The sequence below is a fragment of the Xiphophorus couchianus genome, chromosome 11, assembly GCF_001444195.1.
Source record: "Xiphophorus couchianus chromosome 11, X_couchianus-1.0, whole genome shotgun sequence".
NCBI lineage: Eukaryota > Metazoa > Chordata > Actinopteri > Cyprinodontiformes > Poeciliidae > Xiphophorus > Xiphophorus couchianus.
Window position 1 is genome coordinate 10,391,376 of NC_040238.1, and position 64,307 is coordinate 10,455,682.

The 64,307-nt window shown below is 37.1% G+C and overlaps 2 long non-coding RNA genes across 2 annotated transcripts; one reads left to right on the forward strand and one right to left on the reverse strand.

Moving 5' to 3' along the window:
- Positions 1 to 14,798: 14,798 nt before the first annotated feature.
- Positions 14,799 to 32,086, forward strand: LOC114152736 (uncharacterized). The gene is made up of 4 exons (XR_003597218.1): positions 14,799 to 14,901; positions 20,235 to 20,240; positions 21,492 to 21,497; positions 32,053 to 32,086. It is a non-coding gene; the product is annotated as an uncharacterized LOC114152736 (long non-coding RNA).
- LOC114152735 (uncharacterized) lies at positions 31,356 to 34,507 on the reverse strand. The gene is made up of 4 exons (XR_003597217.1): positions 34,351 to 34,507; positions 33,738 to 34,023; positions 32,766 to 32,862; positions 31,356 to 31,517 (listed from the first exon to the last, which is right to left on the reverse strand). It is a non-coding gene; the product is annotated as an uncharacterized LOC114152735 (long non-coding RNA).
- Positions 34,508 to 64,307: the final 29,800 nt, after the last annotated feature.

A 64,307-nucleotide genomic window follows, 5' to 3' on the forward strand; every position in this document is an offset into this window, starting at 1 on the left:
TGTTTTAAACATTCATCACTGCCCTCCTCCCCCGATTTGTAGCAGTGAATTATTAAACCTTCACCTATTTTTAAATTATTTAAATAGTAGATGTATTTTTTAAACACCTGGCTCATTGGAAGATTTTACCAAGGGAATCCCTTCTTGGTCTGATCAACACTCAGAGGGACTCTGGTGAGTTCTAGCAGCTACTGATAGTCGTCATAGGCTCTGTTTTTATCAATGAATATGTGTTAACACAAAGAGTGGTCATTATCATTTTTTTTCAAAAGCTTAAGCGTGACTTTGAGAACACTGCTCACAGTTAGCACAAGACCTTAGATTATTAGCAAAATGGAAGATTTCATTCAAAACTCTGCAGTTTCTTACAAAAACTAAATTTTCTCAAAAAAACATCCAACACATTCATCATATGGATTCAATTAAACATTGCTATGTTAATCTTAAAAAGAGGACCTATTATACAAAATTCCTTTTTTGCACATTTTTATTCGTCTTTTTGGGTCTTAATTCCTTCTAAAAACAGCCAGGTTTTTTATATCATTATCTAAGAATTATTTTGTGCAAAAAATGTAACGAATATGTTTATTTATAGCTGATGGACCTCTCGTAACCTGGTCCATAGCATAATAGGTCACCTTTTAATATTTTAAAACACTTGTAGCATTTACACAAAGAGTAAAAATAAATTCAACAACACTACACAGTTTGTTATACCTGAGTAGTTGTGGGACAATTTTAATTTTAGTGTGTCAGCATTCGCAAGAAAATGTAATCAACTTGTGAGTCATAATAAATCACCTATAGTTATGTACATTAACGAAACCTCTCTGTATCTGGGAGGTGGTGGATTGGGGCTCGGTGTTATGGACGGGGATTCCTTCCTCCCATTTCTCCCTCTTTAAAACCTGATTAATACTTGATGCTACGATGATAGCTACCCGTTGTACGGCAGCATTTGGCGGATGATTGAGACTATTGGGAAACGTCACTCTGTGTGTGTTTGTGTGTGTGTGTGTGTAGGGGGTATTGCCCAACTTTGTTCGGGTGATTAAGGCCACATGTTATTGATTGCTTGAAGTTCACCATCGCCATAAATAATTCCAGAATAAACAATCGCCTTTGTTAGCCACACTGACAGCCTTTCATTGAAGAGGAGATGCATTTTTTATGCTTTTTTGAGCTTTATTTAAGTTGTACAAGAGTGATTTCTTATTTACGAGATGTGCAAACCATTCACACACTCTGACGTGAACAGTGGACCATTGAACTCTGTGAAACAGAATACCCTGAACACATTTGAGTTCTTGTCCACATTAAATATTTTGCTGAACTGATATTTTTGCCTATTTCAGTCACAGACAACCTAAACTAAACTCTTGCTGCCTTCACATGAATAAAACATAAAGGGAGCACTGCTCCCAACACACTCAATAATTGTTTACATCCCTTTTGACATTTCCAATTGTTTTCCCCATTCCTTTTAAATAATCTGTTGTTTTTATGATCAAATAAAGAGCATATTTTGACTTTTTTTAATTATTCCTTTCCACATTTCTGGGAAACTGAGTATGCTATTTTCAATCATGTCACAGTATTTTTCTTCTCTTATGTTGTAAGTTTGTCCTTAGTGTTCAGTGTATTTTGAAATTCTTTGTTGCTGCTACACCGACATTTCGCAACAAACAGGGAATAATAGTTATTCATATTCTATTCTCCTCATTGTCCTTAGACAAATTCTACCTTACTGACCCGAATCTGATTGTATGGAGATGCACCTTTGCTTTCTGTTGCATTGTGTTGAATAAAATTAATCTGTTGTTTCTGAATCAATTAACTGAGAGATAATGGGAAGAATTAGATTTGTTTTTAACTCCCTGGAATTAAAATTGTCATGTGGTTTTGCCATAAAACCAACTCATCTTAACCTGTAGGTGTTTTGTACAACTCAGGACTAATAATTTTATAGGTTCATGTATGAAGATGAAAAAAAAAAAATCTGGAATGCAAAAAAGTAAAAAAAAAAAGAAATGTATAAAATAAAAAAATGCATCATGTTTTTGGCCTGGAGCATTTCGTCCTTTAATACACTTGTTGTGACTGATACTGTAGTCTTGATTATGTCAGACTTCTTTTATTCAGAAGCCACACACAATGCCTTCCCCTGAGAGACAATAAATATTTTACTTTAATGCTGTTTTCATTTATATTTTATGATCAAATGTTAAGGAATGAGTTTCCCTTCCACTTTAATATCTACAGGGTAAACTATATTATGTCTGTTGCAGATCAAAGACAAAAACAGAACATAGGTAATAAATTCAAATGAGCAAAAAAATAAAAAATGATTTTGTGACTAAAGAAACGACATAATCCTAAACTGGTACTGGGATTGAAACAGAGCCAGACGTTCAGCAGCACAGAAACAGCCAGAGGATTTTTGAAGTGTAAAAGGATAAAAACTGTAACAGCAAAAAACTGGGGCACTTTTACAGCGAGGAAGTCTAATCAGCTTTGCTTTGGTTCCTGAAAGCAAACTAAAAGTAAATGAGATTGAGTCACTTACAATTCACCATACATAAAGTTGAAATAAAATTTTGCATTAATTGTATGGAAAGATGCATAACCTGTTAATCAGGCTAATCAGAATCACCCAAATTATTTCTAGTTGCTAAATGATAGAACTGAGAGAAAATTGTTGAGATGAATCTCCTTAGAGAGGAGGAGGATGTCCAGCCACTAGAAGAGGAAGAAACCATTTCCCTAAATGCAAGATAAAAATCCATTATACAAAAAAAAGTGTTTGGCTACATTTGGAGGGAAAGGATGGAGTCCATCCTAATAGCGAAGTACGGAAGTGGAAGCATCATGTTGTGGGGGACCAGTGTTCTTTATTTAATCGATGAAATCATGAGGATAAAAACTGAATGTGTTCAGACTCCAATTTACACAGGAAACAGTGTTCACATATTAAGTGCTTCACATATTTTGTTTGTATTTCATCTTTTATTTGTTCTATTCAGCAAGCTAAGAGGTTCCAGTTTGGTTATAGTTTATAAATATGTCTAGGTATGATAATATGAGAAAAACCACAATTTTCTGTTTATTCAGTCAGTATTTAATATTGCTGACACAAAGTCATGTTAAAATGTGTTGAGTTGTTCTTAATTTAGCATATTATGAAAAATTTAGCACTTTGCGTTATAGAAAGATGGTCAACCTTGTTGCTACAAGGTAACTCAGGTTTTTAAGAAATTAGAAACTTATCAATTTGTCAATCAATAAAATAGATAAACTTTAGGTTAACTCCATAATCAATAACTTGCATCCCCAAAAGCAGCATAAACCTAACATGAATAAAACGAAACAAATATCTTGAATAAAAATCTCTCTCACTATTCTGGCATTTAGCAAACAGACATAATTTAAGTGTCTATTTTCTTCAGTATGTAAATGTCTGAACTGTAAAGGGATAAACTGAGCACATATATGGGAGATCAAATGAAACCAACGCTGAGGACTGAGGATTAAAGCAACCGATACAAGTGGCTCTAAGTGTTTTCCTTCATGTGAGCCTACTGGGAGGCTCTGGTGGTATTCCAATGCCTCTGAGACAACCTCATCTATATTACATCATCTTTACCATGAGCTCTGATCGCCCTGCAGAGACGCAAGGGAACAACGAGACAAGAGCTGGACTCAAACGCAAGGAGGAGAGACAACAGAGGAAAACCATGGAACATAAAGGAATGGAAAGAAAGCAGAGTGAAAGCAAATATGAAGAACTCTGGAGAGGGAGAAGAGAAGAAGACCGGGTCCTCCAGTGGAATCCGGGGACAAGTCATGAAAAAGAAACTATAAGAAAAGGAAACATAAAGAAAAGAAAACATTGAAACAAGATGATGGGATGCTCAAAAATAGAAGTGAGATGCTTTTATGTTAAACGACACACCCAACTCTTGAGTCGTCTTTGCACCGCTCCACACTCACACACCAAGACTCACACAGAGAGACACACTCCCATCAACCTCCTGTCCCTCTGCATTAGGAGCCGCCTCGGGGCATGCGAGGCTCAGACATACTGAGGCAGCCGGGCAGAGACAGCAGAGTGGAAGTAGGGGGAGATCAGTCTGTTAAGAGCTGTCGTTTAAATAAAAGTTAGCTCTGGGAGCGGGCGCTAACACACACTGTGGGGGGCACAGTGGGTTGAAGGTCTACGGCTACGTTTCCATTACAACTTGGTGCAAAACCTTGTAGATATTCTACTGCAAAACAAACTATTTCACATTTGTAATGGATATGCAGCTAGTGTCACATTTCCATTAAATAAGAAACATAATGAAAATCACTAGAATACATTTGTCCACGTGATAAGTCATTAAAAAACATGCCACACATGCTGTCACAACTTAAAATTGTACAAACAACCTATAGGACAAAGGAAGCAAATAGCTAAAATCTGCAAATACTGGAGAGCCCTTGTAAAGATGTATACAACTGCCAATTTTGATTCTTCAAACACCAAATATATGGTCCAGACGGTCACAGTAGTGGATTGGTGGTGGATGGTCACCACGGCCCAACACGGCTGTGACGTCAGCAAGGAGGTGGTGGAGTCATGCTTTGGGCCGGAGTCATGGGGAGAGAGAGAGAGAGAGAGAGCTGGTCAGCCCCTTCAGAGTCCATGAAGGCGTGAAAATGACCTCAGCAAAGTATATGGACTTTCTGACTGATCACTTTCTTTCATGGTTCAAAAAGAAGAGCCAAAACCATCTTCATGCATGACAATGCACCATCTCATGCTGCAAGGAATACCACTGTGTCATTGGCTGCTATGGGCATGAAAGGGGAGAAACTCATGGTGTGGTCACCATCCTCCTCTGACCTCAACCCTATTGAGAACCTTTGGAGTTTCCTCAAGCAGAAGATCTGAGGGTGGAATGCAGTTCATATCAAACCAGCAGCTCTGGGAAGATATTCTGACAACCTGCAAAGAAATTCAAGCAGAAACTCCACTATAAAAAAGTCACTGTAGAATTTACTGTAACTTACTGGCACCAGGATTGCCAGCCAGTTACTGTAATTTTTACGGTAAAGAAATTACAGTAATTTTACAGTAACCTTGCTGTAATTTTTTACACTAGCCTTACTGTAATTCTATTACAGTTTTATTGTAAATTTATTATAATTTTTCTGTAATTTTATTACAGTTTTACTGTAATTCTATTACAGTTTTATTGTAAATTTATTATAATTTTTCTGTAATTTTATTACAGTTTTACTGTAATTTTATTGCAGTTTTGCTGTGATTTTTATTACTATATTACTGTAATTTGATTAGTGTTACTGTAATTTCTTTAAAATAGCACAGGAAATATATAACATGGTTACTGTGATTTCATTACATTTTATAATAAAATTGCAGTAGTCTTGAAGTAGGATTACAAAAAGTTGTCATTTTATAGTAGTTCATGAAACCGCATACTTTGCTAGCTTTTAAAAGTTTAAATGTAAATTTGCAACTCTCAAAAACTCTAAAAGAAATTTGATTTTCTAATAAAAAGAAATATACATATGTATTATAAAACTACCTTATTTTATTGTCAATTTAAATCTGACAAACTTAAGCAAAACAGAATATAGTATTTTGCAACAGCAATATTTGCTTGTTACATATCGCAACCAAAGCGAAAAATACTCTGATCTAAATACATAACTGATACATTTACCCTCAATCGCATGCGCTAATGCGTTAATGTTGACAGTCATGTGTGCGAGAGGAAAAAAAACAAAAAACAGTTGAGGCATTCTACTCTCAAACAGCTTCCGCAGAAAGACCAGAATATAACCATCTGCAAATTCTAGGTGAACTGAGCTAAGAAGCATTTGTGTTGCACATAATGCTAGCTGAGAAATAACCAAAGTTAGCTTTAGCAAACTAGCGAGAGTAGCTCAATATAACCATATAAAATATATTTTTGTACACAAACACAAAACTGCAATACAAAGTTTTTTAAAAAGTACTTACCTGGTGAAAGTCATTGTTGGCCCCGCCCTCTAGCCGGTGAACGTTCGCCTCCAGTTGGTAAAAATCCCACAATGCAACTGTACATTAAAAATTTACAGTGCAGCTGTAAATTTCCGCATGTGATCCAGCAGTACAATCACTTCCCATATACTTTCTATACGCATTTCAGATCACAGTAAAGAGCTGTATTTTCAAAACCCAGCCACTTTACTGAATTTTCTTGCTGTAGTTTTTACAGCCATTTGTTACAGTGTATCCACAAACTCACAAGTTCAATGGATCAAGAATTGTGCTGTGATATCAAAGAAGGTTCTATGTTAACATGGAACTTGGTCTGTTAAGATGTTTTTGATTGAAATATCTTTTGATTTTAGTACATGTGACCACTTAATGCTGCACATTCAAAGAATGACTGTTTGCATAATCCATAAAATGTTTAGAAAATCTGCTGTGCATAATAATTTGGAACAATGCATTTTGAGTTTTTTATTTTTGAAAAAAATACTGTTCTCATGGGGAGCTTTGTTCAGTAAAATTTGATTTATACTGTAATAGTTCATGACTTGAAAATTATACTGACCATCATTTGCAATGACCATTTAAGAAAATCTGAGAAAATATCACTTGCATAATAATTTGGAACACGGTGTAAAAAGAAGAAGGTCAGCCAGACCTTACTCTTAGGGATACAGCCAATCAGCACCAAGAATAACGAATGGGGCTCCTGGATTGGCTACTCTGTAAACACTAACCAATAGTGTGTCAAGTAGGATTGTGCCATTGATTTTCATCTTCGCAAGCTGTTTTTTTTTTTTTAACTGTCTTCGATGAGTTCCAGAAAAAACGTCAGTGGCGTATTTTCCATGAATAATTTGGAATTACATTCCACAGAAAAAATCCACAAATACTAAAACGGGAATAGGAGTTTATTGACTAAGTAATTATCGGTCAATACATACTTGAATTAGTAAGAAATAACATCCAATAAATGAGACAGATAGGACACTAATATATATACATTTATAGTTAAGTGGTTTAATAGTTGTGATCGCTTTATGATCCACAATCTTTTGAGGCTTTATCAATTCTCTACTTCAGAGATCAGTAAGCAGCCTTAGGGTCCATGTCCACCATGTAGTGTGCAGGTATGAACTATTTATTAGCATTATAATTTACTATTCAGAGAGTTTTTATGCCACTAAACCAGTAGTGCACACTCTATATGTTCTCTTCTATTTATTCATGTTCTATCATCAAAATAGAAAGAAATACCTTGTTGTCATATTTCTGAAAATATGTAGTTAGCACTGCAAAAAAATGCTTCAGGTTTCCAGAGATAATTCAAAGGCAGTGTTATCTACTGCAGGTATGACAATCAGAGAACCATGTTTTTTTTAAAAAATCATCCCATCATAATTATTGGGTTTTTTTTAGGCTTTTATGAGTCATATTTGTCTTTGAGTTAGTCTTTCTGGTTTATTGTTATTTTTAATGCAGAACTCTGGTTAGAATGTTTCAAATTTACATAATAAATTATCTTATTAATTAGACATGATTCAATTTATTAAGTAAAAAGTGAAGATTTATGAAATTCAGGATTTTTTATTTGAAAAATAAAATGAAAGAAAAAAAATACACAAGAGATCCAAAGAGGAAATTTTTGTTGTCTGCAACCATAAATGTGCACTGAGACCAGATCTGATCATCGCAACAAAAACACACAAAGCAACTTTTAATCCAGAATTTGATCACTTTGATCACTAGCCAAGTCATTAGTACTGCAGAATTTAATCAAAATAAAGTTCTTCAAACTTGTATTGATATCAAACGAACAAATGTCTTGTTTCTGAAATTGAGCTGAATTTGCATGGGCGAGAGAATAAGAGTGAGGGAGGGGAAGTGGGAGGGATGATGGGTTCTTTAGTGGTTGTGTGATCACAGCCACCAGTTCCACAGCTGGTGCACCAGCAGGCAGCCCAGCCTGGCCATATGTTGCCTGGGCTGCTCCCATTGCTCCCATTATCCTCGGAGTGTAGCCTCAACCCCCCTCCCCGCACCCTCACTCCCAACTTCCCAATCCCAAACCACCAGCATTACAATGCTCTTACACTCCCCCTCCACCCTGACCCACTGCCACTTTCAGCTCCCACCACAGCTATTATGGTTTCAGAAAAGACTTCTACAGTATCCAATCTGAGGCCGGTTGGCCACATAGCCATTTTTAAACTGGGATTACGGTGGGCCTTCAGGGAGCCTAATGCTACAGATAAATGATCATATGCATCAAAGACAATGTTTTGTTGGTTTATTGTTGGTCTGTTTATGAACAGAAGCAGAGAGGATGATTATAGACCCCAAATAGCTTCACATTTCTATTCATCATGAGATAAACAACAACTAAACTACAACAATTATAATGTAGATCAATAAAATAGATAGAAATAGCCTTTATTGGGGACAATAAACAGCAGCAACAAATATAAATGTTCATACAAAACGTGATTTAAAGTGTTAAAAATAACATATTCATGATTGTGGGTTCAAAATATCAAATCCAGTAATAACAATTCATATCCAATCAATTCAGTTCAATTTATTTCAGCATGATCATTTGGCCAGATTCAGATAAGAGAATAAAATAGAGTAGAAATTTCCTTCAGTTTCCCACACTGGGGAAATGTATATGTTAGATGTACGGTAATCATAATGATTATTACATCTAACAGTCATTATTTGTTAGATGCAATAAATAATGACTGTGTACATTATTTGTGTCGACCTACATCTCAATGATGCTGTTACATCAAAATGTTTCCAGTGTGGGAAAATGAAGGAAATTTCTATTATTTTCCAATCAAACTTTTTACTGAAGAGAACAAGATTAACCATAATAAACCAAACTACACAGAACATACATGTACTAACTAACCTACAGTCTAATGTGATAATATTTATAGAACAGTGCAAACAGTCGGTTGATCATTAATAGCATTTTAATATCAAAGTTTCTCAACTAAAGAAACCCAATTATTATGTTGAGTTGAAAAACAGGACACAGGATGAATGGAAAAGAAACGTTTTAGAACACAGTTAAGTTCAAAATTATTCATATCCCTGGCATATGTAGGCTTGAAGTATTTTTTATTGTTGTTGTTGTCATGGTTTCTATAGATCAGAAGTAATATGAACATTATGGAGTGGTTCCCAACTTTAGTCTGAGAGAGAATCTGTAGAAAGAGCTAAAGACCAGGGTGATGGCAAACAGGCTTTTCAGTCTCCCAGGCTTAGAGCTCATCTCCAAAGATAAATCATCAAAATTCTAGTTTCATATTCAAATTCAAAAATACTTTATTGATCCCAAAGGGAAATTAAGTGTTGTTGTAACTCATATTAATTCCAAATTTCAAAGAGCTACAGTAGATAGTGGTGGCTGTTGGCAGGAAAGATCACTTGTATTACAACAAATTTGAAGAAACCTCAATCTGAATATGACTCTGTTTTCCCAAGACTTTCTGAAACTTATTAAAGCCTGAAGAAATCGGATCCACAATTGTAAGAGGTTTGATTTCGCTAATGAAAAAAAAAAAATTTCCTAGAGATGTTATACATATTGTCTAATATGCCATTTCAATCTGGAGAGACTCACACAGAGAAGAAAATAGCAGTTAAAAAGATTTAATGGTACAATTTCTTTGGCGCTCGGACCCGGCAGAAGACCGTGAGCCGAGGATCGCCGTGAGCAGGCGGTCTGCTCGGCGAGCTCGGGATAGTCTTCCCCTCGGGACCGAAACTGGTGGTGGAGCGGAGCTTGGAGAGCACAAGGGATCCTGGAGGACGACCCTCATGGTGAAGGTGGAGAAGGGGAGGAGGTGGGTCGAAGCACGGCTGACGAGCAGGAAGACCCCAGGGTAGCTTGGACTTTTGAAGGTGTCTTTGGACGACGATTGGCTGGAGCGGCGTGAAGCTCCGGTCCGGATTGGCTGCGGTCGGGCGTAGTGATTAGATGATGTGGTGAAGCTGGTCGAGTCTCCCAGTTTGAATTTTCGCCAAGGCTCCATTTCTTAATGTACTAAGCCAATTCTGCTTCTATGTTTTTTTATTATCATTAACTGTATATTTTCCATCTCCATTCCCGTCATAAACAAATTACCTAACTATAGGTCCAAATTTAACAGGCGTAGAATTTACAACTCATTCAAACAGCCTTAGACAAAATCAATCTTTGTGACTCAGTGAGTTTGAATGAGTACTCTGTGGTCTTCAGTGTGACAGGCTCACTGACAGCCACTTCAGAGTTCTCACAAGCACCTACACCTATAAATATCAGTTTCAGAAAATTTCAGAAAAAAAATCCTTAAGTGTGAATATTGATACCTGAAAAACATTTAACATCAACACTTGGGTACTCTTCAAATCTTTGTTAGATGTTTGTGATTTTTACATCTCAATCAACGGGTTCTGTGCCATTACCTAGCAACCCCAGTGAAGCCCAGCCCAGTTACCTAGCAACTCAACTGCAGCTCCAGCACATTTGGTCAGCTGGTTTTACTGCTGTATGTGCTGTACAATGGCTAAAAGGGAAGTGTTTTGTTGTTGACTTACCATACAGAAACCACTTGCTGCATTCTTGTTGGTTGTGCAGGAGGCTCCACCTCTGCTTATCAAATAAGAAACTGCATATCTATTTGCAGCCATTTTTGCATGCAGGTGTAAATGTTGAGCAGGGGAGCTTAGCTGCATTTAAATCAGTGTTTCTCAACCTTTTTTGGGCCAGAGCCCCCCTGTCCATTGTCCAGGTCCCTTGCCGCCCCCATCAAAGAATCTGTAAACTACTTTGTACTGAATATTATTGTATTATTAATATTACTATCACTATTGTTGATGTTTTGATTTTTATGGTTGTATTTATCATCAAAAATAATTTCCCAGAGAACAAACAAACCATGTGAATAGAAATTATTTTTACATGTATCTAAGAAAAATGCAACGAATGAACATTCAAGTTAAAATTAGTATGGCTAACAGCAGCCAATCAGAGAGGACAAAAATATTCTTGTTCTGTGCAATTTTCTGATGTTAGTTGCTAAATCTTTCACAAAATGACCAGATAAAAGATGTACAACAATACTAGTTTAAACTTTGATCTATTTGCAAAACGACAGAGCTCTGCGACATTAAAACATGGGTAGAACTGCAACTATATAATCATAACTCTTCTTCTCTTCAGTGTTTCTGTGAGTTTCTGGTGGTGCAGCTCTGTGCTGCCTTCAGGAGAATGGGACATCAGAGTATCATCCATAAAATTTCACCCACATGGCATTTACTGTGCAAATCCGTGCATTCAGTGGAAAACCAAAACTTCCAGATCTCTTAATGGCATACAAATATGGGACAGAAACATGGATTATATCTTTATATAGACTTGACTATTGATTTATAGATTAATAGTTTTACTGGACAGAAATTACAAAGAACAAAGCTGGCTCTTTGTGAAATCCTAATGAGTCAAGTTGAAAGTGTCACGGAGTCACTGATCATGATATTAACACTGTCAATGAAAATAATATTAAAGAAATAAATATATTGAAACTAATTAAAAACATAAATAAGTGATAAGTTCCTTATTGTTGTCATCTGTAAAACAATTTTCTTCTTAGTACTAGATGTGCTCTCAACAAACCCATGGCACTTCAACAATATTATTTTACCTTTTATCTGGAAAATAGTGTCTGTTTGTTCTTGCCATATAGTCCTCTATATTAATTATTACTCGAATGGTCTTGCCATACAAGCTTATTCCTCTGTATTTACTTTAGCTTCTTAGTTTATTCTTGGATTTTGTTCTTCATTCATTTCCATTTAGTTTTCTTTGATTAGTATTCTCCTCTCTTGTTTTATTGTTATGTCCTCTTTAGTTTCTTTCCTGTTGCTAGTTTTATTTTATTGTTTGTACTGACCTTCACCACCAGTAATCTTCACTCATCACCTGCTGCGCCGCCGCCGCCTAATCATCATGTGTTTCATCTGATTTGCGTCTCAAAGTGATTTTTCATTGTTAATCGCCGGTTTCACTGATTCTGATTCACATCTAGTTCGTTACTCCGTTCTACGTCTCGGTTCTCCTGTTTCAGAGTTTTGCTCAACGTGCTTGTCGGTTTTTTTTTGTTTGTTTGTTTTTTACCCCCTGCGGTGCGGAGCTGTCGGGAAGAGTATGGATGGAAAAAAAGCAGACTGTCGTAAACCTTTTAAAACAACGGGGAAAATCCCGGTATTCTGATGATTAAAATTCAAAAGTGCTGAGGTTCTACCGTTTCATACCGGATCACTTTCATCACCGATGTTAACTGTATAAAATAAAAGCTCTCTATCCTGGAATCACCCATGGAGGGATTTCTTTATTTAAATTGGTTAATTTTTCTGAGGGATACACAGTGAGGGTGTCGTGATTTTGGTAATTACATGTAAAAGCAATATTCAATAGGGCAGCATCCAGACAAACATTAAAACACTTTTTAATAGAAGTTGCTGCTTTGACACGACTACAACACTGCCAAAACATATGTTCAAAAACCCTCACTAAAAGATAAAATTTTTGAAAATCAGACACCAGACAAGTGAATCACAGCACCGTCATCAGCCGGTTTAACGCTGAATTGATGAGGTGAAGCTACCATTACCAGGAGAAGCTAACAAACACTGAAGAGAAGAAGAGCAGCCAATGATACAGTTGCAGCCAAGCATGTTTTAATGTTACATAATACCGTCTTAGCAAGTTGCTCAAAGTCTAAACTGGTATTGTTGTGTATATAAGGTGTAAGGTTTACCTTCGGGCGAACGGCCCCCAAAGGAATTGCAGCGCCCCCCTTTTGTAAAGATTTCCTTCAGCGCCCCCTGCCTTCCTCTGAACGCCCCTGTTGAGAAACGCTAATTTAAAGTAACAGAGGCCCTAAACAACTTATTCTGAAAGGAGCTCAAAATAGACAAAACCAACCAGACTAAACTCTGATTATCCAAGAATGATTTTGTGCAAAAAATGTAAAGAGTTTGTTTTGTATAGACCATAGACCTTTTCCAGAAACTACAATAGCTCACCTTTAGAGTTAGTATACAGAGTATAAAATTACAGTAACTGTTGTTATTCTCTTAAACTGAAACAGTCTGATTAAACATTAAAATCAAATATTTAGCAGTAACCATTCAAGGCAAGCTTCATTTCTTTCAGTTCTTTCCTTTTTAGATTATTCTCTGTTTGGGTGAGCAAGAGCAGAAAGAACTCGTCCATCATGGTTTCCTCACCACCCGGCCCCTCGTCCTGTGTGGGCCCCTGGCAGAGATTCAGGGTCATCTACAGTTTCACAATTCCTGCTCTCACTGCTGTCACTTAGCTGCCCCCTGCTTACACACAGCAAGCCACATAATCACATCATCAGTGTTGGCTTTTAATCTGCTCCACCATCCCTGCCTCTTTTTCCATTAATCAGTACTTTATAGCTTATTACATCTTTATAATATGAATTATGACTTTATATAAATAGAAATATAAACACAATTAGAAATTTGGGGATTTATGAATCATTTACTATTTTAGAAGCAACAGCTGATCAGAACCCCTGATGGCTTCAGGGGTCAAAGGTGAGCTTCATTTGTAGAAAACCTTAATATTAATATTACAGTCAGTTATGCTTCTGTTTAACTGAATTATTTTCCCGCCAAGGTAAATTATAGTGTAGATTAATACTGCATGAAATCCAAAATAAAAGTTCTGATTTAAACAAAACAATTTTATGTTTGCTTGTTCCTTTTTTCATTATATTTTCATTGTTTCCTCTTAAGAAGAAAAGAAAAGTCTTGGTAGGAAACACCACATCCCCAGGAATGTTTGAAAATAATGAATTTATAAGATTAAAATTAATCAATGGGAAATTAAAATCAGCTAACAATTTTATTCAATAAAAGAAATAGAAAAAAAATCCAACTGAAGCCTAGGAATACAGACAGATGTGATAGACGAATGAGCTGTTTTCTCCTTCCAAAGCCTGCAAACAGCAGAAAATGTGTAGTAACGGACTCGCAGTTAATCCTCATTACATATTGATACAACAGATCATACAGTAAAGTGAGTATTAAGTATTAAGCACTTTAAACCCCCCACTCCTTCTCCAAAATTTGTGAGCCAAATCTGTGAAGCTTTAATGTTTTATTTACTGTGAGCTGGTGAGCAGCAGTATGATAATTATTTGCCTCTGCTGTGGGGTTTGGAGGATTCCTGAGTCACATTCCTCACTGTGACAGTTTGATGTTATGGCACTACCACACACGCCCACACACCCGCACGCACACACTGAAAAACAAATTATAAACATGATCTTAGACACACATAAAATCCAGTGCATATATAAAGTTTTGCATGTGAGTGTGTTTGAGCTATTTGGGGTCCAAAAGCAGAAATATTGTGGAAGAGACAAGATCCTGCAAAGTGTAACAAAATATGTGTTTTTCTCAGGCTCAGCCATGAAGAACAAATCTTTAACATTCATTAAAACACTGTGGAATTTCCAGAATGTTATAGTGAGTGACAAACTTCTTAGTCACTCACTGACTCTTGATAGTTTTGATTTGGCCCAGACTATTAATATAAAGAAGACATGTGTCATTTGCCACGTCCTTTAAATTCCACATTAAACTTAAAATATATCTGCCACAATATAGCCAAAATGATAAACATCCTGCCCCAGAAACATACATGTCCACAGCGCAAAAACATAAAATCTTATCAAGTATTTTTGGTCAAGTTTCTAGTGCAAATATCTCAGCTCACTTAAAAGACGATAAAACTAACTTGCAAGCATCTTTTCAGTAAGATGTAAGAGCTTGTCAAATCAATAAATCCTTAATATTTGTTTTAAAATAGTGTCAGATTATGTCACTCATAACAAGACATTTTCCACAAGTTAGAAGTGAACGGATCTAGTATTTTTTCATCAATATTAAGAAATTATTGACAAAAAACAAGTTTATGTATCTTGCTCAAAGGTTAGTTTTAGGTGCCAGGTTCCCCAAACCTTTTAGAAAGGATCCACCATTCAACTTTGTTTAGCAGCAACCTTTTGAGGCATATCCTCCTCAAAAGGGGGACCAGTGACTGTCTCCATGATTGTGTCGGACATTACATAACATTTCTGTGTTAAAAAGGATTTATATTATATAATAGTGTAGCTGTTTAGATGTGATTCCAGCACTAATTGATTCAGCTGTGTTTACTTCCTAGACAAAGCCAAAGCTTCCATTAAATGTGTGTAAACAGTTTATGTTTCCTATAGAATGTACTCTTTTCCTAGGGCAATTTTTTTTTGTCTGCTTTGTCGCCTCAGCTTCAAATCGGCTCTTATACCAATTAGCTTTCAATAGTTGCAATGATTTTATTATTAACTATATATTAACAGATCAGGCTCTTTTTGTATGGAGCACTCTAAGGGACAGGGGGCTGGATTATTATTTTTTTGTTACCTTGCAAAAGCATTACATTCTCTTACAATAAATTTGCAAATACACCCTGGTCTGTTATGTACACAGTCACAGTGATACCAAATGCAAATTTAAAATAGCACATACAGTATGTACACTATTAGAAATTGTGTTTATAACTTTTAACTTAACTCTTTGGTGCAGAAAACTGGTTGAAAAACGATCTAATAACTGCATGTTCATGTTTGGGTCTTTCGGTGCAGATGGGACTGATCATGAAAACTGCCTTTTATTCACCATTCAGATCAACAGACACAAAAAAAAACAACCTGTTATTTACCCGGCAAAAATAATCCAAAAATACTCCAATTAGTTTGGATGTATTTCCTCCGTCTTTCTTTCCTTCTTTCTGAAAGTTTCTGCCATGTTCATGCTTCAGAGTAGGGATGGTATAAAGGCAGATTAGGCCAAAGTAATAGAAAAAAAGAGTACACTTCCACAAAAAATTGAGAACATTTTAGATTAACTTCAGACATTTTCTAGATAAAAACAAGAAATGTGTGAGTTTGAAAAGTCCAAAATGTTCAACTTTCCAAAAGTCAAAGGTTTCCAAATTTATCTCAATATTTCAAAATTTCTGAGATTTTTGGCAGAAATTTACTCTTTTTTCAAAAACAACGGCCCTAATATGCCATCATATCTTAAAATTCCATGTTTGAACTATTTTACTTTGGCTTTTTGCACATAGGTTTTTGGTGAGTTTATCCCAAAGAAAAGATTTATCACAAACGAGACATTAACATACATGGAGTTACTCCCTGTAGCCAAGATGTCACATGAACAATCTATTACATACATTATTGAATGGAATACTTTTGTGAGGTAACACAACAGACAAAAACTTGGTTTTTAACAAGATCTTCTAATGACATAAGTTGTGAAATCATATTAAACAGAATCAGAAGTTCCTTGTCTGTAATCTATTTGTTTCTTCTTTCCTCCAGCATCTACATCCTCAGAGGAAACGGCTGCACTCTTGTCATCAGGACTCCTCCCACTGTCTGTGGTTCGATCATCATCTTGACCAGGAACTTTCTGCAGGAGTCATGCAAGAAAATTGTAATGTGCTGATGTTTTTAAAACAGCTGGTACTCTAACTTGTTGAGTGTTCAACAAGATTCTGAAACAAAAATAAATCGAGTTTCTACATACAGTATGTGCCAACGTCCCTTTATACTAGTAACACCTGATCCTGGTTCTGCATGAAGCCAGTATTATTAGTTGACCAGCTGATTAGTTCCCTCAGTTGGTTAATCAACCAATCAATGAATATAAGAGACTTTTATTCCTGATTGACTTGAACACTGAGCACCAATTTAACTCTCACATCGTCCTCATCATCAAGTCCCGTGTCTTTTTGTGGATGTTTTAAAAACAGGACATGCTGTTTATCAGAAAACATATTTTGGAAGTTTTACACTTAATTTCTATAAAGTTTTTTTGTGGTGTAATTCTTCATCTGTAAACCACCTGAAGGTGTCTGTTGTCTTGATTTATGCTCTGAAGCCTCCTTATGAAATCTGAATAAAACAATAACAGGGTAAAAAAAAAAGAAACAAAAAACAGTAACAGAAATGAGTTATACCACGTGACACAACGAGTCGATACTATTTTAAATACCAATACCATCATATTTGCTTCTGCACATTTATCCTGTAAACAGTCCTCAAATCTTCTTGCTTACCTGCTGAAGTTGTTGGTATGTGTTTGAGCTTGGTTCATTAAAAAAAAGTGAATTCAGAGCATGAACAATAGGTTTTGTGTCATCTTTTTTTTTACTGTAGTGAAATGTACATGCAGTCAGTGTGGAAAGTTGGTTTTAAAGGCGAGCAGAGCAGTGTTGTGGGCAAGAGAGAGTTTTTGCGCATACAACATATGAGACTGAAAACAAGAGATTTTGCTCTTGGACTCAAAATATGCTCCTGAACTCTGAAAAAATATTTCTAATAGCACAGCAGTGAAGCAACCCAAACAGATGATACAAGGTGGGCACTTTTAAAATAAAAGCCAATTTTAAAATCAAAGCTGGTTATTTGATTTGGAAACTTATTAGAGGGCTCCCGGATGAATGCAAGAAACTGTGTTTTTCTGGCATGTTTGGACCTAAAGTTTTGCTAAAGATTTAAGAATTGAACCTCGCAAAACGTATAAACCAAAACAACTCAAAATAGCCACTGACTCTGGCTTCAGATATTCACAAATGTCATTTATGTTTACATTTTTAAGATCGGAAAGAATGCTTTATAGCTTAAGGACCAAATTTCCGCAACATTTGTCCCCATCTTTATTACAACACCAACAGTGCACATATCTTGGATTTTTTATTTCACAAGATCACACACACAAACAGCCAACTGAACACTATCAATGAGTCTGTGTGTACCTGATATTGCAGGCTGCGGTTTGTGGGCCCGCTCTCCCTTCTCCTCTCGGCTTGACACAGGATGCAGCAGTGGTCAACGTTTGTTTGGTCAAAGCTGCCGAACCGCAAAGTCAAATTTCAGAGACGGGAGAAAAAAAGCTGGACATGGAAGACACAGAAGAAGACAAAGAAAGCTGAGAAGGGAAGAAGCCCCCACATGACACCTTTTTTCAGCATCCCTCAGAACCTGAGACCCAGCACTCACACACGATAACACACACACCTTTGTTTACTAAACTTTCCGCCTTTGAAATATTTATTAGCGTTGGGAGTCTCAGCGAACCTGTGTGTGTTGGCGTGTCTGTGTGTGTGTAAAGCACTGGGAGGTGGCCCACGAGAGAGACATCTATCAGGGGAAGAGGTGATAAGTGTGTGTGAGAGGAGAGAGCAAGAGATTGGGTCATACTCATGTGACTGAGAATGTAAATGTGCATCAGTTTACACACACACGCACACACACACGCCCACACACATGAGGTGTTGCAAACTGTCCGAACTGATGAAAAACAAGGCCTCACAGGCGTCTGACCGCCTAAAAAAAAGATGTAAACATTTTCTCAAGGCTCTTTATTTAATGTCCTCTATGTCTCTCACAGCATACCGACATATAATAAATAGCTACATATTTAAACTTCAGAGGAAAAAACTTAAGTATAAAAGAACAATATGCACAACCACTGTTATAATATAGAAACGCAGATATTATAATATAGAAAAATTTACTTTTGGATTCACAGAAACATGAGTAAATTTAACATGAAAAACTGCTAAATTATGTAAAAATTATTTTTATTTTAAAGATGACAGAAAAGTCCATACAGTTAATGGGGGGGGGGTGGGGGGCAGGAAATGCCCTGGTACCAAATTACCAGGATGTTTTTTGTTTTTCACATAAGTTTTTCATACAGTGTCTTATTATTGTTATTTATTTTCTTGTTTTTTTTTCAAATAGCAGGTTGTAATACAGTAGTGACCAACTCAGCCTGTCAAATGTTTATTGTGTTCATCAAAGGAACAGCCTGGGGGAGGAAACTGTCTCTATGGCGACTGACCTCTGCAAATAACGCTCTGCAACGCCAACCACAGGTAAAAGTTTAAACAGGAAGTTCAGGTTCTGCAGAGATGCTAGCTGCCCTTTCCCTGACCCTAGACCTGTCCAGGTCCTGGATGGAGGGAAGGTCAGCCCCGGCGGTCCTCTCTGTGGACCTGATTGTTTGTTGCCGTTTGGACCTGTCCTGTTCTGTGGTTGAGCAGAACCACAGAGTGATGAACAAACATGGGACAAACTGAAGCCTAGAGGTAGAAGATGACCAGCAGGTTGTACTTCTTCAGCGACTACACATCTGCCGGGCCTTCGTCTATTTCTTATTTCAGAAACTCAGTTTTACCTCAAATGACTGCAGTGGCTCAGTTAAAGTTAAAGTAAGTTTGGTTTGTTGAGAAACTGAACACACAAAAGGTTCTGACATGAGAACGACTTTGATAGCTCTTAATCCATAGATCACAAGTCCAACATGACTAGTGAAAAATTTCATCTCAATATTATTATTTGAGTTTTGACAGCCAGTTTGTTGTTAGACGGCAGCATTCATCATTTCCAGCAGCCTGGTTGCAGCTGCCTGACTCTGAAAAACACTCCCTCCCTCTTTAATCGCATTTTGTTTCATTGTTTTAATTTGCCAGCCCTTCCATTTCCCTTCTCTCTCCTGATTCTCATTGGACAATGAAATCTGGAGTAAAGTGGGACCGATCCTCATAAATCATTAAGCAAGGTTTGTTTTGCCTTGTGAATGTAATTAATACATAATTAATATTTAAAGATTGACTCATTTATCAAATTTAATTTCTCCACCGCAGCACATACTGAACTGCAGAAAACAAACGAACAGAAGAAAGTGTTATTTGTGTTGTGTGTTTTTTTTTTTTTTTTCTGACGGGGTGAGAATCTGGGATGGGGAAAGCAAAGAAAGGGAAGCAAACAAAAGGCTGAGGGAGGGGAAGACAAATGAGGACTAATGAGGCAGTTTCTTAATTAGCAGACAGGTAGCAGTTCAGTCCCAGAGGTGGGAGGAGTTAACTCGGCATATTTGTTACCATAAATCTGTCTCCTTTTCTCCCCTTCTCTGTTTTCTATTTATTTAAAATTTTCACAGAATTAGATAAATAAAGAATGAACTTTTCATATTCTGTTGTCACCTTTGCCAAAACTGACATGTAACCATATTGTTGATTGTTTGCCAGTAACCCTCATGATTTTAGGTTTTAGTGATCTAATTATGGATATTTTATTTGTCCTTTGGGGTTCAGTTTCAACATATAATTGTGATCTTCAAATATATAAACAGTACAGACCAAAAGTTTGGACACCTTCTAATTCAATGGGTTTTCTTTATTTTCATGACTATTCATAAGGCAATAAATCCCACTTATTAACCTGACAGGACAGGTTGACCTATGAAGTGAAAACCATTTCAGGTGACGACCTGTTGAAGCTCATCAAGAAAATGCAGAGTGTGTGCAAAGCAGTAATCACAGCAAAAGGTTGCTGCTTTGAAGAAACTAGAATATAAGGGCTATTTTCAGTTGTTTTTTGTTTAGTGCATATTTCCACATGTTATTCATAGTTTTGATGCCTTCAGTGTGAATCTACAATGTCAATAGTCATGAAAATAAAGGAAACTCATTGAATTAAAAGGTGTGTCCAAACTTTTGGTCTGTACTCTATATAAATAAATATTTTGTGCAAAAACATCTTATTTAACCAGACTTCTGCATTCATTTTAATTTAATACAAAAAGAAAACAGTAAATTAAAGCTAATTAGAAACTATTGTACTTGTCCTTTTTCTAAGACTTGTTTTGTTCATTTCATCTTTAGTTTACTATGATGCAGATAAAACAGAGAAAGGGACAAAATATTTTATGTATCAATGTTTTAAATACAAAAAGTACCTGATGGCCCCAAAGTGCTTTCAGTTTGACAATGTTGGCACAACTGTCTTGTTTTCTTCTCCTCCTCTGTTTTGCTTTGGCCAAAATGTTTCAGTTAAGTTTCCCCTTGAAAGACTCAGTAACATGCTTTTATTCAGTTTTACAATTTTTTATTAAAATCTCATTGGAAATTAAATTTTTTCTCAGATTCTCAGATTTAATAGATTCTCTGCTTAACTGTGGACATGGGGTGTTTCGCCACATATCACATTATGTTACTACAGGACTAAAGCAGCAGAAAAGCTCAAACAGATTCTCTTCCACTGATGTTCACAAGTCATTTCTTCAAGTCTCATGTATTTCAGAGGCAGGTCCAGGGCTTGTGAATAAAGGTTTTCTTATAATTCTTTTTCATGCAATGTAGTTTGACCTGCTGCGTTGCTACTGGTCAGGAGCTTAAATCTTTAGATGTCTTTCGATCTAATGTAACACATTACCATTTAACAAGTATCTTTAAATGTTTGCAGCTTGATCAGCAATTAACTTTGACTGTTTTTAATGTAATTAAACTTGCAGAACGGTTAAGAGCAAAGTACTGTTTCCCTCTATGTTGGCCTGCAGAGTGCTGTATTTTATGTATTTACGGATGTGTTCACAGCATTTCAGTTTTTTACATCTTTTTTATTGGCAAAACCTTAGTAAGGCAGCAACCTTGAAAGAGATAGAGCGTTAGTAAATTTTCATTTAAATAAAAAAAATAATTCTTTTCAAACAAAGCATTAGACAATCCATCAAAACTCTGTGCAGCCTGCTTTGATTCCTCTTTTGTTTGCTGTTTCTGGCTCATGCTCTCCTCCTCCTCGTCCTCCTCTCCCCGTCTCCTCCTTTTCCCCTGGAGGCTGCCATGAGAGCGGGATGCTCTGCCCGTTAAGTGGGACCACTTTATGCTGTCAATACCTTCAACAGAGCGCTATTGACTTCAGCTTTGAGGGTGAGTCGCCCTGTGACAAAGGAGGAAGATGTGAAAACTGCTCACTAATCCAGCAGCAAAAGAATCATTCTAACCCGTTTCTGTCTTTCAAGGACAAGTTCCATATTCTGATGAATATTATGCTGTAGATAATACTTACTAACATGTACTGCTGCATACAAACTCTGACATGTCCCTGTTTTTTTATTATTCATTTAGCCCTTTTAAGCCTTTTCATTTAAAATCAGCTTTAATCATAAATAACCCATAAAGTTCTGTAAACAGATTTCAGTTATTTGAGGACTAGTGGACATTTTCTGCAAACACTGAACATCTCTAAACATCTACAAGCATTTTTTTAATTAGTCAGGATACAAAATAAAATGTAAAAAACTTATTAAGACACTTTAAAATAAATTCTTCCCACATGAAACCATCATATATTCCATACACATATTTTCCATTCATACTTGACATATGAGAATATGTAACGGTACTAATATAAATATTAGTATGGTCATACATAAAACACAACATGTAGAAGAGTTTAGGGGGGTGAATTCTTCAGCAACATTAATTATTGTTTGGAACGAATGTAAAGCTCTTGATTTTAAAGCTTCAGAAATATTCCTATTGTGTCTGATCTGAAATGTACATGATTTTAGACTGATTCATAGTTTAAGACTCTTCTTCTGAACATACAAAAATGTCTGAGAGGATAAATATGGGTTTGGAATTTATTTCTGTTTTAGTCTGAGACAAATTCAACTTTGAAACATTTTGTGCTTCTCACCACGTCTTTGTGCATTTTTAATTTTTGAGGCAAAATCCTTTTCAGCAATTAAAATATCTAATAAAACATAAGAGATAAAAATCTAATTGTGTCGTAACTAGAAGGATAGTATCTGATAACATTGTCTTATATAAAATATAGTTATTTTTACTCTGCTGTCGGTAGCAAAACATCACCATATAGGAGTTCTTTCCTGACAAAATGTCATCTGTGTCCAGCTTTTGATTAAATTATTATTTTGTTCATTAAAATCTTTTGTTAGAAATGTGATCTTTGTGGTTCAAAAACATTAAATGCCTGCAGCATGCATTTTTAAAACTAACAGACACTTGCTAACAATGAGGCAAAGGAAAACTCAGATCAGACACAAAAACGTGAGAGAAATAACACAGGAGCAAACATTTGAGTCCAATCATCCACCCAGGTCCCTGAATAATGACATCTGCATGTGATGATGGGACAGTGCGCCTGCCTGCGTGAATGTCAGAAGAGAGAGAGCATTTTACACACACCCCCACACGCCCACACACACTTCCTGAGTCTGTCGTTCTGATGAAAGCAATTCCAAGCTAATGGGTTAATTTCATTCCGCTGCTTTCTGCCATGTTGAGGACAATTAGCTTGGAATGGAGCTGTGAATATTTAATGACCTCCATTGCAAGGTAGGATGGGGAGCGGAGGGGGCGGGGGGTGAAGAAAAGAGAGAGAAACCTGGGAGGAAGGAGTGAGAGAAAAAGGACAAAATGAAGGATGTCAGCAGCAGGGAGAGAAAGGATGAAGGATTTCTCAGAGAAAACCGTTTTCAACATGATGATGGTTTTTAAGGGACACAAAGTCTGACCTGATTGTCTTTATAACAGTCATGATCACTTTTAAATGCTTATGTAGCGAACAATGAGGGTTCAAAGATGATGAATCATTGTATGATGCAGCTGATGGGGATTCATACTTATATTTACGTATCAAAGTCGTGATCCTTTCCAGATTGTTTAATCAAATTTCTATTAAAACTCAATCTGGAGTTTTAGAATTTTACTTATTCCGTGCTTACTTTATGAAAAGGAATACAATAAATGTATATTATAAGCAGATCTGAATTAGATCTGAGGAAAAGTTCAGAGTCAAGCACAAGACAGAAGAACCCAAAGAGATGAAAACCTCTGAGGTTCTGCTGCAAGAGAAAAGCCTTAATCATTGAATGGGATGATAATCAGGAAGTAAAACTTTTTTCACAGAAACTTTCTCAATATAACGGTGTATAAGACCTCTTGTTTGTACACATGCTTTCTTGTTGTATTGTTATTTTCTATGAGCTGAGCCATTTGGAGGTCCACTGAATATACAGTTACCAGTAACATAACTGTTGAAACACTAACATAAGCACTGGTTTCATAAGTCTTATGTTTACAACAATTATTTGGAAAAATGTTTACCCTACCTGAATTTGGTAAATGTTATTTAATTGCACATAAATTAAAGTTTATGTCTGTCTGATGAAATAATTTTTAAATGTAAAATCAGATGATCTGATTAGTTATTCCGCACTTGAGTAGCCATTTTACCAAACACTTTTTTTTTTACTCTTACTTGACTAACTAAATTCATTTTTCAAGATAAATTCTAAAGTGCTAACTTGGCTGTTTTGTAAACATTCAGATGAATAAAGTTGAACATGTGTGTTGAAGTTTTGGTTATCAACTTAAGAATTCTTAAAGTAGGTTGACGTTGATATCCATGCTTTTATTTTGAAGTGGTTGAAGACCATTTATATAACAGTTCCACTTCCTCTCCTCATGTTCTCTCTTTTCTCCCTAAAAACATTAGATCAAGAAACGTAAAAGAACAAAATAAACCTGAACAGTAGGGAAAGAGATAAACAAGAATACAAAATCTTTATTATGCAACATGTGAATTATGTCAAAATTAAATTGGTGCTTGAGTATTGTAGTTTTCAAGGGCAGGTAAAATTTTAGCACTTTAGTATTAACTTCCGCTAAACAGCACATTAGTGTTAGTGGAACTAATGTTTAGGATTAGTGCTTTAAGGTTATAGCAACCAAATTTTAGTTAGCTGTGGTCACCACTGATTACATTAACCAGGAACTGACAATACACAGGCATGGATCTTAATCATATAAAGTTTTGTGAAATCGGCTGCATCTGATTCTTCTTCTCTCCATTTTTTTTTTTTTCTCTGAAGAGTTTTTGCAGCGCTATTGGCTCATATTTTTTCTACAGTAGGCAGACAGGAAGGGGGGTGAGAAGAGGGGAGAAGACATGCGGCAAAGGTCGTCGCAATGGTCGTCGGGAACCCGCGACGTCTGTGTCGAGGACTAAGGCCTCCAAACATGGGGCGTGCTAACCCCCTGCGCCACCACAGCACGCCCCCTGATTCTTCTTCTAAATTATTTTTTGAAAACTCCTGAACTTCAACTCGAAAATTCATAAATCCATTCAGAAACTTTGCAACTCCTTTAGTCCTTGGATTAACATTGGTGTGAAAGGGTTTTACACTGGCTAGACAGATATTTCTTGTAAATTATTTTTGCTCCAATAAAAACTTGAAACTTTTAGCGTTATAACTTGAGCTGAATTTTAAGCCTTTGTAGCAAAAGAGCAGAAGAGAATGAAGAAACTGTGTTGTTTACCTATTGGCCACCATTGGCCTCCATGCTCCTTTCTGTTTTTGTTTTTTTGTTTTATTTTTGTTTTTTTTTAACAAATGTAACTTTTGTCACCTGAGGATTCAGCTGAAGCAAATTCACAATTACTGTGAATACCAGAGATGAGGCCTCCCATCAGATGGGCCGACCTGCTTTTTTGCCCTGAGGTGACAAACCGTGATGGCTGCGCTGTGGCCTGTCAGTCAAAATCCCCTCCAGTATCTCAGGGTTCACGAAGAACAACTGCAATCAGTGGAGAAGACCAGCGGTGAGAATGTGCCTGAGAGGAGGATGAACAAGCAGAAGGTTACAAGCATGAAGACATGACGATTCATTTTAGGGTCAGTTATGGTGTCTCCCTGTGACGGAATCTACTTTTGCAATTTGTAACTTTTATAGACTAGTTTGTACATTTGTTTTTACATAATTTAAGAAATTGATAGCTTTCTGTTCCACTAAATCCTCTTTTATTGACCTATAACAGGAAACAAATAAACTGCAAAGAAGGGAAATCAATTTGATCCATTCATGCTTTGCCACATATCTTATCGCAGGTCCCTGAGTCTTTTAAAGGAACTCCAGTTCGTTTGTTTAGAAAGTCTGCTTCATTTGGGGAGATGTGAACGCGTATCCAAACTCTGATGCTGATCGATAAAGTGAACTCTGCTCCGCCTACAAACCTAGGTCGCAGTTCGGTTGAAGTTGTGGGGTCTTCCATCAATCTTCTCTTGATGCTGATGTGGTGATGTTGCAGGAAAAAAACTCTACATGCTTCAGACTTTGGCTGAACAGCAAAGTTTTATTACAATACTGCAGCCTAAGACAGCATGACAGAATTGTGAGGAAATTTTGACACAATTGTAGTGAAATCCCCTCAATCGTTGGACAGCAACCTGTTTATAGGGTTCTGATCAACACACTCTCTCCTCAAAGTTTACATTATCACATGCCCGTCTTCCCGATATGGGCATGTTCAGGTCACAGTGGTGGTATGTCTGCAAAAGTCCTCATGTGTTATCAGACACTAGAAAGTGAACTTGAATGCATATGTGAACGACCAACCGGACCAGAGACCACTCCAAAAGCAGGAAGCAGACTACAGCACAGGGCATTCTGGGTAAATTTAACCAAACCAAAATTGTGAATTTAGCATTAGCAGGAGAAATGGCATCAAAAAGACAAAAGAGAAATCCTACAACCTCTTAGTTTACAGTTTGCAAAGAAGGAAGTTGTGCTCATGTCTCCTCCATAGTTTGTCATGTTGTTTCCTTCAGTGGTTCTTGGTGCAGCACCACCACAGGCAAGGGGGAAAGGGTTTGGTTCGATTGACACAGTGTGAAAGAGAACCATACCAGCTGAAAATGTAACAAATGTATCATGCATAAAATATCTTCAGGAATTATTACATGCACGTAGCCCAGTGCATCGGTTCCATGTATCAAAATTAACTAGAAGTCAAACCAAAGTAGCGCTAGAGACTCTACAGACGTGAATCAGTGTTAGAAATACATTATTTAATCTGTGACATAAACATAACATGATTTAGTCTCCGTGTGTCATGTCTTGCCCAATTATTGGTTTCAGCTGTCCCTCGTTCCTGATTGTTCCCCATGTGTGTTTAAGTTCACCTGTGTGTTTTATTGGTTGCTGGACTCTCTGTTTGGACTCCTGTTCTCTACCCTGTTGAGCTTCACTTGCGTTCTGTCTCAGTTGCTGTGTTCCTGAGGTTTTTGGACCTTTTTTGGTCTCATTAAACTTTTTTTTACCTCTCCGCCGTGGTCTTCTCGTTATTATCCTCATCATCAAACCACCGATTCTGACATGTACAACATGTTTTATAGTGAACTTGTATACATTTTTAAAAAGGTAGTCAAATAATTGTGGGTGGTGTAAAATTCAAATAATTGACCTAATTAATAATAACTCGTTAAGTTACGAGGTGTTATAGTTGGCTTAATCCAATATCATCTTTATTTTCCCTAATTAAAACATTTTTGGCCATCTTTTACTCAACTCTGATCATCTTGGACCCAAAGCCTAGAAATAAGGATCTCCACATAGAGCAGCTTTTCTAGTTAAGCTCAACCTGGAGCTGGGATAGCATATGGCACATGGGCCAAAGGATCAGCTTTGCAGAGCGCTAAATGCTATCTTGTTTCTCCGTGGTGACATACAGTTGGTTGTTGTTCCCCGACAGCTGCAGTTCATGAATGCTCCCCCTTGTGCCACGGCTGGCCTCTGAAGCAGGAGCAACATGTACACTTTAAATAAAAAGACCCCAGGATGTGTTCAGTGTGACTGAGCAAAGACAAAGCAATAAAACTTCTCAAAGTTAAAGTTGCATACATGTAGAAGGAAGGTAAAATAAGTAGCTCCTACTGTATGCCACAACAAAACAATCAATTTTGTTTCCTATTTATATTACAAGATAATGTGATGCTTGCGATTCCAGCTCATTGTTATCCACTACACTGTGTTACTCAATCACATAAATTCTGAATAAATATGTCAAAGTTTTGTAGTTTTAAAGTGACAAAGTGTTAAAAAGCTCAAGGTGTGCATAGAATTCTGAAAAATTCTATCCATCTAATTTTTGTTTGTCTTTACAGGCCTGCAGGGGCCTGGTGCCCATCACAGCTCTGCAGACATTAATGGAAAGAATAATGACTTTCTTAAATCTCAGAAATATTTCTAAATAATTGATAGAGACAAAAAGAGGAAAAGAATGCCAATAATATCCATTTTACAGACAGTTTCTAAGACCATTCAGTGCAAAAACACAAAATTTTACCAACTACAAATAGAGCAAATATTTTAGTACACTGGAAATAAGAGAAGACTAACTTACAAATCACCTTTCAGCAAGATATACTGTAGGTATTTGTATTAAGTAAATAATTTCTTGATATTTATTTTTTTTTAAAACTACTATTTCCACTGGCAGACTATTTTAATTATGACAAGAATTCCCCCATGTCATAAGTGAAATAATCTTCTAGTGGAACTAGTAGTTTCATCAATATTAAGGAATGGTTGGTTTAAAACTAGCTCCTGTATCTTGGTGAAAAGTTACTCATGAGTTAGTTTTGCCTTATTTTAAGTGTTCAAAGAGATTTGCACTAGAAACGACACCATGTTCCACATTATTATGCAAATTGGATTTAAGTGTCATAAAGATTAAATTTTTTGTTGTGCTATTAAATTTATAGATGGTATTGTGTGTCAGGGCTCTTTGAATCACTATAATTAATTTCAGAGAGCTGGTTGATTAGTTTGTCTGGTGAGCTCAATTAAAGGAAATCTACTTCAGAAGGATGTTCCACATTATTAAGCAGGCCACAGGTTTCAAGCAATATGGGAAAGAGAAAGAATCTCTCTGCTGATGAAAATCATCAGATAGTGTAGAGCCGTATGACAAGGTATAAAAACATTAGATATATAACGAAAACTGAAGCGTTATCATCGTACTGTGAAGAGATTTGTGGCTGATTCAGAACAATGATGGGTTTGTACAGATAAAGGCAAAATGAGGAAGGTTTCTGTTAGACAAATTCATAGGATTAAGAGAGCAGCTGTTAAAATACCTTTACAAAGCAGCAAACAGTTATTTGAAGCTGCTGGAGCCTCTGGAACCTCAAGGTGGAGGATCCTCCAGAGGCTTGTGGTGCATCAACCTACTATTCAGCCACTGCTAACCAGAGCTGACAAGCAGAAACGGTGGCAGTGGGTCCAGCCGTACATGAAGATTAATTTTCAAACAGACTTGTTCACTGATGACTACTGTGTAACCCTGGATGGTCCAGATAGACGCAGTAGTGGATTGGTGGTGGATGGTCACCACGGCCCAACAGGCTGTGAGGTCAGTAAGGAGGTGGTGGAGTCATTTTATGGGCCAAAATCATGGAGAGAGAGAGAGAGAGAGAGAGAGAGAGAGAGAGAGAGAGAGAGAGAGAGAGAGCTGGCCGACCCCTTCAGAGTCCATGAAGGTGTGAAAATGACCTCAGCAAAGTACATGGACTTTCTGACTGATCACTTTCTTTCATTGTTCGAAAAGAAGAGCCAAACCTTCAGTAGCAAAACCATCTTCATGCATGACAATGCACCATCTCATGCTGCAAGAAATACCACTGTGTCATTGGCTGCTATGGGCATGAAAGGGGAGAAACTCATGGTGTGGTCACCATCCTCCTCTGACCTCAACCCTATTGAGAACCTTTGGAGTTTCCTCAAGCAGGAGATCAAGAATTGTGCTGTGATATCAAAGAAGGTTCTATGTTAACATGGAACTTGGTCTGTTAAGATGTTTTTGATTGAAATATCTTTTGATTTTAGTACATGTGACCACTTAATGCTGCACATTCAAAGAATGACCGTTTGCAGATCTTTATAATCCGTAAAATGTTTAGAAAATCTGCTGTTCATAATAATTTGGAACAATGCATTTTGAGTTTTTTATTTTTGAAAAAAATACTGTTCTCATGGGGAGCTTTGTTCAGTAAAATTTGATTTATACTGTAATAGTTCATGACTTGAAAATTATACTGACCATCATTTGCATTGACCATTTAAGAAAATCTGAGAAAATATGACTTGCATAATAATTTGGAACACTGTGTAGAGCAACAGTACTTGGTACAATTTTGTGTTTTTTGTAGTGTTCTTACTGGTATTGAATCAATATAAATTCCTTTTTCACAAGCCAGAGTCCAAAACTGTTTTGGTCAGTTTTCTAACATGCACTCAAGCAATTTTCCTTATTCCCGCGTGCATCACGATGAAATTAAGTGCAAGAGCATAATGCACCATATTGATATCTGACATGTCAAAACGCAGCAAATTGCCGTCTCATCTTAGACAACCTGAACTCAGCTAGATAACATCCTCTCATCAGTTCCTGTCAGTCACCTGTCCATGGTGGTGCGTTCAAGTGCTCGATTCTCTAATCTTTCATCTACATCCACTTCTCCTCTTCCCAACAGTCATGAGGTCATCAGGACTAACCTCTATTATGATCAATTAAGCCAAGTGTACTGCTTTTAAAATAATAGGTTAGTGTTATTTTATCAATCAATCCATTAACTCATCCATCCATTCATTGATCAATCTATGATTAATCAATTATCCATCAATCAGTCATCCATCCATCCATGATCGATCAATCATCCATCCATATATTCATTAAATTATGAATTCATATTTCATTATGTTGTTCTTAGATTGGATTTTTACTACTCTGTTTTACTCTGTCAGTTTTTTTTGTCTTAGTTTATAATTTGAACTAATGATAAAACATTTTAATGTGTAAGATCATTCATAAAACTGTTATATCTAACAGTTATTTCTTAATGAGCAACCTTACCCACCAAATGCAGGCATTTGACTTTGGAATTTTCTACATTTTTTCAGCGTGAGATCATGTTGCAGCAAAATAAAAAAGATTAAATAAAAATAATAATAATCATTTTAAGCCTTTTGGCTTTCAGCAGCCAGTGTGTGTGGAGGGTGAAGGTTTTGCCAATGTCAGTCCTATATTCATTTCCTCCATCATCACTCAGTCCGGTCCCGTTGGCCTTTCTTTTCTCTCTTTTGCCTCTGAATCTGCACTCATTCTGGTCAGATATTCCCCGGTGTGTGCGCTGAAATTAACAGCACAGACATAATGTACTGTATTGACATCTGCACATGTCAAAGCACAACAAATTATCTTCCCATTGTCTTGCTGAGAGACTCGCTTAGATTTGATCCATAGATCATCTGCACTCGGTGCTCATCAAGCTGTCTCACTCACGGGGGCATTAATGCATTTTGATGATATCAGCGTTTCAGGGGCCATTAGGAGGAGCAGAGAGCACTGATAGAAAAAAAAAAAAACAGAAAGCGCAGAAAGTTACAGACCTACCTGATGGGGAGTCCTTCGTATTTTGATTGATTGTGTTTTCCATATGGGTTTGTTTATCTCTCATCTTTTCAATAAAAGCCGCACAATAACTTAATGGAACATTTGCTCTGAGAGAAATGGAAATATGACGGAGAATGCTCTTCTGGTTTATTGTCCTAATTCATGGGAATCCTTTGGGCGAAACCTGCCCGTCACTCTCTTCGGCAGGAAGTCTCGTTCTGATGCAACAAGTGATCAGAAATGCACGCCGGAGCTCAGACAGCTACAGGAGCAATCACACGGAGAATCTGTGGACAACAGGCATGTTTACAGACAGACAAACACAGCAGACAGATTAATAAATGATGTCTGTGATGTATTATGAATGCCTCTTGTTCATTAGACATTCCCGCGTTCAACAGGCCATTCCGCAGGCCACAGCGCTGTCCTCAGGTCCAGGACTTTAATGTGGCAGATCAGAGTTACTCAAACATTGATTAAGACTAATCTGAGCGGTGGAACCACATGACCACAAATTTTGTTTGATGGGAGCTAAAAGGACGTCGCGCAGGATCTGCCCCCCCAATAAATGGTTCAGGATTAACTTTATTTTTTATCAGACGTTGTGCAACAAAAATGATATTATTACAATTATTAGGAAATATCAGCACAAAGTCTCTTAAGGAGCTTTTTAGTTTTACTACATGGATTCACAACACAAACACCAAGTCTAACTCAGTATTTCTGTTTTAGTTTCTGAAGCAAACATCTTAATACACTGGAAATAAGAATTTTCAATTACTCTTAAGTAACTGTAAGAAATTGGACCTTGTTGTGAGTCAGTAATTCCTTGATATTGATGAAAAAGTATTATTTCTTATAGCAGATTATTGCATTTTTCATCAATAATAATAAATTACTGACTATGCCTGGCTGAAAACTTTCTTGTAAATTAGTTTTCTTTTCTTATTTCAAGTGTACTAAGATATTTGCACTAGAAAGAGCAAAAATACTCCGCAAGATGTTGTGTGTTTGCAGTTTTGGACACAGATGTTAATTTACATTTATTAGTAAAAAGAAGATTTGTGAAAGAAATTTAAAAAGAAAATCAGAAACAAAGAAAGGAAGAAAAAGGAAAAGAAGGAAAGAATAAAAGAAGAAAATGAATGCTCTACATAACACTCAAGTAACATTTTGTTTACGCACACAAAAGTGTTTGGAGCTAAAATGTTTTCTGAGTCTCATTAAGACCAACCCAAGTACAACCTATGGCACTGATACCACTGTTCGAGAACCTGAGGCTTTAACTATTAGTTTTTTCCTGTTAACTCATCATCACCATCCACACTACTACCATGTTGTATTTCCCTCCTGCTCCCATTGGCTGATTTCCATCTCGCCTCTCTGACCTAAAAGAACAGCAGACTGAGGATTAAACAGCAGCTCAAAGATCACTGAGAGGATTAAAGGGAAGAATGAGGATGGGGCATTCACAAGACACCCTGAGAGATGTGAGGGGAGGAGCAGGAAAGGGGCAGAAAGGGGCTGATAATCACTTTGGTTTCTAGGCTCCACCATGAATACATCTGGGCTCTGCTCCTGCTGCTTCAGCCTCTCTGGGTTTTCCTTCAGGCACAAACAGATGTTCGGCACCTATGATAAAGATGTGTAAAAAAACCTTTGACATAAAGTTTTCTTCAGCTGCAGAAACAAAATCTGACATTGAAATTTTTAGACAAAAATTTCAATGTCAGAGTTGTTGCTCTTGCTGTCCCACTAAATGTAGCTCAGTTATTTTTTTATTTATACCTTACCTACTTACTAACTAACTTACTAGGTGGACCAGACTTTCTAGGGACTTCTAATAGGAAATCACTGATCCACTTTTTTCACTTCCAATACCGATAGAGACATCTGAGGTTCAGTATCAGCTGATACTGATACGATTCCAGAGAAACAGCTGAATTGACTTAAAACTCATTGTTTTTAATCACAGACATAAATGAAGTGAATTACAAATTTATTTAATAACTCTGGACCAGTACAGCACAATATCATCACAAGCTTGGTCAAACATGTAAAAATGACACGACTTTAACTTTTAACAGTAAATGTAAAATAAATGATAAAGAAAAGAAAAATAAAACTCCTTTCAAATGGTTCAGAAAGCGAAATTATGGATTCTAAATATAGTGCAAAATAAATAAGAAAGCATGGTGTCACTCAGAGCTCAAATATAGATTTGGACTGAATAGATTGGACAACATCTGCCCACAAACAGCAGAAATCTGCAAAGACTTGAGCTTCCCTCTGGAAATGCTTATCACCACCTCGGTCAAATGTACCCACATATGCATTAATACACACAACAGGAACCATCTTGGCTCTACCATAAAATCTAACTTATCTCTGCTTTTTCAGAAAAATTCTTGTTTTTTTACTGTCTCCCTTAACCATTTCAATGCTCAGTCTGTGTAGCACTCTACTCATTTTAGAAAATTCATAAAACTCTCATCATCATGACTTACGTTCTCCTGGTCTCACAGTCCAGACCACATTTCCATCAGGTCACCAGGAGCAGGACATTTAAAGGCAGGGGGTATTTAATTGCGGTCATTTAGAAAACAAGGTCCTTTTTTTTGTTTTTAAAGGTCACATTGACCTTTGACCTCCACAGCCTGGCCTCTCTGTTGGAGCTGATGGCTGCCAAACAAAAGGACCTGCAGGCCATCGTGTTGCTCGACAAGTGTCGGAGCGCCGGAGGTCGACCGTGTCGCCATCCGTCCACGTCCAGACCCGTTAGCACCGGCTCCACTGCACACACACAATGGCAAAATCATTTCAGGAGCTAATTGGGGGGAATAATTGGATTTTTATTGCATTTGCTGAACCAGTTTTCACTTAACAGCTGTTTAATTGATTGCAATGAAAAGACTTGAAAGGCGACGTAGTTTGTGTTTTTGTTATATAGGGAAATGTAGTTCTTTTGAATCAAACAAGGCAGAAATGACAGGTTGAATGGAAACTTTTTATTTACTTCTAATTAAAATGGACTCAATCTGTGTTTAACAGAAACATCTCAAATGTCTGAATATATTTATTCAACCTTTCTAGAAGCTTTACATGCAATCATGAACTCACCGTTGTTCTGCTTGATTACTGGAAAACACTTCTTTTTTTTTCGAGAGGTTTTCCGTTAACCCCTCATCTCCCACCTGCAGCTTTTTTATCAACTCAAATCATCTCTCAGAATCCAAACAACAGCTTTTATTTTGCTTTCAAGAGACTTTTTAAACAATCCTTTATTCTTCTCCTTGTCTGTTATTGTTTCCAAGACAACAGCTGTCACGGTGACTCAAACTGACACTTATCTCTGATGTCCACTCATTGTTTTGTGAGGTGAGGTGGTCCTCTTTGTTAGACGGTCAGTTTTTTGTTTCTGAGAGTGTGTGTATCACTTCAGGCCCCTGTATTAGGTGACCTGTTGGCGGGATATTCAAAAGTCTTGCAGTTCATCCACTGTGATTGTGCACTGGTAGATTTATTTGATTTAATTCTTGTTCAAAATCACAGATTTTAATAAGACGCAGTAGAAATAATTTCAAAAAAATGTTCCAAAAAGCTTCAGCTGTCAGTAAAAAATCACACTGGTCCTGACTGACAAATGGTCTTAAACAAAAAAATGCTTAAACAAAAAATGAAATAAATTTCTTTAGAAGCTGAAAGGGTTCAAGTACTCTCATACACAATACCTCACGTGGCAACGCCTAAAAAAGCTACAATAAATAAAAAATACAAACACAAAAAAAGACCAAAACAAAAGATAATCTCCTCGTTGGATTGTCTCTGCTGTAGCTTCTTAGGGTCTTTCCTTTAGTTCCCACTAAACCCATCACTCCTCATCTCTCCTACATGTCTGAGAATTATGCACGTGTCTCTATACCTTTCATGTCCTGCATGGTGGACGTTTGGCCTAAGGCCTGTTAGATAACGCAGTGTGAGCCTGTAACATCTGTCTCTGACAAACCTCCAGCTGCTGCCTGCTCTCTGCTTGGTGTCTGTCACCGTCTGGAGACCAGCTGACCAACAGAGGCAGTTAAACCCACAGGATGTTCACCCTAACAGCCTGATGCTCATTGGACAACTATTAGGTTCCACTTTAGAAACAAGCAAATTTGTTAAAGAAATATCACTCAGCCACTAAACCAAACTGTAACGATTCGAAAAAGGTTTTAGTCCTATGACCTAGTTAAATAAAATCTTTGCTCTTCATGGTCTGAATTTGCAGCTTAATTGTCAGTAAGTCCAAATGCAAAGTTGGATTAAAAGAGGACAAGAAGACACATTGTTTACCCTCACTTTGGTGTTTTGCAGTTGACTGGATTCAAGAGTGCAGGGCCATTATTCTTCCAATCTGCTGGACTTTTCAGTGGCTTCAGGACACAATCACTGCAGACATTTTCCTGCTGGTCAATCGATAGTGGTCGCAAGTAATCTGCACCCCACATTTTAGCATGCAGCTCCCTTATTGGCATCCATTTCAAAAGCAGCATTTGATTATGGGTGTTGACATTCAGAGCGATCAGCCTGGAACCTGATAATTAGTAACACTGTGTTGATTCAAATGATCCATCATGGCAGTGTCTCAGAGATAAAGCCAGTGATTTATCATCATGTGGAATAACACATTTAGAGACAGAAACCTGCAGATGTTGCTGTGCTTTAATCATTGATTTCTATTTACATCAAAATTAGAACATTTTAGCTATAAAAATGATGAATTTTTGCCACCAATTTGATCAATTTTCCAGTAATTCCTCTGAAGGAACTATTTTGACACTATTTTTGGTGCTATTTTTCCCATCACGTCTCAACAGATACCATCACCACCTTCTACATCTATGGGCTTATTGGTAAAGATGTGTAAAAAACTCTAAGCTAAATCCATCTTCAATCACGGCAGCATGATCTCACTCTGTGCCACGGTTCTCCAACAGTGAGCTTCTGAGAGCTTGTTTTTATCTCTCCTCCTCACTGTGAGTGGTGTTAGGCTAGATATGACTGTAGACATGGACAAGTTTAGATGAGTTGCTATTTTCTTGAACTTATTTAAGAAGTTCAACAATCCTTGCTGCTGTGCAAAAATAATCTGTAAATTTTCAGATTTTTGTATATTTGCTTAGGAAGATTATTTTATTCCCTGAAGGAAGATAAATGTTTATTTTTCTAAATGACTCAGACAGAAACTGTTCAGCTGCACATTTATATCCAAATGAAATGTTTTTCTAATCTCAGCAAGAAGAAACAACTAAAAGCCCACAAGTGTGAACATGGAGTACCATTGGCCTTTCATTGCACATTCAACGGATGTCATTTTATAAATGATTTTTTTACACTTTGAGTTTGTTTGTCTGTAAACTTAAATCTAAATGGGGAATACTCCAGGCTCTGTAGCTCCCTTTATTCTATTATAATGCAAATATTCATTTTAATTAACCACAATAAGTGGAATCTAGCTCCTCGTAGATTACAGCTGCTCCACAGCTGTGACTGCGTGCTGAGAATCAACATTTTTCCTGCCCGTTGCTGTCTGTGCTCGCCGTGGGAGGCTTGTCACCAGGTTGTAGCGACCAGCCTGCAAACACAACGCAGAGCGTCGTCCCGCCGATCAATAAACAGGAGACAGGACGAACGAGTTCACGGAGAGCGAGAAGATGGATAGAGAGCCTTTGCTCTTGTCTTTTCACTCTCTGCTCTGCATTACCTGGATCACAGAGCACACACTCCCTGTGGGGGAACACTCACACAAGCACAGGGACAGAGACAGGGAGGCGCACACGTTCAAGTTTACATTTACAGAGGCACAGCTAGGGCAATCAATTTACACCATTCAGCTGCTCGTTTGGAGATCATGACTTGTTTTTGTCATTAGTCTGCATTGATCCAAAACCAGGAGAAACAGAGAGAGACACGAGAAAAGAAGGAACCCAGCAAAGTTCAGATCCGCTGTTCATTGCTCCCAACTCCAGCTTAGTCAGCACAAACTCCTCTCAGTTGGGATTTGAATGAGTTACAAAAGGTTTCTGTTCAGCTCATTATGCTATTTTTTTAATGCACATCTATGATCAAAAGTGTTTATAACAGTTTGAACATGAATTGATTTGATCGTTTATTTCAAAATCTTTAATGTGATTTATATCTTGTACAACTTTCCTCAAAAATGCAAAAAGTAAAAAAGAGTGCATTAACCTGTTCTTATAAGTTTGCACAGCCTTAAACTGATGAATCATCAAATAAATACAATTAATCAATAGTATTTATTTATGGGATAGTCTAATTAACTTGAGTATGAATACAGAAAAATTGCTTAGCGTGAAATTCATCAGACACAATATGAATTTATTGTGTTATAAGCAAAATTATTTCAGAATTTATTTATGTCACGGCACCCTGGCTGTAAAGCTTTTTTAATTAAAACTTTTAACCAATTAAAACATTACAGGGTAACAGTTTATTTATTTACCTATTCATTGACTTTTGGAGTTTTAAAATCGACTTCTAGCAGAAACGCTGTTGCTTCTACTGAAACCAAACTGGGACTTTTGTGACAAAATCCAGGTATGTTTGGCACTAAAATACTCCAAATCTCCAAAACAAACTAAAAAAAGCCACACCTTCAGTCAAGCATAGCAGCAGCAGCAGCAGTATCATGCTGTTAGATTTTTCATTAGGTTATTGATTATTTTAGATTAGTTCTTCAAACATCTGCTGACAGGCTGAAGTTGACAATGAATTTTATTATTTTTCAGCTTCAAAGTGAGTGCATGCAGACATATCTTTAAATCACCCAAACAACAATGGCCTAACTAAAGTCCAGACAACCTGTAGGGTCTAAAATTGGTTGTGGGCCAGAGATTTCCTCAGAAGCAGATCTTGAGAACCTTTGCAGCACAAAGAATGTGAAGTTTGTCAAGTAAAGATTTTTTGAAATTCTTGGTCTCTGGGGATTTTTTTTCAATTACTAAAACCTGCCATGTTAACAGGTGTGTGTATATTTTTCTATCACTTCTACAGACGTTTTAGAGGTTTTATCAGACATCCTGCTGCATTCATGAAATGGGCTGCAGTTGTAGCCATGCAGCTTCCCAGAACCAAACCAGATGAAATCTATTGTGACTCCCACATTCCCAGTAATTTCCAGGTAAGATGTTTATACTTGATGGTGCTTCGTGTTACCCGGCGAGGTGTTTTCAGCGCCGCGGGTCGTTAGGGATGTGTTTCTGTTTGTTCTTATCTCGGCTGGGTCCGGTCTGCTGTGCTCACATTAGAAACTGCATCTTGCAGAAAAAAACCTGGCGCCACCTGAGAGGAGAAAAGAGGAACTGATGGAAAGTTGGCTGGACTGGAACAGCTGCAGAGCTTTTGGGGTAGATGCTCCAGATGACTCACTGAGTTTGTTTGCAATGGCAGTAAATAACCTGTCGCTGCATCTGTGTTTGCTTTTATTTGTCTTTCAAGCACACATTTTATATATTATTTTAATATATAAGTAGAGCTTCAACATTATTATTGTTGATCGTTCTGGCTGTACAACTGACCCTCCGACATGTTGGTTCATGTGAAATAAAGTCGTCACAGGTATGGAAACTTCTCAGAAAACTGGCCACCACTGATGTTGTTCATATTTCCAGGTCACCATGTCAAAATGCTGATATCATCTCATAGCAGTTGGTATGTAAATATAAATTGCCCCAAGTTAAAAGATGACAATCTTTAAACTAAGAGGGAGTCTTATCTGCCCATTTGTTAGGTAGCACCAACGTATTTTGGATGGCAGCAGGTTGCTTTATGTAACAGTTTGTCTGTACAAACCTTAGAGGAATAATAACCAGAAACTACGCTGGACTGAAACAACTCAAACATTTTGACGCCCATCATTCCTTCAAGTGAGGAGCAAGTAGTGTTGATTCGTGGCATTCAACAATTTTAGTTCATATCTCAAACACTGCAAAACTCTTAGTGATTTGCATGTGAAACGCATGTGGATGCCATTAGAAGAAAAACTCGCCTAGTATAATTTGTGTGTGAGGGTTCTTCTTACATTTTACCTTTTGCAAAATGTCTTGTAAACAAACCAAAAACTTGACCAAACACCTGAATAAGACGCAGAGGTCTCCTCTGATAGCTGATAGATGCTGAATTATGAATATGTCTCATGTAACTGTTGCATTTGATTTTTTTAATGACTTATTGCATGAACAATTCTATTCACGTGTAATTTTAATGTCAATCCTTATTTAAAGGCCACAGCGCAATTGTGAAACTGTGTTTTCTCGACATTAGTAGAACGGAGGTTTGTAATGGAAACACAGCTACTGATGTTCTCCTTCATAGAACAGGTGTGTTTACACTGAGATTAAATTACACTGTTTACTAATGAAGTCACCTAAGAATTGATCACATCAGATTTTTTTAGGGGCATCAGCAGGTCACAGTCCTTACAATTATACCCGACATTGTAATGTTCTGTCACAAAAAAAATATGATTTAAACTTGCAGAAGTTTGTAGTTGTGACCAAACAGAAACTTTATCTTGGTGCTGGACAGTCAAAGGTTCCTCTGGGTTTCAGTCACAGTTAGCAGCATCGATCATCAGGGATGTTGTTGGGAGAACATATTATAAGTACTGCTGTTCCCCGAGTGTAAACTTTGCTCCTCGCAGTGATTTCAACTTGTTTCTCAAAAAGAAACTTTGAACTGCTGATCAGACGTTTTCAAACAACCCCAGTTTGTTAATCCAGTTTCTTTGTGTGTGTTAATGGTGAATGAATTGGGCGTTGAGCCGCCTGTCCATCAGCCTCTTTCTTTCATTCAGCAGCGCTGCAGACCTCATCATGTCTGTGTGTATTTCTGCCCTGCACCTCCTGTGTGTGCCAGTGTTTGTGGTTTGTAACAGTACGATGCATCATTCATCAGCATCATCTTTCTTTCATGCCGGAGGGGAGTTTGAGCGGTCCGCTTGTGCCTGCTCGTATTTGCTTGTTCACACGTGTGGACGGAACGCAGGTCCGGGGTTGAAACAGCTGGACAGAGGGAGATCCCCAGAAGGCCTCAGCTCGACTTGCTCCCACTTTAATCTCCGGTGAGTGACACCTCTTTTGATTATGACATCTCCCGCCTAGAGAGCGCTGCTGGCTCAAGGTCCGGGGTTCAGTTGGCTGAAACGGCAGCAGCGAATTGCCTCGAGGCTGCAGGCCTGAGGATGGAGATGAGGGAGGACCACGACTCCCTCAGCTCCTCTTCTTCCTTTATTCCCGCCTTCTTCTCTCTGACCTACGACCTTAAAGGGCCCGACCTCTCTCATATCGGTCTGCTGCATATTTTCAGGTGGGTCAGAGCGGTACAACTTTAATATTTAATCCCTTTTTTCCCACTTTCAGCAATCCAGCTGCAATTCTATCTGCTCTGTTGCCCCTAAGCAATGCCTGACAGGTACACAGCAAAAATGTACCAGTGACAGTTCTTTCACCCACTCACATACATACAATACAGCAGTGACTTCACATTGCAAAGCGTCTGTCTCCACAAATAATAGAATAACCAGAGTTGGGCGGTTACATTTACCTGAGTAACAAAAAACTTTGCTGAATAAATTAAGAACAAGCTTGTTTTAACCAAAAATTCACCAGACAGAGACAAAGTTAAAGTTTTACATTGAAAGAGATTGATCTGGTAAAATGTTTCTTTTGCCTAATGTTGTTATTTTGTAATAACAAAATACTCCATGTGTTGTTTAAATGTATTATTTTTGGTCCAACCAAAATACCAACATTTCCACATAACTTTATGTTTTGGCCTGTCTGATGATGTAATATTTAACTATTAAATAATTGCAGTTTTGATCAGTTACTATTTTCTACATTTCTCAATTGAACTTAAGTTTGGACTTTGACTAGGCTGTGTATCTCTGGATGCATGTTCAGAGTTGTTGCTCTGCCGGAAGGTGAACTTCTCCTCCAGTCGCAAATGTTTTGCAGCAGTTTTTCCACCAAGACTGTCCTGTATTTAACTGCACACATTGTCCAATAAACCCTGACCAAACGCATCCTCACTGTATGATGCTGCCACCGCCATGACGGTGTGCTTAGGATGATGTACGATGTTACTTTTCCTGCACCTGGTGATTTGCATGTCATCTGCACTAGATTTCATTTAGAGATATTAGAGTAAATGGGGCTGAATATGTATGCATGACACTTTTTGTGTTTTATTTGTCAATAAATGCTAAATCTTTAAAACCAAGTCATATTTTCCTTCCAATTCACACTTTTGTGCTAATTTGTGTTCATCTGTCATGATGAAATCTACTGAAGATTGTAGTTTTATTATAACAAAAATGTAGATATGTTAAGTGGTATAAATACTTTTTCAAGGCTCTGCTGAAAAAAGAACATCAGGGTGAAGATATTTTGCATTAGATGCATCTGTAGAAGTCTGTGTTATGCCTTGCCTTGAAGCATGTGTGGACGAGTCTCAGTGGTGTTGTAAAGACAAGGAGTGTTAGTCTGAGGGCAGAAAAAAAGCAGACTAATGGATATTATACTAATGGAAACAGTATTACTATTCAAGCAATTAGAACAGGAAAGCGAGTCAGAGAAGATTGGTGATGATGGAGGTGGAGTGACTCCTTCCACTCAGACCTCAGACAGCTAATCATCAGCTGGGCATTAAAAAGCAGATTCCACTCCACCTTAACACAGAAGTTGTAATAAACAGAAAATCTGGAAACAGATAAAGTACTCATCTGTTGCTGTTTTTGTGTTTCATTGTGGGCGGATCTTTGGGGACTTTAACGCAGTTCTGCATAAAGACTCAATTTGTTTCTCTATCCTCTATAGCGAGAATGTTTTCTTTCAGCTTATCTTTGCATCCATTCAGTCATACCAGTGTTTCATTTGCCTTGGAAGTATGAACTTAGATCTGGAGAATCCATCAAACTAAATTAAAACTTCAAGGCAGAAAACATTTACAGAAGCACAGGGCCAGGCACACTTTCTATGGAGAAAAACACAATATTAAGAGTTGTATTCAGTAAAGACCCACCGTCCCAGGCATACCGTCAACGAGAAGATAAGATGGAGAGAGAAAGTAGCTTTGAAGGCAGCAAAACTGCAAATATTGCATAAATGTTGACTAGTAGCACAAGTTAGCTAAATGTTTTGGATATTTGTATGGAAATTAACCAACTCAGATTTGTAAAGAAAAAAAAAAAAAGAAAGAAAGAAAAAAAGCCTGTAGAACAATTAATGGAGACAACTTTATAAGATTACAAGAGAGTGAAATCTTGTATTCAGACTGCAAAAAAAAAGAAAGGTAGTTGAACACTTTTGCACATAACTCAGTGTTTTTATAAGATTTTAAAGTCATAAATGAATTCTGTGCCTCTGCTCTACTTTGGCTAGTCCAGGACACATTAGCTACTTCTAAACTGATATAAACCTCAGCAGCATTACAACAACAACAACAAAAAAAAACATTATTTGCATTTTCTATTGAGGCTCCAACAGTGAAAGACTGCAACAGCAATGCTGTTGATGCTGGTGCAATAACCTATTCTTTAGCTGCAATCTGGTGATGAAATAGTAAAAGTATCATTGATGAAACATCTAAAAATGTTGAACAATAAGATATTCACAGATGATCCTGTTAAAAACATTAAAAAAAGACTAATCTTTGAGCTGAGAGCTCACAATCTGAACCATATGCAGCTCCAGAAGTGCAACACTGGCTTGGTTTAGTTAATGGGAGAGGTTCTGACACCAACACTAACGTTCATTACAGGCACTGAAAGGCTGAGTTCAATTTTAATGAAGCCTTTTCATAAATCTTTCTCTTAATAAACCACAGAGTAAGTTAGGTTAACATTGTATATTCACACTGCAGGGCTGAAACACAAACAGATGAAATTTGGGAGTGTTGTATTCAGGGGCAATCAGAGCAGATAGTAGGTGGTAGATTGTCGTATTATTATATTTTGCCAAAACTATTTCAGTGTTTGGTATTTATAGAACAACTTATGTATGGACCAATGAAAAATACCTGTTACTAAGCCTGCCACAATAAGCAATAAATCAATTAATCGCATAATAAAGTAAAATGAACTCAGTCTTTTCCATTCTGATGATTAAGACATTTTGGGGGGAAATTTTGTTCTCTCTATTTTGGTTTCTGTTGTTTGTGTTTTTATTTCCATTTTATTTTCTTTTTTCCTTTTTGTTTTTGGTTGTTTTATTTTGAATACTTAAAATGTCTTCCAGTTTCAGTGTTCTTTACAAAATTAAACTTCATTGATCTTCAATAGGGTGAATTTGCCTTATTTTGCCTTTAACTTGAAAATGGCCTCAAAACATCAATATTATCATTTACCGTGATAATTACTGTGACTATTTATTGCCCAACAAAATGTGTTATTGTGACATGCCTACTTGCTTTTATTGTTTGTTTGTTTCATTTTTGTCACAGTTTCTCTAAAGAATCTTTGTTATTAATTAAGTTGCTATGGAAGTACTCTTTTACATTTTATCCCCTGTAACGATTGCAAATAAAGACATTGTATTCTATTAAAATGAAACTTTTTAGAAGGTATTTTAAAACTCCGCCTTTCCATCAATAGTACAAAGATCCTCCACCAGAGGGCAAGAAAGGATTTGATCCAGCAGGTGACTCAGAAAAGCACAAAGTCTCAAAAATTATACATTTGATCCTTTAGGATCAGATATGCATTATACTCCCAAATGTATTTCCTTAGCAGCCTTCACACATATATGAATTTCAGTGACATCAAATTCTTAATCTATATAATGATATCAGTCCATTCTCTGTACATATCCAAAAAACTTTAGAGTGACTTTAATTTCACTTTTTAAATCAGCTGTATGCTCCTTAACACCCGGGATATTATCTACAGTAACTCTGAAAATTGTAACTTTGAACTTGTATGTAAATTTTAAATTTTTTATTCAGAAACAAAAGTTTGAAAACTCAATAATATTTCTCATTTCCTGTCTGACTCAATCCCTCAAATTGAATAATAATAGAAAGAGCAACAGGTTTCTTTCTAATTACAAATACGTGACCCTGAAACCCTGCAGGTTTAAGGATTTGCATGTTTATGCTGCCACAGTTTGTTTGTTGCTTGTTTTTCATTTGCTGTTCATTGTGTAAGTCTGGAAAATTTCTGAAATTATAGATTGTAAGCTGAAGATCAGCCATTGTTGGTCAAACAAATGAAGCTGTGCAACAATTAGAATGAATTTAGCACTACGTCCAATTAGCAAAATAAAAGATGATTTCTTTAATGTGACAGAGAAGACGATTATTTTTTAACAAGCTTTGCTCATTTTAAGCTTTTAAGAGAAGTAATCAAAAGTAAGTAATCACTATTGGTGAGGGAGTATTAATTAAACCTCTAGGCCTCTGAGTGACAGACCCTGCTGTTAATTTGCTGACGGGTGTTTTGATTAGAACAGGTTGTTGAGCTCATTAGCGTTTTGTGTTTTTTTTTTTGTGTGCTGCTTAAATGCTCCAGTCTTAATTACCGAGAGGTTTGCCTGCTACATCATGTCAAGAGATTTGCCTCGTCCTCCCTGGTTCCCCCTGCCCCTCCTCCGTCTGTTTCTGTCTTCATTAAGTGAACATCAGGTGCAAATTAGCCCAGAATAACTTGTGCTTAATATAAATGTGGCTCTCTGCCAAGAAGAGGAAACTGTTGACAAGGGGATGAGCAGAAAATCTGACATCTGTCGCCGCCTGCTGGCGGTTTTGGATGTTTTCACCTTCAGAGCGGCATCCCACAGGGAGCAGCCCACCTCTGCTCTCTGCTGGCAGCTGATCTACATTGAAGCTGATGGTTGCCTAAGGTAACGTTGAGGCTGATCACATCCGGATTGCGAGAGCGTGAAACACGTCTGAAAGGCCATGTGAGAACCAGACTCAGGTTTTTGGTTTGTTTTAACATTTTAGTCAAGGTGTACTGCCACAGGGTGAAAAACCAGAGTACAATCGTAACGCCTGTTGTCAGAATCACCTTTCAGGTGTGCAGCTTCGTGTTCATGTCTTAAACCCAAGCCCCTGCCTTTCATCTGCTCCATCAGAGAGCCGCTGAAGATGTAAAGCTCACTTCAAAGCATTTCACTGGATTTACAAGGTTTGTTTCTTTCATCACCAGCTGCAGCTTATCGTTGCTTCTGACATTTAACAAACACAAGAAATAAATCCAGGCTTCCATGTCTACATGGGATTTGTCAAAGTTGATAGATCAATCAACTGTTAAATATGAAACCAAATATAAGGTCTTCCATCCTTTTGTTTCATCGTATGTGTGTGTAGCTTTTCATACCATTATATAAAGGCATTCATCACTGGTTTAAACCAATTGTTTATTAATTTGAAAAAAAAAATTAAACTTTTTTTTCAGCACTCTCTGTAAAAAGTTGTAAAAACCCTCAAAGTAAATATACATTTTATTCCAAGTTGTGTAATTTCACAAAATTCAGCTTTTATTCTGACAACATTTCTACACTGAAGCTTCTTATTTCTACAAAATGAATGTCAGCAACTCTGTCGACAACACATGAAGAAAAACAGATCCAATTAATAATAATAAGAGCACTGAACCAGAAATACTTACTACGACACAGGAGGTCAATAAGAATGCACAAAGTTGGGGTCAGCAATAATTAACGATTACATCTGAGAAAGAGACACAGCAAGATTTCAGACACTTCCTTTCTACTAGAGAAAGAGGAAAAAACACAAAGAGCGCAGGAAAACACTTGGGAGAAACTGGTCAGGAGAACTTTCAATGGGAAGAAAAGCAAACTGAAACACTTCTACATCTGTTTCCCTGTAGAAACAGTTTCTCCATCCATAAATGTTTATGCTGGTGTTTGTCTTTCATAGCTTCAAAATTTCAGTGCATCCTGAAGCTATTTTGTCTTAATGGACCCAGTGTGTTTTTTGTAGTTTGCGTCCTACAACCTTTTAGAACTAATGGTCTATTTTGCGGGACCAGTCACTATCAAACTCATAGAATGGAAATCAATTGAACTTGTGTGAATTCAGACACACAAACACACACACACACACATGTCTGCTCTCAAGCTTCCTTTGACCCCGCAGTCCACATCAGACCAGAACCAAGTGAATCCCGGTGTGTGGGTGTGTGTGGGCGTGTGTCAGGTTTCGGCAATAATCAGACCTGCATAATGACATCTCAAGAGAGACTTCAGTTAATCCCCTACACCTTTGGGACACACACACATGTAGACAAACAGAAACACACACTCTCCTGCATTGATCTTCTTCAGTCAGATCGCCTCTGTTTACTGGAGGACCCCGTTGCTAGAGGAAACCAGACACCTTCTCACCTTGACGTACGAACACAGCAGGTTCTTTGTTCGGAGGTGTGCGTAAACATTTGCGCGTGGGCTGGCATTGCCATGAATCATCTTTAAAATCACAGAAGAGTATAAAAGGATCAACCCACCGTGACGTAACAATGAGGTGGAACCAGTGCAGATCTCTCCCTTGGTGTGTGGGTTGTCAACTGTTGGGTAAAACTAAACTTCATCAGGGGTAAAAAGAAGGTATTTTTGACTTTCATCCCAAATCATATCTATTATAATTACTTTAATTCATTTTATTCATTTGATTTTATGCCTACAGCATAAAAAGTATGTATGAATTGTACTGCAGGCTGAATTTTCTTTGCACAAATTCTACTTTAAACTGTTAAATGAACAGTGTCTGAAAGTCTCATCTTTAAGCAGTAAAGACCTGATGGACGACTTCATCCCTCAGTCCATCATTGACTGCAAGCCATAAAATGATATTTCGTTTGATTCCAGTTTTTCTAATGTGTCCACCCATGAGAGGCTGTTATTTATTTATTTTTTATATATATTTAGAAATATGTCAGCACCTTTGATTAAAATTCCTGCAATTTTTGCCTAAAAGACTTTCAAAAGCATATCCAAATGAGGCATGCCATGGTGGCGTGGGGGTTAGCACAACCCATATTTGGAGGCCTTGCGTCCTCGACGCGGCCGTCGCGGGTTTGACTCCCGGACCCGACGATATTTGCCGCATGTCTTCCCCCCTTTCCTTCCCCGTTTCCTGTCAGCCTACTGTCATATAAGGGACACTAGAGCCCACAAAAGACCCCCTGGAGGGGTAAAAAAAAGCATATCCAAATTAGAATTAAAGCTGTTAAACTGTTTGGAGTAAAAGAATGGTTGAGGTCTCTTTGGAAAGAAAACACTCTGTGTTAACCATAACCATCACAATCTGTGTAAGCGCTATCATCACTGAGCAGTAATGATACACTAAAAAAATCCATTTTTATGGTTGCTTATTTGTTTTCTTAAAATATATGTTTAGAGCTGTGGACCTCAAAACACAATGAGCCTACACTGTACATGTACTACAGGCATTTAGGTATTTTCCAAGTCACATGCTGAATAACAATATAAAGAATGGAAACATAAAATAAATGTAACATCCATCCATCCATCCAGTTCGCTATGCGCCTTTACATCCATTGGTGGATAGATTCAGACATTCATCCATCCATCCATTCACTTTTCAGATTTTGTTTGTAAAACAAATATACTATGTTATGGTCTATCTAAAAGAATCTCAAAGAGTTAGGGAAAAAGTCAAATGGGATTGCTTGTGTGTTTTTGGTTTTGATACTTTCCTTACGCCGTTTCATTCATAGTTTTGAAATTCCAAGTTCTTCTGTTCTTTGCTTTAAATAATTTGTTCATTGTTTACGATTCTGAGGTGTGTTTTCTCTTTTTCTTCAGTTCTCCACAACAAAAGAAGCTCGTATTTTAAGCAGATTTTTAATTTCTGCAGGATTTATCTTAATGACTTCATTTGAAAACAAAATTTAACTAAATTTACATTTACAAAAATGATCTCACATTTATTTCTCAATAAAGCTTGGACTCCAGCTGTTTAGCTCCGTCTTCTGTTTGTAAATACTACATTTTATCCAGCAGAGGGAGCTGTGACTCATCCTTAAAGGATGACCGGGCTACTGTTTCCTCCACGGTTAAATACCGAACATTGCGGTGATATTCCACTCATAAGTAGATTTTGTAATCTGCTCTCTTTACCTGTGTTCACTGATTATATGTTTTAGGCCTGTCTGAAATAAAAATAAAAATAAAACATTTATAAACTGACGTAGAATCAATGAGGAAATGTCGAAATATCATTTTTTAAAGATTTTTTTTACAATATTAGGAGTGTTTCGTTGATTCTAACCAGCTAGTTTCCGATTATGTCCTGCAATATGGGATCATGTATTATTGCACGTGTACATTTTTAGAAAGACGACTGTCATCATGAATGACATGACTTGAATAAATAAAATAAATTGCTCATCTTACTCAACCGATGGGCAGAGAGTTGTGAGTTTATGTGTAACCATGTGCTTCACACTGATTTCTAACATCAGGAAGTGCATCATAGACAAGATCTGGCAGGAACAGTTACGGTCTGCAAAAACAAACCGATGAGGAAAGTTTAAAACCACAAATCCATTTAATCCAGGTAACCTTTTCATCAGTCTGCTCCCATCAGTTGGCAGTTCCAGAAACTTCAGGAGGAATTACTCTGACTGAGACACTCAAGTCCTTTTATAAAGTCTACTGCTACCAAATTATGATCTACGTTTGTTCAGACAGGTCTCATTCTGCTTTTTAAAGTTGTCCAATGAATCCAGTATGTGTTACGCAAACCCAACTCTTTATGCTTGTGGTATTAGAGGTGAGGACATTTCACGCAGGGATGCAGCTCAACAAGTTTTTGACAGAGGATAAACAACCAGCAACTTAAAATAAACGCTCTTCCTACTTAGTCAAAGACAACAATGTAAAAATAAGAAAGCTGTCGAGGCTAAAGAATAGGTTATTAGCATGGTGTGCTAATGAATATACTTAGCTAAAAATGATACATTCTAGCCTCCAAATATAAAACCTCTTTCACTAATATTGTGAAGATGTCTGTGTGAATTACTTTGCCTAACTCTCATGTATATGTATGCGTATGTTTCAAGTCATATGCCGTATAATGTTGCTGAACTTTGACCTGACTAATTGCAGCAACCCCAGATCATAGCGCTGCCACAGCAGGCACTAGGGATGACAGGTGCATCATCCAATTGGCCTCTTCTGCCCTGAAGTGACCATCACTCTGAAAGAGGGTAAATCTAAACTCATCAGAATACATGACCTTCTACATCATCACATTTTTTTATGCTCTCTTGTAGATTGAAAACTTCTTAGCCCCCCCGACTAATGCTTTTCTTGTTGTTCAGTCCCAATTCCTTGAGTTCCCTTCACATTAATGTTCTTACGTCCACTAATAAACAGCACTGGGCTCTACTGCTTTTTTTTTTTTTTTGCTTGTTTGTTTTTGTTTCACCTACCGCTTCATTCATAATTTTCTTTTTCTCAAATTTCTTTCTTGAAGATGAGTTTTTAATAATGTGTTGGACATTATGTCATAGATAGATAGATAGATAGATAGATAGATAGATAGATAGATAGATAGATAGATAGATAGATAGATAGATAGATAGATAGATAGATAGATAGATAGATAGGGTCACTGCTCCTTCCACTTGATGAGTCTTTGTGAGTTAAAAAAGCCCAGACTGCCTTTTGTTTCCTTTAGTCCTGCTTTATTTAAACTATGACTTGTGCATCAATGCATTGAAAAGCTGAGCTACGCCTCAGCTTTTCACGTGGAAATCTCCGACTGTAACTGGAGCTGTTTGGAGAGTCACATGGTTAAAGCATCAATCCTGTCAGTTACATGAGATATGATAATAAACCTGGTCAAAAGTCACAACAAATCAAAGGTTTTGTTGCTATGATCTAAGAGAAAACAAACTAAACTTAGCAAAGACAAATCAAACATTCACACACCCATCTCTTTCACCACATTGCTAAAAATACAGGAAAAAGAAAAACACCAAAACATTTCTCACGCTTATTCATTGGTCTTTTCATTATCTTGCTCATTAACTGCATTTTTACCCTTTTGGAGTAATCTGTGAACAATGGCAGTCCTAAAGCCGTCGGCAGAGGCGTGTCATTATGTCGATCCGGCTGCAGTTTGGCCATGACAGCTGGGACATAATTAATGTGAGAATCTATTGGTTCTATCAAATTCAAAAAGGTTTTGCTGGGAAATTATATCAGTGTTGGAGAAAATCTTTAAAGTTCTAGCAATAGTAAGAATTTTGCCCAACCAACCGAAGCAGAGGGACTTTATGCGGTCAGACGGCTGTGTTTGCAGAAAGGTGTCTCTGTAGAGACAGGGTGTGGCTAATCTTAAAGTAATTAATTTGATGTTGATTTAGATCTGGATTCCGTCTTAGAAATTACTCTCGGAAGAGGTATGCAGTCTGTCACTTCTCTGGCGATTTCATTTGAAAATGTGTGTTTGGATTTACACAGCACTGCTCTGCAAACACTGGAGTGAAAGATGTCTGCCCTGCCCTTTCTCTACAAAAGAATGCCGACAAGTGAAACGTGACTGCAGCTGAAGAACTCAGATTAAATGTCTTCTTACACAAATGTCAAATATTATGAGTAGAAAAAGAGGCTGAGCACACAGCCCTGTGGGACGCCGGAACTGAGACTCATAATGGAAGAGAATTTAATTAAATCTAATTAAATGAAATCAATTACATTGCATTACAGTAGAGTAGATTAAAGTGAATTAAATTTAATAACTCTTCAATATTTTACAATAAACTGAACTACATTAATTTACACATGTCCCTTTATGACACTTTATATCAGATAAAAATTTAATTAATTAAGCATTAGGAAGTGGCATGAAATTAAGTTAATTCAATTAATGTCAATTAAGTTGCATATAAATACATTCAATTACACAATGTCATATTTAGTCAGCTGAATTAAATTTTAAAAAGTATGATTTTTATAATTGCAAGGCATTTATCATTTTCTGCTGATGATTGATAATCATTTCAAGACGCAGTTGCAGCAAGTTCATTCTGACCCAGCTTTGCACTTAACTCCTTGGATTTTTCTCAAGTTCTTTCCTAACTGAGAATACAGTGGAAGTTTTAAAGTTAACTGTGTGTATTGCTGTGTGTGTTGCACCTTAATGGTTATCAAAACATCTCAATAGAAAGGATCATTGTGTTTGTAGAGCCATTCTCCTGCTGCCAGAGCGCTTCAAACCTCTCAGTTACGACTTAAGTTAATCTGTTGCGATTTCGTTTCGTTGTTCTTCCCCATGCGTGATTACAACTGATTTTTAAGAAGAGCATTGTGTAGAGGCGTGGGTGAGCACAAAGCTGTGCGTGAGTCAGTTCAGTTATGGAAGCCGGCACACGTCAATGATGAGGTCACGAGCAGCAGCCCAATTAACGGACGCAGAAAAGTGCTGACTGAGCCTGAACTAGTGTGAGTGGAAAACTCCTCCGGCATCCTGCAGCAGCTACCCTCTGGTTGCACAGCAGCGGAGGATGAAATACAAAAACACCGATCACTCCATCACTCCTGCACAATTAGTGGCTGACAGACAGCAGTTTCAACTGTTTCAGCTTTGGGAAGGGAGAAGAGCTTGAACTTTTCCACTCAACGCCTAGAAACCCCATAAAAACTACAGAGGTTTTGTTCCATCACACTTTTAAAGAGAATGCATTTGTGTTAATAAGCTTACATAAACTAAAATTTCTGTCACTCATGCTGTTAGCGTTTTTTCAAATCAGAAGCAATCCAAATGATTCTGGTCTAAAGTTTACGCAATATGAACTAATAACATCAATGAGTTTAAAGGCGGGTAAAGGTGATCGTCCTCACCTGTTTGTGTAAAGAGTACATCAAAAGACAGCGAGTTTCGTCTGCTGCTGCTCTGGTGCTGCTAAATCCTGAGCAAAAACAACTGCCAGAGAAGAATGTAGCTAACTTTTATGCATCAGGAAAAGGGGTATGAAAAGGTCATCTGTCTTCAAACTCTGATCAGGAAGTAGAAAATAGGTTCAGCAGGTAGACATAGAACGAGATTAGTGACAACTGTTAGGAAACTTGTGGAGGATGCAAAGAAAAACCAACAAATAACTTTAACCAACATAATTGACTCTGATAATAACAGTTTAGCAGGTGTGAATGTGCAATCAAACTCTGATGGGGACCAGAAAAGCGAACTCTGATCCGCCATCACACTGAGGTTTTGGTTTTGGTTCTGTTGCAGTGAACTCTGGTGTGATTTGAATGCATATGTGAACGGCAAGTGAACCGGAGACCACTCCAAAAGCACAAAAGCAGGAAGAGGACTATAGAGCATTATGGGTAAATATGACCAAAACAACCAAAACAAACAATCTAGTGCTAGCGAGAGAAATAGCCCATGGTCAAACAAGAGAAATCCTGAAACCGCAAAAATCTGACGCGAGTCTATTTTTGTTTGCATTTTGTGAAGAAGGAAGTGTGCTCTATGTCTTTTTCTGAAGTTTTCATGTCATTTCCTTCAATGGTTCTTGGTGCAGCGCCACCACAGGTGAGGAGGGGAATATGTTTTCAAAGGGTTTGAATCATTTGGATCAACAGTGCAGTGTGAAAGAAAACCACACCAGTTGAAATTGTAACAAATGTTACAATTTTTGTCCCTAATTCAACTGACTCTGCTGAACTATAGAGTGTCAAAACACCCTAAAAAAACTCAATTACCTGTCAACTAGATGTGATTATTGTCATATTCCAAAAAATGGTAAAAAAAAAAATAGGAATCTCTGTTAGTGTGTGTAAACTTATTAGGAAACCATAACATAAGATAAGATAAAAAAGAATAGGATTTATTTTCTATTGTTTATTTGGAGGGTTCAGTTGCTGCTTGTTGCAGAAAAGGGAGATTCAAATACAAATTCTCCAGTTGAAATACAGCAGAAACAAAATTATTCTTATCAATAAGAAGCAAACAATGCAATAACATCTTTGCTTTCATCCCATCGGATGTAGAATTTTAAATGAAATATTTCCATATTCTTTAAAGCTTTAAACCTTGAATCATTAAAAACGGTAGGGTTCAGATTATAGCTACAAGCTAAAGGACAAATTCAGAAGTCAGAGGATATAAGCATTGTGCAGATATTTGACAGAAATGTCCATCACAAACAAGTTCGCAGTCACACACACTGACACTTTATAGGACAGCCATGGCCTTGGTTATGTGTCCGCAGTGTTGCACTTTATTTCCTTCCAGAGTTGCCTTCAGATTTTCTTTGCCAAAATCTCATAGAAATGGTGGAAGAGTCGAACTGCTGAGCAAATTCTAAATGCATGTCTCAGACAGTAAGGTCTCGAAAAAGATCGCTCACGTTCCTTGAAGCACTCTGTCATAGCGCTGTCATTTTGGGAAAGGGGTGGAATATGTCTGCTTGTGAAATGACCCGGTCAGTCATCATCTTCATGCATGCACTGGTTGGCTCCACAAACTCGCTTCCTGTCAGTGGATTGTGATGACTTGGTATTTATCTACTCGTGAAAGTTGATTTTGATGTCATACTTCTGACCAGAATATGAACAGAAATCACAATCCCTCAATTACATGGAGAAGCATTTGATTAACTGATTTGCTGATTTTTCTGCATCAAAGATGAAAATAAGGTTGTTTTCCACTCCAAGGAATGTTATATGAACCGCCAAATCAACTATTTGAAACTTCACTTTTTGCTAATTGGATATTCTGCCAATTGGAAAATTTTATATAAATAGGGTTTATATACATTAAATAATTTAAATAATTGTCAGCACTAATTCAGCCTAAATAATGTAGACAGACCCCATTCTGCCTTCCTACTCTGTCATTTTTACCGTTTATTTCTGTAAATGGTGCATTTATCTGGGGAATCTCTAGTCATGACATGTGCTAAAAGATAAACCATGAAATACACCAAGAAATGCTTCAAAACGCATGAAATAAATGAATATATGCTCCACAGCACATATGTTGTTAGAAAAACTTTTCCTGAAGTTGTTTCGCAATCAACAGAGGTAGTTTCCATCATCAAATCACTTTCGTTCTACTTGCTGAGTTTGAATAAGAACAGGCCGTATTATCTTCTCTGTTATCTCCTTAATGTCATGCCTGAACGCGCCTCAAAGCCTTGGAGGCTCTAACTTTTTTTTTTTCTGTCCTCCTTTCTTTCTGTCTTCCGACAGGAAGGAAGTTAGCTCCATAAAAGGAAAACTTGATTTGGAGTAGCGTATGAATGAACCGTTTTCTGTTCTGAGGAGATTATTCAGATCTGGAGCAGATTTTGATTTAAATGAGGACGTACCCTCACTGGAATCTATGTTCTAGCCTGATGTCATTTAGCTCCTAACATAATGTATTTTGGCAACAGTACAAGAACAGTTTGATTCAGTGAGTGGCTGGGAGGCCTGGAATGCTGCTTGTGACGCAACGCACGCAGCATGTTGCGTGTCGACTATGTGGTATTGAATAAAAGACTCTTCGAGCCAAGCTCAAACATGTCACTGTATTGTTATCAGGATAGGACTAATTGTTAGCTTTTTTTTTTTTTTGTCTGTTTGAAACAAACAGAAATGAAGCATTAAAGAAGACGCCCACGTCTCTGTTTTTCTGCAGGACTCAACACGACACCTGATGAAAAATTGTGCTACGTCTTTTTTTAATAAATAGAACGAGAACACTGCAAATTGAGTTAATAACAAGGTCTATAATTAGTTAATCGTGTTTTATTGAAAGCTGTATGTTGACAAAATAAGCAAAATTTTCAATTCAAAAACCCTTTTTGCTGCTAAATTATTGAAGAGACTTATGAGCTCAACAAAAATGTATTTATTGTTCTTATTCTGTCATTTAGGTTATTTAGCACAACTTGAACACAACAATAGTTTTTTTTTCAGTGTACCATGTATTTGTTTTTGGGAGAAAAAATTAAAATTAATCACTTGTGCATCAGATTTAAGCTAACAGAAGCTAACAGAAACATGTGAAATCAATGCTTTTGAGACTAACTGCATTAAATTTCTATACTTTAGAGCATAAACATGTAGTTGATTAATCAAAATTAACCCAAAAAATAGTCCAAGAATTACTATGAATAAACTTGTTCAATCTTTTCAGGAGCAGTAGCTCTCAGGAGTTATTTTCTCTTAATCAGTCTCCCATATTGCTGGTCCACTCATTTATTTATTGAGGTTTGTAGACCGTAGTCACCTGAACATTTCATTTAAAATGAGCTCTGGACTTTGACTGGACCATTGCAACATTTGTATCATTACCTTCTCTTCATTCTGTTGAAGATTGAATGCTGCAGTTCTGTTCATGACCCAGTTTGGACCAAGCTTCAGACCTTCCTTTTAATTCAATAATACTTAAACTGCTCATGTTATTCTGTCACAACACAGTCACAGGTTTAACAAATATGTAAAAATTGTGTTGTTTATAGACGTTAGGTAGTGCAGCTTTAAAACTAGGCCAGTCTTATTAAGTACTTACTAATTGTAATGTTATAAATGATGAACATTAAACAAGCTAATTGAAGAATGTAGAGCCTGACCTTGTTGTCTGAGCATTGCACAGTCTGACCTGGGGTAAAGAAACCAGAGCCTTCATTCCTCAGAATGAAGGCTCTGGTTTCTACTGGTAAGTAGAAAACACTTCTATTTACCAGTAGAAGTACTTGTAAATACTCGTTAAATGCACTTTTCCCAGACTGATATTGAGCGATTATTTTTTCGTTTTTAGTCACATAAATGACTCAGAAATATAAGCTCTCTCGCTAAACAACATGTTACTGTCAAAAATGTACATTTTATGTAAGCACTTTCCATCAAGTTTAGAAACTACTAAAACAGTTTCTTGTCTCAACACTCTTCAACCATTTGTTTTTAGAAAACTTGTGAAAATTTCCGAGGCTCATTGAAATTTTTTTGTTAACATTTTCTGTGTAAATAAGATGTTTGTAATTTTCCCTCGTTTGTTATCAGCAGTCTGCAGAGCCCTCCATTTGGTCATGCAGGTCACAAGTTGTTGTTCATTTGTGGAGGGTGAAGTAAAAATGGAAAAAATGATTGCAATTTAAACCAAATTTTAAAAAAAACAAGCATCCAACAAACTACACAGTTTTACAGTGTAACGTGGCGATAAAGAGGTGTAATGTACTAGAGCTACTGACATCACAAACTACGTTACTTAAGGACAGTACCAGAAAATCTTGGCACATAATGTAGGTGAACTGAACCTACTCATTAAGTTTAAGAGTTTGACATACCTACGCTTGCAATTAGAAATTCTCAGAATGTATCTCTCGATGAAAAGAGCTCTCAGCTATGTGACTGAGAAGACCTGTGAAATCAAATTAACGCCATTGTCAGCAGGTAGTTTGTAACAGAAAAGAGATCTATGCAGAAACACAGGCGCCATTATAACAGTGTAAAATGATCACGGCTTGAATGATAGAACAAGGATGTCATTTTCTTACGGTACCTGGCCTGAAATGACACGCAATGATGGACTAAACATCATAAAAACAGTTGGCAGCACTTTGATTGTGCCTTTTTGGGGACTTGAGGCTGCATTCCTTTAAATGTTGACCTATTTTTTTTTAGTTGCCTCACTGATCCATGTGATGCTGTCAGTGTATTAAATTCATTTTTGAAAAATGATGGATTTGAATATTAATGCTTAAAACTGAAAGAAGATTCCAAGGTTTTAAGTAGCGGCGATTTAATTTTAATTTTATGTGGATTAATTTTATTACAAACAGGCTGAATCCCATGAATACATCAATCTACAGCTTCTCAAAAGTAGTGCTGCATGACTTTTAACCCAGGAAAACTAGAAGCTTTTGTGTTCTTATGTGTGGTCATTTGTTGCCAAATTTAGTTTCAATCAGGCTTCAGTTAAATTCAAACTTCTTTAGAGCTATTTGTGCTCACATAAGACAAATACTGAGATATTTTCCCACAGTGAAGTACAGTATGTTTAAATAAGTCAAGTTGAAGTTTTTAGACTTCAAGAGTTAGTAATTGATGAGTAACCTTAGATCAGTTCTGCTGGTGAATTGCACAAAGTGGTTGGAACAAAATGATCAGGTTCCATTTGAAACATGTTGCACGTGGTGGAGCTTTGGAAGGTGGTGCAGGGTGTTATTTTCTCAGAGTACAAGGAACATTTTAATAACACGCAGCACCAGTTGTGATAAAAGGGCAGCTTTCATGAGGTATGGACCTACATCAAACCTCAGAGTTCTGTGCCATCTGTAAAGCATGGTGGTGGCCAGAGATAGCTAGATTACCAGAAAATTTGACTGAGTAGCACCTCTTCAATATATTTTGACCCAAGTAAATGTAAAAAGTACACATCCAAAAAATTACTTAAGCGTAAAAAAGTATTTGTCAAAAAGCATACTTCTGTAACTGATTAAAACATCAATCATTCAATATTTATAAAGAACATCATCAGAAGAACCAAAGAACCAAAGGTTTTATAAAAATTTTGATATTTTAAGGACTAACATGAAAATAATTTGTATAAATAACAATTACAACAAAACAAAATAATGCAAAATAAAAAAATTCAAAATCAGTTTTTTTTTTACAATATAGTAATATTGAAAGACTGCGACAGACTGGCGACCTGTCCAGGTGACCCCCACCTCTCGCCCGAAACGTTTACTGGACATAGACACCAGCACCCCTCCGGACCCCACTAGGGACAAGGGTGTACAGAAAATGGATGGATGGATAATATTGGAAGATTGAGCATTTAGGGATCCAAGTGATCCCTAAATGGGATCAAGATGTTATGTTTCCGGGAATACTTTCTCAAACCCCCAACTGCAACCCTTCTGAAGATTTGTGGACTATGTGGATTCCATACATATGCCAAGAAATCAACTGCTTTATACAAATTCTGCAATAACTGAGTTCAAATGTCCAGAATTTGTTCATGAAAACAAAATATATATTACATATATCAAAGGTGTTATATGACCTCCTGTTCTGACCTAAGTTGGTCAGGTGGTTTTGTGGGGGTAGTGTCCTTTCCAACAGTCAACCAGGCGTGACACATTAACTCACCCATTATTAATGAACCTAAATTAATCCTGTAACACCCCTGAGGATACTTAGCTTACTGACATTTGTTCCTCTGCCTTAAATTAACTCCGTCTATCCAAATGTGGCATTAAAGAACAATCAATATTGCAAATTTTAGATTTTGGGGTAGAGTTTCATAGATAATGAATTCTTTATTTCTATACCACAAGCCTGAATAGGTAGCTTTGTGGTCTTTTGTGCTCCTGTTAGTGGTGCCATGATGAAGTGATGTTACACTGCACTACACAGTGATGTCTAAAATTTACCTATGAAGAGGAACTGATAGGTTTATTTTATGTCCTAGCCTGCAAAGAATCAACCAGAGACACCTGTTACTTTTCTGCAGAAGAGGAGAGTTGAAAACAGACGCGAAGAATCGCTGTCAAACACTGTCTGGAATCAACTCTGCCAGATCTTTCTTTGCATTCCTCTTTATTGTATAGAAAAAGGAGGTTGGGCTTCTTCACACAGTCACACAGAAAATTGACCAATGATCTTTATGTTCTGGAACCTTCTGTGGACATGCCCTTACAAGGGCATGTGGCTGACCACAACTAATCAGTTTCACATGGAGCTAATAACACATGAATGTTTTAACTTTTTTAGCTTCCAGGCAAACATCCTAAACAAAGTTAATAATGTACTACAAAAGAGAGAAGTTAAGTAAACATAAAACAGAATAATAATATGAGAATAATAATATAAAAAGAATAATATGAAAACATAACTCGTAAAATAAACTCATAAGTAAATGAACCTGGAGAATAATTTTTCTAACAGGAACTTTGAGTAAAAAATGTTTCTGATGAAATGAGGGGTCTACATGATTGACCAGTTGTTTTATGCACACCAGTTTGACAGGCATCTCATAATTTGGTTAGTTTGGCTTATCATTTTTCACTTCATTGTGTCTACCGTTCTCTAACGCTTGGCCGACTGTGACTCAGTGGGAAGAATTGTTCTTTTGCAATCGAAACGTTGTGGGTTTGATTCCTGCTCACTTCTGTCACCAGAAGTTTAATCACACTCTGCTCACCAATCTGAGTATAAATGTGGGTCTGACTGAATGAACGTAGTTCTAGTGTGCAGCGCTTTGCGTGACTGGTATGACTTAAAAAGCGTAACATAAGCTCCGGAGGTTGACAATGTTTTAGGGACAAAACAAGACTACCTTTCCATTCAGTTGAAAAAAATTCTGATCCAGTGAATAATTTTAGACAGACTTAATATGATTTTGACTTTGCATAATAATGCATATTAAGGTATATTTGAACTATTAAAATAGACAGTTGTAAGAATTTTTAGAGGGGCTCTTTATTTTAGTTATTAGTTATGTCTTAGTAATGTAATTTATATCACCCTGCCAGGAACTGTAGATAAAAATTGGCCTCTCTGGCTAAATCTGGTCTTTATCTGATGAGCTTATGTTAAATAATGTGCATTGTTCATATTTTATATTTATATAGAATCATCATCATCGTCATCACCCAAAAAAAATTGTAACTATGGTTTCATGTACTCATAAAATTCAATCCAAATCAATAAAACATCTTAAAGTACATCCAAACATTTCAATATAAGTAGCAAAAGTAAATCCTGTTAAATGCTGAACTTCCTTCTGAGTTTATTGCTATGAGCCTGTGTAGCGCAATTCCACTGAATCACTGTTCAATGGTAATAAAAGGGATCTTGATTGGTGAATCTTATCATAATTGGATTGCTCAAGAAGATAAAGGGGTTTTACAAGAAGCAACAACTCAGGGAAGCAAATAAAGAGACAAAGGTGACATTTTGATTACTTTAAGGCTTAAAACTCATTTCAGGATATTTTACACTTTTTTCACGCCAACAATGAAGAGCTAATAATAGCCCAGACCTCCACTTTCTGTTATTCCAACTAGCTGTTGTCTCTATCAGGCCCTTCCACCCCACAGTCCACCTTTGAAACAGGATGAGGGGTAACCTGATATAGTGAGAACGTTCTTTCCTCATAGGTTAATATCACCAATCACCCACTTAAAGGGTCAAATACCACAGCATAACATTTTGCAATAAATTCAAAAGTGTCAGTGGATGTGATAAAGGGCTTTGGAATGGATGATATATGGGTTTACCAGGCAAATCAGTCACATAATCAGCAGAGTAGAACATGTACGCTAGTTCAGAATTGCAGTGACTGGCAGCTTTCCAGCATCCTGGATCCATCATTGAACGTCCTGCATGGTGATCACTACTTACTCACACTCCACCTGAAGGAATTCCAGGACTTCCTGAAAGCCAAATATGGTCAAGCATCCGAAAGAGCAGTAAAAACATTTCCTGTTGCTACGGGTGCAAAGAACAAACCAGAGTTTATTTGAATGTGTTTACCTTAAGGGAAAATCAAATCTTTCATTTTGTGGTGGTATAGTTAACTTTTAGAGTAAAAAGAAAGTCTGTTGTTGTGAACAAGGGCAAGCAATATTTAAACCTTTAGCCTGTTGTGTAACTTACAACTGAGAATGTGTCTAGTTACACCAATTTCTGGCCATAAACCACTTGAGTTCCTGTCTGTCTTTATCAAAGAGTGCAACTAGTGTTTCTCTAGTAGCAGGTTTACAATTTGTGTGCTTAGAAATCATAAAAACAATGAACAAGAATATAGAAAATTGTCTTTTAGCAGCCAAACCTGACCTTTTCTGTGTAGAAGCCAATACAGAAAACAAAGGGAACTGAATGAGAGAGATTTCAGTCTCTTTGAAGTGTGTCTCTTTGTTGGTCACGTACATCCTTCCAAAGGTTTTTTAGTAATGACTAATGTGCAATTGCGCTTTATAGTATTCAGTGTGGAATTTAGCTAGACAGGGTCAAAGCTATAAACAGCATGACTTGTCTTAAAACTGTCACGCAAAAGAGAGATAAGGGCTCTAAAAACAATGGTTTCACATCACAGGAAGTGAGGTTGAAAAGACATTTTATTTTGTTGTTTGATCTACGTAGTAAGAACTATTACATCAATGTTTAAATGAAATGTATTTTTTCTGGTTATTTAAATGAGCAATAAGTTCTGAAGACCAGTGCTGCTCTGATCCACTGTGGTGGCTGACTAAGAGAGGTTAAAAGGGTTATAGAAGCGTGGCTTTGCATTTACAGTTATAAATTCATCTGGGAAATTTGGGAAATGCAGCAAATTATGACGATGGGGAATAAAAATAATACATGAATTTCAGCATTTATCAATGTTCTTTCAAATAAATATCAAAAATGTTTGGTCTTAGACCTGTTACTTCCATAAACAGTGCAGTGCTTTCCTTGTTCTACTGTGACTGCAGTTGCATTTAATTAGTAGAATGAACAAATATGCAAAAAAAAAATCAGAATTGAGCATGAAGACCTGCTGTCTGAACATAGCCCAATTTGGACAAAGTCTGCACTTTGACTAGATCATTCTAACTCATAACTATATTTTGATTTTAATCACTCCACTGTATCTGACTGCATGTTTATGGTCAAAGATGGTCGGATTTCTTTCAGAGATGATTTCTAAACTAAATCAGAGTTGGGAAATAAAGCTGACCGATAAACACTCATAATTACCACCTTTTTGGACATTTGGGTGGATGAATGCATCAGAGTTATTCCAGAGTTATTTGAAGGACTTTACCATTGACTAGTTGGATCATTTGGGTTTTGTGTGCAAAGACTCATCCTATGTGGAATCTGCTTTTTCTTTCTGAACAGTTGTCTTAGAAGTAAAATGGTGGAATATCGTTACGCAAGTGGATTGGAGCTTCTGTCAGGAAGCGGTGTGGTGAAGGGTGGTGAGGCAGATGCAGCAGACCCAGGTATGAAGAATAATGATGATTTTAATGGTGAAACTCAGTCCAAACAACGAACAGCAGGCACATGGAAACACTGACGACAACTAGACTCGACATTGACGTTGACGAGGACCCGACGAGGAACAAGGAACACAGGTGGAGTTAAATACACGGGAGGGTAATCACAGAGACGAGACACACCTGGGAACAATCAAGGGGAGGACAGGACAACGAAGAAACTTAAGGACACAGAAAACTCTAAATAAACACAGAAAAACACAGATCCTGACAGCTTCTGCTCAATGGGTTCTGTTGCCACGTGGGTGTGCGCTCTGTCTTTTACCATGCTAAAGTGTGAGTGTCAAAGTAAGATCACATGAATAACAAGTCTGAGTTTCTACTTTCTATGAGAAAGTTGCACTCAATGAGAATTTATCTTCCATAGCCTCCTTTTGTATGAACTTCTCTTCCCACTGACTTGAACTTGAAAAGGTCTGACCTTTGTACACACTGCTCATAACTGACATAATGAAGCACAGCAGCTCTGAGTTTACTCAGATCAATTCCTGAGCTCTTACCTTAAAGAAAAGCAAACACTCTTCCACTGGAGGCATCCTTTTTCAGAACAATCAGTCACTTGTTCCCAGGTTCCTCCTTCAGTCAATAGGAAGCCTCAAACATCCAATCAGATGCTTTGTTTCATCACACCCTTATTCACTGTGAAGGGTGAGGTAACTACTTACCTCACTGCTATCCCCATCAATGTTCGTCATCGTTGTCATAACAACGGGATTGTTGTCGCTCTTTTTTTTCCCATTTTACACTTGAGGAAATATACTGCTTAATAAAACATTTGCCAAACAATAAAAGAATTCATCAGAACCGGTTCAGAAAAAAAAAACAAGTTCATGGTTTGTAATGTTAAAACTTTCAAACACAATTTCCTGACCAAAGTCAACATTAATTTTAACATAATCTAAATGTTTGGCACATGCTCTTGTTCACGTATTTACTCACTCACTAAATCATCTACACTCGAGGACAGGATAGGTGATAAAGTATAAAAGTAAATACGCCTCTAATCTGTGCTGAAGAAAGAAATGGTTTTTCAGTTTTTCAAGGAACCAATGTTGTAATTACAGTTCAGAACAAAAAAAAAAACTAAACTATATGACACAAACAACAATTTCCCTGTCGCGGGGACTTTCCCTCTAACAGAGGTTCCTGGTAGTGCACTACAACCAAGCTGAGATTTTATCTTTAAGGGCACAAAACCTATAAATATTGCCCATCAAATGGTAGAATATATCTTGAATAATTGGTTTTGGAATTAACAAACTAACAAAAGCACAAACTGCTTAAATACTGAGATGTCTGAGTAAAAACAAAAATTTTCAAGCTACAGATTTTACAGTTAGCATGCTAACATTCACACTGGAATGATATTAGTATGCTAATTTTAACCAATTACTGCTTTTTATTTGCCTTGGAAGTAGGACCTTGGAGCTGTGGATGACATCACAATCAGCTAAACAGTTTCAGTTAACATCTAAGAAAAGTTGAGATTCTAATATGGCAACACCTAAGCAGCCATTGTTCATAGTACCTCTGACGAGCATTGTTTAAGCTATAGCTACTTTCCATATTCCAACACCATTTTTTTTCCAGTTTAGAATTGTATGCACTACATGTAAAACTGATGTTAGTTACACTATATCCCGTGTGTCTTGTAAAATAAACATGTTTTCAGAGTAGCTTAACATTGTTGGAGCTACCATATTGGATCATAAAGTCAGAAAAAAATGTAAAAATCTCAGATTTTCCAAGTGGTAAGTCCGACTTCGAGAGACTTTCAAGTTGATTTTTCCTACTCAGAAATCAAGTAAGTTCTGACAACAAATAGCATGCAGCATTATTGCAAGGTTTAGCCTTTGTATGCTAATATTAGCATTAGCATGCTAACAGAGCTCATGTCATGTTGCATTATATCAGCTTAAGGTTTGAATATTTGTATTTCAGCAGTGAAAAACCGCTTTGACATACAACATTATTATCACACAGCATTTTATGTGTTTCATGCACTGCAGTTAATCAGGCATAACATTATGACTACCTC